Below are 72,089 nucleotides of genomic sequence, written 5' to 3'. Positions count from 1 at the left end.
TGAAATTTGACATTCTTCTAGATATAGATGATGTTGATATGGACTATGTTTTCACTTTTGAGAAATGTATAATAAATTTAAATGACGTGACTATAGTGATGTGTTCACAGTGGATCAGGTAAATATAACTATTGTATAATTATTTTCTTATAATAAACTTATAAGCATTTACTAATGTTGTACTATGTTCTTATATATACTTACTACCTATGATGACTCGTTGGAACGGATACAAAGAGTTCTTTTAATTTAGAATTTTCATTTTTCATATTATAGTTAAATACAATAAATGAATAATAAGTAAGAAAGACATATGTATTAAGTTCGAGATAGTAAATACAAATAATACAAGAAAGATGTCATTAGAAGTAGGAAATGTGAGTGTCTTTTTAGGCTATTAGAAAATCAATGAAAGATGGTGAATGATGGATTGTGAAAATAATTTGTCTTTCATAATCACAACTTGACATATACGTTGTTAGATTATCAACATGTTGATAGATTAACATGTAATAAGAAGTTTATGTTTGTTGATATTGAAAAAATTCAGTTAAACCTATAAATATTTTGTTAAAAGTCAATAAATATAATGAACAAACTGAGATAATCATAAGACAAGCGTATAATGCAAGGTAAACATGTTATAGATTAATTTGAGGTCATAAAACTGAAATGCAACAACTAATTATGTTACGTGAGTGAGATATGTATTTCATTGGTTTAGGTTAAATTAGAGTATAAATGTAGTAACAAATATATTTTGGACATAAAATTCATGATGGATAGTACATACAAAACTAATAGGTATATGATGTTCTTACTTAAGATTGTTGGTGTAACATCCACTAGGATAACCTTCTCTCTGCTATATTTGTTTTCTTAGCATGTAAACATCAAAAGATCTTTGTGTGGACTCATGAAAGACTTAAAGGTTTGTTTTATAGAGTTTATTTTCTTCCTAGGATTTTTAGTCAGTGACAGAAATATTGCTTTAATGATGCAATAAAGACCATATCCCTAAAAGTTTTGAATCTTCTAGCTTTCACATAAAAAAAATGTAAAAGCAAAGTGTAAAATATAATGCGTCCAAGAGAGGTGTCGGATTAAGTTGTGGATGATTGAGAAAGTTTTATGGATTGTGTTGTTGCATTTGAAGTTGTTTATTCATCATGGCCTATATTTGTTGAATATGTTAATGGTGTATGATTAACTCCACATAAAGAAAAGTTTGTTAGGGTGTGAATTAAGTTGTTTTTAACTATATAATTGGGTTATGTAGTGTAAAACTTTTAAGGTATTCATAATTGTTTTGATATGTATGGTTGGGGTTGCAATTTGAGCCTAAAAATTATGCTTCAAACCTTCACATGAAACTTATTTTTTTGTTGATTTTGATTAACATGGTAACTTTGCAACTTAGTGCAATTAAAGTTTTGTTTAAGAAGATTCTTTATGTGGTTAGACATGTGTTTAAAATCACAAAATACAAGAGAATATTATGTCAAAATATGCATTGTGACATATTGTGAAACACAATGATTGGGTGATGAAGTATGTTGTGGGTGTACACTAAGATCTACTCTTGATTTTTCTCATCTTTGTGAATTGGCTACATATTGAGTTGGTAGTACGTCATCCTTAAATGTGATATAGTGTGATTTTTAACTTAATTATTATTAAGAGATAATTAAATTATACTTAAATCATGACAAAAGAGGGATATAAACTTAAAGATGCATGTATATATTATAGAGTTTACATTTTATTTTACAATATGAATCTTCCTAATATTTAAAGATGGAGAAGGAATTTTGTTGTTTATTATTTTGTCTTTTACTCACACTATTACTAATCTTCAGATACCTGGCAGAAATAGGTTAATGAATGAGTTCACATGTATACTAGGATCATGATTGGTTCTTTTAAAATAATTTGGGCATTTGATAACTTAATTTCTACATTCTCATATGTAGACTCATTACACTCCTTTAAGATTCTCATTACTTTTATTTTACATTATTAGTGTAGTTTATGCACTTTTTAGGACTTTAAATCCAAAGTTGAAAATGGGGCAAAAGTTAAGTCTTAATGTTGAAAATTTTATCAGAAAACTCTGACCCTTGTTGATTATTTTGTGTATAAATTTCTCCACATGTGCTCAATTGAGTTGAAGTTTGTTGCATTGGATTATATACCCAAAAATCTTAAATTTAAGTACTAGAACATATTTTTTAAAGCTATAGACGAGATGTAGTTTAATTTGGAAGTCAGAGGCAGTTACTTGGGTAGAGATAGTTTCAACCCTTCTTGAAAAGTTGGTGCAATTAGCAAAGTTTGGAGCAAATCCCATTTTCATCTGATGTACTATTAGACTATACAAGGACTGACCCAAATGAAGTTGAGCTAAGGTTGTGCTCTAATGCCACATTACCATGCATAACAAAATCAAGACCTCACTTGGCAGCATCACCCATTCTCATATAAAAACTACTTTTTTGTCAAATATGGTGCAACTTTTTCAACACCTTTTTAGATTTTTGTTAGGAATATTTATTTTGTTTTGTTTGTTCCAAGATCGTCTAATACGTAGAGTCATCTGATACCCAAGGTCGTTTGATACTCAAAGTCTTAGTTAAGTCATCTAATGTATTCATTTTACAACTTTTCTTTCTTTCTTTTATACAACTCTTATTTACATGTTAATGCACTTATTGATTTCTAACTTTTAGCTTTAGTTGTTTCCTTTTGTTCATGCTCTAAAACCCCTCTAAAAGTATGTTCTTCTGCACTCAATCTACTCATTCCATTAGTCTTGTCCTTGGAGTGACCTATTTTAATCCTTATGCTACATTAGTAAAAGAGTTAGTTCTATTTTGTTTAAGATAGTTTAAGCAACAAAGTTGCACCATCTCAGAACTAATACAAAACTAGTGGTTAAGAAATTCACTCTTTGAAAGGTCACATAATTATTAACAATATTTATATTCCAATTCATGACTCAATAGATTGGTGTGATTATTGAAAAAAAAAATTAGGACATTAAACACCTCCACCTATTTAAAGTGAGATTTTTTTTAATTTTCTTTTTCATAAACAATCAATAAAATAAAGAAGGGAAACAAATATCATGTAAAATAATATCATAGCGCAAAACAAGATACAAGAACGGTTTTAAATCCACAAACTTCATTCATTATACTTTATAAAGATTTAAATTAATTTTGTAGATGTTAGTTGGGATAAATCATGACTAAGAAAATAACCAAAATTTATTTTATCTTGAGTAAAATGTAACTTTTTAATTCCTCAAAGTTACAATGATACTTTAAATTATTCTTATCATATTTATTTACCATAAACAAATATACTTATAGATATTAAAGCTAAACAATATAAATGAACAAGAGAATCACTAAAAATAAATATAAACAATTACGTAACCAAAGATAAATATAAAAAAAAATAAGACAAATACATAACAAATAAAAGAAGTTAAGTGTGTAATTAAAAATTAATATAAATAACTAAATAAAATTTATGCCTAACTAAAAATAAATATAAAAAATAAATAAGATAAAGTTAAGAATACTTTACAGAATATAAATATATATATATATATATATAATAAACAAGATTAAAAATGTATTTTTCCTTACATAATTATAGAGGATATTTACCACATTAAAAAACCCTTGGCAGTTTATTAAAAAAATAAAATAAATGAAATCTTAGCTGTAGTTTTGGTTATAAATTATCAGGAATTTTTTTAAATAAAATAAAATAAAACATAGTTGCAATTTTCATCTAAAACCCTCGAAAATTATTTAGGATTCTCCAAATTCGTGGAAAAAAACCTTCCTATAATATATTAATTTTGTAGTGATCTTTCTTTTTTCTCCTTTTCTTTTTCTTCCCTTCTCTCTCAACTTTTTCTTCTTCTTTATATAATATATTAAAAAAAATTGTTATTATCCATGTATAATATATATATATATATATATATATATATTATGAGACAATAAAAATATTTATAAAATTAGTAAAAAATATATCTTTTTTATATAAAAAGTATTGCATTGTGAATTTTTAGATGTTACAGATAGCATATCATTATATTCAATGCACATCATATGAATAAAATTATGCTTTTATGATATTTTATATGATCAATCATTTATAAATTCATCTATTCAGAAAGAATATGAGATGATATTTTTGAATTGATTTAAAGAGGTTTTTGCATTTATAATAAAGTTTATATGAGAAGAAATCATTTTAATACACCTCAATAGTCAATCATATGGGAAAGAAGAATCATACACAGAAATCATGATGAAGACTCTTAAAATATACTTGAGACAACGTCTTTCTCATCAAGAATCAATCGAGAAAAGGTCGATGACGTAGCCAATAACATCCATCTCATTCAAAGTTATCATAATGAAGGCATATGTGAGAAAACATTACCCTAATAGGTGTTTATTTATTAATATTGCCACATTTATAATTTTTTTTATTTTTTGTATTCTAACCTTATGGAGTTACCCATTGAAGCTCCAACAAGACATCCGTTACAAAAAAGAAGGGCATTACCGAAGGTTAGAAGCCCTCGGAAACAGCCCAAAACCATCGGTAAAAGGTAATTACCGAAGGCTTATCGACGGCCAAAGAGCCCTCGGTAAATCTCTTGTCGCTAAGATTTACCGAGGGCTTTCGCCCTTCGGTAATTACCGAGGGCCAAAAGCCTTCGGTAATTTTCGAAAGGCGAAAAAAAAAACAGGGCATTGGGCTGCTGCAGAATGTGAGACTCTCTGTAAAGTCGCGCCTGGCGCCCCCTTTGTCGCGCCTGGGCGTGAGACTCTCTGTAAAGTCACGCCCGACGCCCCCTTTGTCGCGCCTGGGCGTGAGACTCTCTGTAAAGTCGCGCCCAACACCCCCTTTGTCACGCCTGGGCGTGAGACTCTCTATATCACTTCTTCCTCACTTCTCATTACAACCATCTCCTAAATATAGCTAACTTATGATCATATTCTATGCTTCTATCACCCAAGTACAAAACGCAATGAGAAAATAAATGCTTCTCCATACACAGATGTCACAGACCTCTAGGCTTAATTTGGACAAGAAGTAACATGTGTAGTGTTTGGAGAATATAACGAACAAAAAATTTAAGGCAAAAGTGTATAGAGAAGCATGCAAGAGAGAGTGAAAGCAACCTCTAATGCCAGAGGTAGAAACAGATAAAATGCAACAATCACTCCAAAGTAAGATGTAGCCAATGTCCACTTCCTATATTGAAACAATGCTACGGCAGGAAGATGTAATTTGGTGAAATGGTGCAAAAGTAACCAAAGGAACAGTAAAGATGAACTTTGATGCACCAAATATATGTATAGAAACAACCAAACTGTGCCAAAATCTACTGAATCACACTATCACTTGTTGAGTTCCAAATTTCAAACAAAAATAGGAAGTCAAACTATGATTTTGCAGATTTAATGAAAATGGACCAAGGCAACAGTTGAAACAAGTTTCAAATGGTGAAATACACTTGCACAAATGTTTAAAATGCTCTGAAATAGGCAGAGTCACCAAAACAAGGTTGTAGTTGCTAAAAGTGCAGAAAAATGAACTAAAACTGTTGGAGAATTGAGAAAGTAGTGCATTCAAAGCTGGATAGCTCAATTAAAGACTCAAAGAATGCCTAAAAACACTACATCTAACTACAGATAAACAGCTAGCAGAATTGAAGCACCTAATACCAAACAAAGACTATAAGCACGGTGCAAAAAGATACTAGATAAGTTGTGACAACACTGGTTTACAGAATTTTGAATCAACTCAATTATGCTTTTGACAAATCAGTGGTTAACCAGAGTTTGTACAACTTGAAACATGTTTAGAAACTTCAAACAAACTTGCACCAAGATTTAGAGACACAAAATCTGGTCAGAAACAATTTGCACAATATGAACCGAGAATTATATTTGAATGCAAAATTTGAAACCAGATTGTGATGAACTCAACCACTAATTCTACTATTCTGTGATGAATATGAGTTGGAATTACTTTAAACATAGTTGAAATCACTAGGCAAACTTGGACAAAGCTTGAAAACCATCAAATCTGGATGAAAACCACATGATATCAAATTAATCCAGAAATGATGTTTTATGCAGATTTTGCTACTGGAATCAATATTTGCAATGCTACTGGACAACAATTTAATTGACTCAAGAATGTGTAAATAAGACATTTCTTGTAGTGTATATGGAAATAATCGTTCTAAATACAGTCCAATTTAGATTATAGAAATTGATGAAAGAGACCTCATATAAAAAATAATCCATTATTCTCTCTAATTCTTTTGAACAAAAGACAATGGAAAATGCTTATTATGGTATGAATCAGGTTCCAGACTAAGGTAAAGCAAGAAAGCTTCAATGATATTTAGAATAGGTCTATCTTGATTGAGAGAAGGATTGAACTTTAAGAAAAAGAGTTTGATGAATTCCAAAGAGCACTAGAGACCAAGCATTGAAGTATATTAGCCAAGCTTGATTTTAGATTATATCGAATCAAACCAAACGTAAAAATCAACAACTTCTACAGGCACATCATGCATATGATCAAGCACATTGAAATCAATTTCAAGCTCACACACATCAGCATCAAAATCCATTTCATAGTACTGAAGCACCAAAACATGGTCAACAGCTTCCCTAATTTTTTTCAAATACTCTTTGGACTTTCTGAAATCAGTTTGTACTTCCAGCACAGTAGGTTCAGCTTTAAAATCAGAATTTAAATCAATAGTACAACTAATTTCAGAATGAGGTTCAGTACTATCATCATCATAATACACATTTTCACTCAATTGAACATTAGCAGTGGTAAATTCAGATATAGGGACAACAACAAAGCTATTACAATCATGAATCACAGTCAACTCCCTAAAACCATCAACTAGCTTTTCAAAATGAGTATCAGTGTAATTATGGTCATAAGGTTCACATACACATTCAGAAATATCAACAGATGCACTCATATAATCATCACTCATCAGAGAATTGGAATTATCAGAATTTAAAGCATAATATGAATCAGTGAAAGAAGGATTAGAGTATACAGAGGTGGTAGGACACTCAATCTCTTGAAATTCTGGGGCAGCAGCTACCATCAGTGGTGCTTCATTGTTTGTTGCCCCTTTCTCCTCTTCATTTTTCCTTGTCAGTTGATTGATAATAGTCACGTGGTCATTTCTTGAACCCGTCGTTGATACTGTCACGCTTCAGACATTGCCGATGCATCTCGGATCACCATCGTGCTCCCCTCCACCCTGAATCTCCCTTGCTGTCGTCGCTCTAGAGATGTCATCTTCCCTGCGCCACCAATTTCGCAAGAGCAGAAACACGAAAACAGCCGTAGCGCGTCTCGCTACCTCCATCACCATCGCAATGCTATTCGCTCCAGATCTACCAGTCTTCACTAGACAGTGAGACTCTCGTTGCCGCCGCGTTCCGGACATCTCCCACGAACCCCAAAACCTGCGTCAACGAACCCAACCGCAAAACCCCCAAATCGGCGTCAACCAACCCAACCGTAGAACCACCAAACCGACCTCAGCAAACCTAGGCGTAGAACCCCCAAACTGCCATCTTCAATCCCAGCCAAAGAATCCCCAAACCAGTGTCAACCAACCAACCCTCACTTGTCCCAAAATCGCTCAATATTGGAGGGCACAATGGAGGGCACCAGCAGAATAGAGAAGGGAAGGGGGAAGCTTTCAGAGAAGAGAACAAAGGGGAGGGAAATTGGAAAATTTGGGGAAAGTGATGAAGCGTGAAGTTGGGGAAAGTGATGAAGCGTGAAGTTGGGGAAAGTGATGAAACTGGGAACAAAAACCCCAATTTGGAACTTAAATTAGCGAGAATGTTACCGACGGCTTAAAAGCCTTCGGTAATCATCTCAATACCGAGGGCTTCAAAGCCTTCGGTAATATGCCGTCTGTAAATCGCGCTTTTCCAGTAGTGATCATGTGAGCATAAAAGGCTTATGCTTTGCTGCAAATCATACTAACTAAATAAGTCAATATGATCTATTGGTTTATGGAGATCCTCTGCGTGTAGTGGCCAAAGCATGACAACTTGAAGGAGGACAAATTATCCATGGTGCTCCACTACTGTCCCAGAATGTGTGTCATGATAAATGAAGTTCGAGACTCCTATACTCGAGTGTTTATCTCAACTTCAAAAATCAAATTTGTAGAGGAGACCTTAGGCACATTTATAGTTTGACCTAATGCATTGATCATGTCATACTTTGGTCCACCATAGGTACTATAATATTATTCTTAGTATTCTTGTCCTGTAAAGAAAGTCAAGCGTCAGCCTGTTATCTATAAAGATTATGACATGCCAGAAGTAGAAGATGATCCTCTAAGAAAAATCTTGAAGAAATTGTTGAATAGAGGACTACCAGTGCTAGAGTGAGAGTTAAGAGTATTTAGTCTCTAGTGTCATGTCTCATTGTACATTAATCTAAATGATGCATTATAGATCATTTGGAGAGACAAGATGTTGAATATTTCAATTATACAACTATGATGCATGTAAGATTTTTCATTATATTCCATATTTAAATCTTGGAATTGCTACTTTTTAGTTTATACTTAATTATCTTATTATAGGTACATGGACACAATCATTATGGACCAAGATCGGATTTTCATGTATGAATTTATTGAACCTCACATCATTCAATCTTCTGGAAACACACTTCTCCACAAGCAAACTTATTTGCAAACATGGATGTCTGAGTATAAAAGAGACATGTACCTTGGCCATATATTGATGAGTAGGTATTACTGAATGTAGTATTTTATAAAGTATTGTTAATTATTCGGCTAACTATTTGTGATTCATGGTAAGGCCATTAACAAGTAATGGTCATCATTCCAAAGCAATACACAATTGTGTGGTCTTATTCCCTACACACAAAGATGAAACCTGATTTAAAATTCATGTTACAAATGTAAGTGTTACATTTTTTTCATATAATCTACTTAGATATATTAATACTAACCTATGTTTCTAATGTTTCCAATTTAATTAAAGTTGTGGGTAAGCCCAAAACACAACATATTCAAGTATTATATCCAAAGTTTTGAACACATTTATCTTAAAGTTATTAATTTTCGCATGTCAATTTATGATCTTGATATGTGATTATTTTCTATCATGTTTAGTGTAATAAGCAAAAACATTCATGAAAATGTGGCTATTACATCATGTCTTAGATAAAAACTATCATTTGAGCTTCAATTAGAGATGACTGGACAGAGGTAATAATATATATATATATATTTCACATATTAGAAATCACATCAAACTTTAAACATTAATATTCATATATAATGAAGTTGTGTTATTTTTCAGTAGTTCAAGAATTCATCACCTATGATAGATGACACTGTAGAAAATAAGATAGGAGTGAACAACATATCTACTCAAATAATAAAGTTAGAAACCACAATAGCATTAAGACTTTGCTTGAAAACTGTAAAGATTTTGATTGTGAAAGTTATAGCTTTGTCTTAATAGTTTTAGTTTTGAGAGTTTCATTGTTAATAGTTACATTTTATGTTAATAGCATTAATTTTGATATATAATTTGTGTTAATTATTTATGTCGCTTCTGTTATTGCTATTGGATTGGCCGCAAGGCTTGCTTCTATTGGACATGGAGTTGGTCAAGGCACTACTGCAGGGCAAGCTGTAGAGGGGATTTCACGACAACCAGAGGCAGAGGGAAAAATACGGGATATTTTATTACTTAGTCTGACTTTTATGGAAGCTTTAACAATTTACGGGTTGGTTGTAACATTAGAACTTTTATTTGCCAATCCTTTTATTTAATCCTAAAAAGATAGAAATACATATGTGGATTTTCTTTTTCGAATTATATTAATATTTCTTTATCTGTTCGGATAAGAACACAAGAGAATGACTAATTGAAAGGTGGTACATTTGTTGAATTATGCTAAAAGATTGTATGTTTTTCAAGTTTGGATAAATTGTAACTATAAACGAAAGTTGAAAAAATGAAAAGCATTTAACTCTCTTAACGCATTAACAGGCATCAAATATTGTCCAATTTTAATTTAAAATGACATAATTAGACGTTGGACTCTCACATAAATGACATTTTGAACGTTTATTTTCAAACCTCAACATTAATTTGATGTCTTTGACAAGACGTTGGAATTTCCTTTGTCAAAAGTAAAAAATAAAAAAAAAACATTATCAAAAATTAAAAAAAAAAACATAAAAAGAAGTCATTTTTATAATAATATTAGTAACAAATTTGAGGTAGATTGAAGAAGAAAAAAACTCATTTTAGTTTTTAAACCAACTCAAGTTGACGATGAATTTAATTGCTAACTAAATTTAAAAAAACAAATGTCAAACATATTATCTGATTCGGTTGTGAGGTCAAGTTCCAAACACCTTCACAATTTCTACTCTTCAGCCATCGAGTCTTTAACTCGAATCTCTCCCTTCGATCTATTGTCCGGAGGTGAACCTGCCAAAGGTTCTCCGATGCTAAAGTCAGTAAGTTGTTTGTTCGGTGGCTCAATGCAATAGTAATAAATGCACAGTAAATGTAATTCACCTACCTATTACCTTTGACCCGTATTTATAGTTTTTGTCATGGGTCTGGGAATAGGAAAACTTTAATCATAGCCCAATCCCAACCTAATGACTGTAATCCCTTCTTATCTTAAACCTTGCATAAGTACGATTATGGAATCTTGCCTATCGTCTCTTCTTTGACCGTCCGGCCGGATTAACCGCAAGATGGTTTTATGTCTGTCCAGCCAATACAATACATTATCTAATGTTAAGTGAAAACTAAAAGTTTATTTAGTAAAAATGAAAATTTATTTGAATGTTTCAACTTATATCCTGAAATCCAGATACATCCAGAAAAAGTTTAAATGAATAATATACTAAATAATTATTTACAATGAGAAGTTTAAATGGAAAATAAAAAAGAGAATTACCACTATCTTAAGTGGATTTTTACTTTTTAAGAAAAAAAAAATTGCAATTTAATATTCTTTTAACTATAGCTTTTACCCATTCAAAACCGATTCTAGTGATTTTATATACATCACTAATTTTCCACACACAACAATTAACTGAACAGAGGATCATTTCCTCGTGGTTTTGTATCATCTAGTTTTGATGAACGTGATTTGAAGAAAATAATGCAAAGTTAAGAATATTCCAAAGATGTGTCGCTTACGTAGATTTTATCAGACTTCTTGATCTAAAAATGTCATAACAAATTATCATATTTCATTACAAATTCCAAACGCAATTCCAGAATATATAAATGAATGAACATCAACTTGTACTCTTGTAAGGGTTTAATTTTACTCTACAATTTGTTTTGGATTGTATCACAACCCTTAAAAACCCTAAGTTAGTGGAAACCAGGTGTCAAATGAGTTCAGAATTTCAGAAAGGGGAAGATAGGTGGCTGCACGAGAGTAAACCGATCGGTTTATGCAAGAGGTATATAAGTGGAAATTTTGAAATTCGGTCTCACTTTCTACATGCACCCTTCTTCTCCAAACTGCTGAACTCCCTTTTCTCCTCCTTCTCTCTACAATCTTCATCTTCTCTCTACGATTTCTCATCCTTTTCTTCTTCTGGTCATCATTCAGGCAACGCCTGAGTATTTCTGGTGCCAAGAGCTACACTTTGCACCGATCAAGTTGTGGTTTAAGTTGGTGAGTACTTCTCTTCTTAGACCGTTCGTTTTTCTGTAACATGCAAACCCAAATTCTGGTTGCATGAGTGTATTATCTCATTTTGATAGCAATTATGGTCTTGTATTTGGTTTAGTTTTTAAATCGGTGAGCTCTAAGTGTATAAGACTGGTAGTGGTGAACCATATCCTACATCTGTGAGCGTTCGGCTACGTTTAGAGGTAAGGGAAGCTTATATAATTTGATTATTTTCTTTGTTCTGAATGGTTGTATGTTTGTTTGGTCATTTGATGATTATGAAGTATTGGTGTTACTGCATGTTTGTTTGGATGTATTGATGATTGAGGAAAAAGACATAAATTGGGTAGGAATATAGTTTGATCGTGATTTTGCAATAATCTGCAGAATTTTGTAAACTGTAATCGAGAGTCATTATTGACCATTCGATTTATCCTTGGGCATTCGGTATGAACTGGATTCTTCTTCTGTGGAGAATTTCAGTTAATGACCAATCGGTTTTCTCTTAGTATACTTGTAAGTAAGCATTCGGTCTAAGTATAGTTTCCTCTTTACATTTCCTAATCAGTTAAGTAATATATTTTATAATACTTAAAGTCTTAGATGTTATTTTATCCTTCATTGAAAATAAGTGTTGTGTAATTGTGTGTGTGTGTGTGTGTGTATATATATATATATATATAATATTCCTTCATTTTTATATAAGTTCAGTAGTGATCGGTCTTGAACAAAGCATTCGATCCCAATAGTGCTTGGTCTTAGAAGTGCTCGATCTTGAACCAAGCGTTCGGTCTCAACAGTGATTGGTCTTTAACCAAGCGCTCGGTATTTATATTATACTCCATTGTGTACTATATTTGAACTAAGAGTGTTCGGTCCAAGTTAATAGTATTCGGTTTAAGCTTGTAGGGTTCAGTTTAAGTTCTTAAGTTTCATTAATAGTTATCATGAATTTCAGTTCTTTAGAATTCGGTACATTCTTAGAAGTTTTGTCTAGTAAAATAACGTTCTATAGTAACTGTTGAGTAACCAGTAAACGTCCAAATATTACCACGAGTGTTCGGTTTATGATGAGAGTGTTCGGCTTATGATGAGTCTTATCTAGAATGGACCGTTCGGTCCTGTTCTGTGTATGAGTGGAAGACCACTCGGTCTTACACTAAGTGCCCAGCTGTGTTAGTCTAGAAAGTATTCAAAACGTTCGGTCTTGTCTCTGGAGAAATGTTATTGTTCAGTTTTGGTTTCAGATGGGATCTGTTTATATTGGTTCGGTTTCAGATGGGATCTGTTTATATTGGTTTGGTTTGATTGTATTATTGAATATGAATGGAATGGTTTGGAAATGAAAGAGTATTCCATGGAGGAATATCTCATGAGTGGTTATTGAATGGTAGAGTATGAATGTGGTTATGCTTAGCTGGCGGTTATCCTGATATTCTGTGATTACTCATTCTCAAGTAGAGAGGAGTAAGTCATGTGTGAGAATGGTAGGAGGTCTTAGTCCATAAGGTGAACTTGGACGGAACGAACTAACCTCGGGGTGACAACTATTGAGGGCATCCCAGCTATTATATCACCCGGGTGCAAAAACACCGTAGCTACACAGAATTCATACAGTCCGGACAGTCAAAGTAAAGTGGTCGGTCATTGCATGCTTTGACATGTAATTTTGATTGGAAATGCATGATTGGATGTTACATGATTGTATATTGAATTATGTTAGATTTATGTGAAGTATAGGTTTTACTGAATTAATTAAATTACATAAGTTTACCCTATTTTCCGTCTTGTCTGTTTTGTCTGTTCGGTCATTATTTCTGTTGCAATGATCATCCTATGGATGTGAGCAGAAGAAGAAGAGTTGCTGGAAGAGGCCCTGGAAGAAGTGAAAGTGAAAGTTGAACCATAAGACCGTTCGATTATTAGGATTGATCTTATTTTGTATAACCGATCGGTATTAGCGTAGTTTTTTATAATCGTTCGGTCTAGACTGTGTTTTTGTAAAATTTTAAATTTTGTAGTATTTTCGTAAGATTTTTCGGCCATAACTGTACTTTTTATTCTCTGGCTGAATTGTAATATTGTTATCTGTGAATATATGTTGTATTTTTTTGTATGTTACATATTGGAACGTGGAATTTTAGCATCGAAATTAGTTTTCAATCGGAGTATATATTTCAAACTTAAATGGGTCAGTGTTCAATGCTTTTCATTTTCAGGACGATAACTATTTGAGACAATTTAGTCAATTAGTAAAACAACGTGCTCCTTCTATCATGAGTCAATTCTGAGAAGAAGTCTTAGCTCCTTTTTATGGACATTTATTGAGCTGTAGAATTTCGTGTGTGAACAATCTATTTGTGATGTAAAACTTCTTTTTCATAAGATATATAAATTGGTCAGATACATTCAAAATTTATGTTATCTTTTTTAAAGATGACTCATTTTTACGTTAGCAGTTGTTTTTTCAATTTTTGTTGATCTCTTGAAATTTAAGATATTTAAACAGGTTTTATTGTTTTTTTTAAGAATGAAGTTTGAATTTATCTTTTTCATATATATTTTTAAGGTGTTACATTCACCAATTGTACTTTAATATAAATGTTCTTTAAGCAAAAGTTATAAGTTTACTTTTAATGATCTTATAAATTTAACCCTTTATATTAGTCCAACATATTTAATAATTAATAAATATGTTATTTTAACATATAATATATTAAATACAATAGTAATAAATGAAATTTGTTACTTATATTTACTTGAAAAGTAAGAATTACATACAATGTCACTTAATGTTTGAGATAAAACATACAAGTCTTTGGAGATAATCATATTAGATATCCAATTTCTTATAACCTTTGACAAACTCATATATGACTTTTCTTAAAGTTTCATCATTTAATAGTAAATAGTCTATATTTAATGAATAATAGTAAGAAGATGACATAGGAAAATAGTACTCGTTTTCCTTTTTCTTAAATTTTGAATTTAGATAAATGAAACTTAAGTTTATTTTTTAGCTCAACATTCATTTTACATATCTTTGTTGTTGTTTTTTTCTCAAAAAGATCATCTACACAAGAGCACTTTATTTTTAAAGTATCGATCTATTTTGACAAATGCTTTACTTCTCTTTCCAAGTTTTTGTAATCTTTGGAGAGAATAAATGAATTATAGTTAAAAATTCTAAAAATGAAAAAAAAAAGATATTTTATAATCATTTATATTATAATGTCAAATTAATATATAAGAAATAATTTATAGTTATTTTCAATAAAAATTATAATGTCAAATAGTAAGTTATCAAGTAAAAAAAACAAAATGAATTCTGTTTAGATTGAATAATAAGTATATTAGTTAATTAAATTTATCTACCTATAGAAATTAACTATTGTGCATTAAAATATTATCGCTTATTATCTTGAATACAATAATTAATGTTTTTCACTTATAACTAAAAATAATTAATGATATGATACAAAATGAACTATACGATGATGTAAGGAACTTATCTAATAAATATTTTTGAAGGGATTAAAAGAAGAAAATATATTTGTAGAACTAAAATTATATACACATTTCACTATAAAAATAATGAGTTTTAGAAGAGGTTATTTTTCGACGGTTTTGTAAATCTCAGAAAATTTTCGACGGTTCACAATAGAAATAGAAACTGCCCGTAATTTTTTTTTTCTTAGAATAATTTTTCAAAAATATTTATCCAACTCGTTCTTTTCCCCTAAAATACTTCACTGACACATTTCTTTCAAAAATATCTATCACGCCTTTATTTCTGCTCATAATTTTCCCCAAACCTTAATTCTCTCTCTCTAAATTCATTTCTGCCTTCATACATTTTCCTCCAAAAGTTCCCCATAATCATTCTCCTCCAAGCCCCACACCAACTTCTTGTTGGTTTTTTCCTGCGTTGTGTTCGTCGTCGAGGCGTTGTGGCTGCGTAGGTCGTGTTTGCTCTCGAAATTCCTCGCATCTGCGTAGGTCACGCCATTTTCATTTCGTTTATTCATTTGTTTTTCTTTCCTTTCATTTCCACTCTACGTGTTTGAACTTATGATTACTCTTGGAATTGAAACGGTAGAAAAACACGTTTTAGGTTTCTGATTAGTCTTGCGTTTTCTAAGGATATTAATGTATGAGAAGGGTGTGAAGTATGAGGAGGTGAGGCGAGGCAAGGCAAGGGGTGGGAATGATGAATCTCTTGAGCTCTATTCCAACACAGACAGCGAGAAAGCCTTTTGGAACCATGTATGTACTTGGAAGCAGAGGAAGATGTTCCTCACGGATCTTGTTACACTTCAGAAATTTTGTGTAAATTTAGTATTATATATCGCTATACTATCTATGTTATTCATATTCTTAATTAATTTCCATTATGCAGGCTGTGACATTGCATGAGCGATGCAAAGTTTTCAAGGGTAGAAGCATTGATTCATCTCAATTGCTATTTTCCTCGCAAACAACCAAGACAAAAAGAAAAGTGACTTTAGAGTGATCATTTGTGGTATTAAAAGCTCCATGAATTGCTTAGTGTTAGGTGCAATAATTAAATTCCAACAACTGTAAATATTAAGTCAAACAACCATGATTGAATGAAGTATGTGCACATAATATTTTCTTCAAAGGAACTTTCCCTTGCTTCTCGTTATTAACTTCGATGACTCATCATTTTCGACAATTTTGATAAAATCCCAGTTATTTCTGGCGGTTTTGGCAAAACCCTCGTTAATACTGGTGATTTTTGACAAAACCCCTGTTAATACTGACGGTTTTGGAAAAACTCCGTTAATACCGACGGTTTTGACAAAATCCCCACTAATAATGACACAGCTTTTTCCTGTGGTTTTCCACAGCTTTTTCAGGGGTTTTTCTAATCCCTGGTAACATACTTTCCGAGTATTAAAACCGCCAAAAACAAAAAAATTAATCTCCCGATAAAAATCTAAATTTTTGTAGTGTTTAAAAATGAGTTATTTCTATAATTAATTAGATTTTGACCTTTCGTATATTTTTCCAATATGTTTATTTTTAAAAAATAATTACCTGCGATTAAATAAGTAATGTTTTAAAATGTAATTATTTGAAAACACTCTTTTTTATATTTAAATAACCTACAGGTCGGAATTCAAAATAAGTTCAAATAATAATAATCTTATACTTTGAATTAGTTTAGTCAAAGATTTGGAAAGTTATACGTGGCTATTAGAACACCAAAAGCTGTGACTTAAAAAAATATCTTCATCCCCATCAAATCAAATTTAAACATTGTTGACAGTCAATATTTCATGAACTTAGTTATAAAGTTATTTTAATTAAATTTCTTTAATAATTTGACTAACAAAATATAATAGTTTTAATATATCTAATTATATATATATATATATATATATATATATATATATATATATATATATATATATATATATATATATACTTACGTGGATAGTCTCTAAGATCTTGTGTAACGATCAAACTTTATACTTGCTCAATTTTTTTATCTCATGCATTTTTCAATTATTAAACACTCAGTTAGTGAAATGTTTGATCGGTGACAAGTTCTTATAATTATATATATTGTTTTTATATGAAATCAAAAAGTATAACTTGTTTTCAAAAGGAAAAAAATTAGTATAACTTAAAAGTTAAACACATAAGTTTTTATAGCATCTAAAGTTTTTAAATTTGAATGTTACATAGATTTCACCTTATAATAAAATTTGTGTTGCGACATTTTTTATTAACAAAATCACGTATTCAGTCAAAATTTAATACAACTTAGCCAAAATTTGAAACAGTTAGTAGATAATAACCCTTTTAGTATGCAATCAGCTCAACAGCTCGTCAATAGGTCATTTTCATGTAAAAAAATAATAAATTTTAACTAGTTTATATTAGACTTTTAATCATAAAAGAACAAACAGCATATCAAACTGAATTTTAAAGTTGAATTCGTTTTCAATTAACCTGTTTTATCTTCTACATGTAAGAAGAAAAATCTCGTGAAGGGAATCTCTAGCAAAAGTAGAGATACTGTTATAAGTACATAATAATCTCATGTAAGTTGAGAGACGTGTTTGGCATATACTCTCCTACTTTTTACTAACTTCCAAAATGTATTGCTAGATTTCAAGTCTGTTGTTTCTGCAAACTCAAAATGCCCTTTAGCATCAATTGATGTTTTTTTCGAAATAGTGTTTGTGGTGAATGGAATTCATATTCATATTTGTGTTGAAAATTCAATTAAGAGGGTATTGAGTGGTTTATGCATATTGCCCATTCAAGCTTGATTTGAGAGAGAGTTTCCTTCCATATACAAACTATGATTTTACTTTATGTTTAGTTGGATATCTATACAGTTTTTTTAAGGATGTCTAGTGTGAAAATTAAGGAGGCTTAACAACATATGATTCGGTCAAAATCTCTACTGCAATAAACTGAGAGACATATCATATTATAAATTACTCTAATATGATATTAAAATAATAAATTTTAAATCTAATTTAATTTTATAAAATTATTCAGTAAACTAAAATTTTCTTCCTAATTATATACTATAATTTAATCTTGTATATAATTGAGATAGAATCTTAAAATGCAACTTTAGAAAGAAAAAGAAATACTAAAAGCTCATACGTAAAAAAACACTGAACTTACTTTTATATAAAACTAGTTATAAATAAGTCCGTGTAGTGTTTGTTTGTATATTTTTTTTATGTTAATAAGTATATATTATATTAAAAGAGATTTAAATATTGGAAAAAAAATTAATATTTTTAAATTTATAATTAAATTTTGAAAAATATAATTAAAAGGATAAATTAATAAACATGTCACACAAAAAAAATAGACAAAAGGTAAATTAACAATATCACATGAAAAAAATCAAAATTTCTTAATATATTCTTTTATAATTAAAATTCGATTAGTCAAACCAAACTTTAAAAACTTACATTTAATTTTTATCTTAAATTGAACAATCACGATATTTTTTTCAAATGGTCAGCTGTAATTATGGCTAAAACTGTCTAACATCGAAACTATCATTGCTACACTTGGTCCAATTATTATTCATAAAGTGTCAATTGTTATGTCAATTAAAGTTGATCCAAACAGTCACACCGACTCATCTCTTAGAAAAATAATAATCCAATTCATTAATCCTAATTCAACATTGTCAGATGTAATAATTAAATACAATTATCCATAAACTATATATTTACGAATACTTAAATAATTTTTTAACATCCCACAGATACAGTATAAAATCGAGAATAATTACATATTAATAATACTACATATCAGTTCTACCCATAACGATATACTATTATGGCTGAACGACCTTACATAATAGTAGGGAATTAAAACCGCACGCTAGCTACAACTAGACCGAACGGTCTTACAAAAGATGAATCCAACAATAGACCGAACGTTCCTAAGGTTCGACCTTCACTTCCGCCTCTTCCAATGCTTCTTCTAGCAACTCTTCTCCTTCTGCTTACATCCACACGGATGATCATTGCAACAGGAAAAACAACCGAACGCACAACACAGACAACAATGATAAATATGGTAAGCTTATGTAATTTAATTAATTTAATAACAACATACAACGTTCATGATTCAATCAACAACAACCAAATCATAATTCATACATCATAGCATGCAAAGACCGACCACTTGACTCTGACTGTCCGGACTGTATGAATCCTGTGTACCTACGACGTTTGTGCACCCGGGTGATGTAGTAACTGGATACCCTCGACAGCTGCCACCCGAGGTTAATCCGTTCCGTCCAAGTGCCATTCCCACACATGACTTACTCCTCTCTACGTGAGAATGAGTAATCATGGAATATCAGGATAAACGCCTGCTAAGCTTTGCCCACATTCATACTTTACAAATCGATAACCACTTTATGAGATATTCCTCCCTGGAATACTCGTTCATAATAAAATTATTTCATTCACATCACATTTCAAATTCTCTCATACTTTATCATCCATATATTAAACTGAAATAAGATCACACTTATTCATCATAGCACAAGTCATACTGGAATAACACTTCTTAGAAACTAACATGACCGAGCGCTATTTAGGAATCTATCCACTTCCATAAACAGACCCCTAAGAGCTCAAACCGGACACCACGAAGCCTAGGCCGAGTACTAAGACTCTAGGTCAAACACCTTTTAAAGACCCACAGTGTTTGACACCCAATACTAATACTGATAAGAAACTATGAAGTAACAAACGCTATTGAGTTTGGCTGAAGACTCTTATTCTAAAAATGGTAATCATAGATTACTGAAACAAGACCCAGCGCTTGGTTTAAGACCGAGCCTTGTAGAAACCGAACACTATTGAACGAGCGCTGGTCCAAGACCAAGTACTTATCAGGAACGAGCGCTACTGAGATCGAACGCTTGGTCCAAGATCGAGCACTAATAAACTTACGTAAAATGAATGAATATATATATATATATATATATATATATATATATATATATACACACACACACAATTGCGCCACCCTTATTTTCTTATGAAAAATAACGATATCATCTACGACTTTAAGTAGTATAGAATACATTAACTCAACTGTTTAGGAAACCTAAAGGAGAACTACACTTAAGCTGAACGCTCATTTATATATATCTAATATTATAAAACGATCTTATGAATGAAATTCTATTCAAAAGAAGAATTTAGTATAGACGGACTCTCAAAGGAAAACTGAATGGCTAATGCTGACTCTCGGTCACAGTTTACCTAATCCTACAGAGTATTACAGAATGACTCTTAGACAATATCCCTAAAGCATGAGAAATCAGTTAAGATCATGCACTTCCATGATGGATCGAACGATCACTAATGACGCTCGACCATACTACAACATTTACTCAGAATACTACAGTTTGAACATCAAAACCTATCTCAACTCAGTTCACACCATTTATCAGTCATCCATCCACACATCTAACAAGTCGTACATGCATATTTCATACTCATCAAATAGCCAAACAACGTATCATGCAAACATATCAACATTCAAAACAAGAATCTTAATCAAATTATATAAGCTTCCCTTACCTCTAAACGTAACCGAACGCTCAACGATGCAGAATAGAGCTCACCACTACCCAAGACTTTATGTTCGACAGTCACGTTTTAGGAATACTGAACCAAACAGAAAACCAGAAACACTCAGAATAATACTATTCACTCAGACGACCAAAAATAGAGGTTTGCATGTGAGAATAAACGAACGTGCTAAAGAGAACGAAACTCATCGGCTTAGAACCACAAACCGAGCGGTTTAAACAAAAGCTCTTGACATCGGTTCGAATGGTGCCTGAGAGGTGATCGGAAGAAGAAAAATGAGATTTTCTTAGAGAGAAGATAGAGATTTTAGAGAGAATGGGGAGAAAATGGTTTCAGCATGCAGAGAAGTGGCACGATATTTAAAATTTGGCATTAAATACTGCCGTCACCCAAAATCAAACAGCCACTCTCCTGCAACCACCTATTTTCCACTAACTGCTCACTTTCTCTTTGACACATGGCTCCCACTATTTGAGGTTTTTAAGTGGATTTTTTTAAGGGGTCTGACAATTTTAGCCATTATGAAAGGAATAGATTTTGATTTGATTTTTATATAAAAAGAAATTGGTCTGTTACCAATCTTGCTAAAATTGAAGATCGGTATCTTCAACTTTTAGTATTATTAGAAATTGGCTAACTGCTTATTTATTGAACAACAAGTTAATTAATTAATATTTTCAAGTAACACCTAATATTATTTATAATATAATATCAGTACTAAATATTGTAAAAGAATAAAATTAGTAAAAAGGTTGAAGTTAACTATTACATGTGCTTAACTTAATTTCTTAGCATGAGAATCATTGCAATAAAATAATAACATAAATCAGTGTAAATGCTCGAAATAAAAATTCAGATGACTACGAGTTATGATTAAATTAATTTATTGTAACTTTGATTGACAATAACAAAGACAAAAAAATTTATTGAAACATATAAATTCCATAAATGATAAACATGGATCAAGTTGAACAATTTTAGACGGTTAAGGCGCTGAAATTGCACAGGTAAAAAGCATGAAGTGTGCTTTTGTTTATTTATTTCTTTTTGTCTTTTGAGTGAAATTATAAAAATAATATTTTAACCCTCATAAATATTTTACATTCATTTAATATTATTTTTTAATTTTTTATTTTCTAAAAGTATAAAAAATTATTTTATAATTATTTTATGTTTTTAATATGTATAAAATGAATGTAAATGTTTATCATGATCGACAACATTGTAGCACCACAAAATTTTGAGCTTGACCCTACTATTTTTAGTGAGGAAGAATGGTTGATAGCACAGTTTTGGAGTAGGAATGTGAGCATTTTTCCGGTGATGGTAGACTTTTTTGCCTCAGAATATCTTGAACAAGCCATTTGGAAAATTACAACTTCAAACTCTGCATAAATTCACCACAATTTTCCAAAATCCAACCATCTCTTTCTTCTTTGCTTGATTCACCAGAGAAACACTCACTTTCAGTTTTCAGCTCATTCACAAAGTGGTGCTGAAAACTAAGAGTGAAGAAGAAGATGGAATCTTTCAAACAGAATGGTGGAAGTTCTGTGAACAATACCAAAGGCTTCACTCTGCAAGTCCTTACAGGGCGTTGGTTCATGGCTTTTTCCTCATTCATGATCATGTCTGTATCAGGAGCAAGCTACATGTTCAGTCTATATTCAAGGGAAATCAAATCAGTTTTAGGGTATGATCAATCCACCCTGAATCTGTTAAGCTTCTTCAAGGATTTGGGGTCCAACATAGGCATCATTTCAGGCCTAATCAATGAGGTCACACCCCCTTGGGTGGTGTTAACAATTGGTGGAGTTCTCAACTTTTTTGGCTATTTCATAATTTGGCTTGCAGTGACCAGAAAAATTGCCAGGCCCCAGGTGTGGAAAATGTGCTTATACATCTTCATTGGAGCAAATTCTCACTGTTCCACTAACACTGGAGTCATTGTGACCAGTGTGAAGAACTTCCCAGGCACAAGGGGCATTGTCATTGGCCTTCTTAGTGGCTACCTTGGTTTGAGTGCAGCAATCATCACTCAGATATACTATGCCTTCTATGGAAATGACTCGAAGTCTCTGATTTTGCTTATGGCATGGCTACCAACTGCTGTAACTTTTGTTTTCTTGCCAGTTATCAGACACCACAAGGGAGTCCAACAGCCAAATGATTCCAAGGCTTTCTACAATTTCCTCTACACCACTTTAGTTCTTGCAGGTTTCCTCATGGTAGTCATCATACTGCAAAAAAGTTTCAACTTTACTAAGAGTGAGTACTATGTCACTACTATACTGATGCTTCTGTTGCTCATCCTTCCACTTGTTGTTGTTATGTTTGAAGAACAAAAGATTTGTAAGAGGAAACAAGAGCACAGCAACAGTGAAAACCCTCCTAAGCCTTTGAATATACCAACAGAGATGCCAAATCCAGAGAGTTCTGCAGAGAAGCAAGTTTCCTGTTGGAAAAGCATGTTCAGCCCACCAAGTAGAGGTGAAGATTATACAATACTTCAAGCCATTTTTAGCCTTGACATGGTGATTCTTTTCTTAGCAACAATCTGTGGACTTGGTGGCACACTCACTGTGGTAAACAACTTGAGCCAAATTGGTGCATCCTTAGGATATTCATCACACAGTGTTACAACATTTGTGTCCCTTATGGCTATTTGGATCTATATGGGTAAAATAGTGCAGGGTGTGATATCAGAAATTATCATAGCCAAATTTAAAGTTCCTAGGCCTATTTTGTTCACTTCAATTCTTGTCATGCCTTGTATTGGTCACCTTCTGATTGCTTTCAATGTCCCTAATGGTCTGTATGCAGCCTCAATGATAATTGGATTCTGCTTTGGGGCAAATTGGCCACTACTATTTTCCATCATATCAGAACTTTTTGGTCTGAAATTTTACTCAACTCTGTATAATGTTGGGTCAGTGGCAAGTCCAATTGGATCATACTTGTTCAGTGTAAGGGTTGCAGGGTATTTGTATGACAAGGAAGCCAGAAGGCAAATGGCAGCATTAGGAATGAAGAGGAAACCTGGGGAGGAGTTGAATTGCTATGGAAGTGAGTGTTACAAAAAGGCTTTCATTATAATCACTGCAGTGAGCCTGTTTGGGGCACTTGTGTCTCTCATCTTGGTGTTAAGGACTAGAGAGTTTTATAAAGGTGACATATACAAGAAGTTCAAAGAAGAAGATGGAACTGCTGAAGCTGAAATTGGTCTGACTCAGAACAAGTTTGCACAACAACCTCCTGCAAATGAAGGCTAGATATCTTTGCCAAGGAATTCATAAATGCTTTATCATTAGCATAATCGATACCAAAAGGAAATTAGAACCATAAACCTTAAGAATATAGATCTTCTTGAGTTTTTATTTATACTTGTTCTTCTCTTATATCTTCAAAATACTTTTACTTTTAATATATTAAACAAATTTTAATATATTTTAGAATATCAAAATCAATGTATTTCAAAGATACAATAGAAAAACAACAACAAAAAATCTCAACTCTATAGCAGCTGAATAATTTCCATTTGTAGTTTGTAGTTTATACAGGAGGATCTTGTTGGGTAATGTATTGTATTCAATAAATCACTCAAATGTAGAATATGTATTACCCTTGTAACCATAATCAATGGTCAGTTAGTATATATATATATATATATATATATATATATATATATATATATATATATATATATATATATATATATATATATATTAGATCTTGATTTCAGTTTCAACTCTTCTTGTTTTTATTGGGTTTGTCCTTTTTTTTAATCAAGTTGCATTTTGTATTAAATGAATTCAAATTATTCATTTATGTTATACTCGTATAAATGATGTAAATATCGTTTTTGTAAATAAGTTAATGGTATTTTTGTTTTTATTTTTATTTTTAATTGTTTCTACTTGTTAGGGTTGTAATGTTAATGTCATATTACATATTTCACGTGTTAGTGTTACCATTACATATTTCACCTGTTAGTGTTAGTATTAGCATTAGATATATCACTACAAAAATAATATATTTTAGGAGGGGTTAGTTTCCAGAGGTTTTGAAAATTTCGAATAAGTTTTGACGGTTTTAAAAACCGCAGTTACCTCTTTTTTTTTTTATTTTCTTCAATTTTTTAGTTTCCTTCAATTTTAATGAAGGTGCCTTTCAGTTTTTCAATTTGGGGACTGATTATAATACTCTAAATAATACCCGCGCCATTCATTTCTTCTAGCTTTCCCTGATTCTCTAGTTTCTCCCGATCCCTAATTCTTCTACCTTCACTCATTTCTTCTACCTTCCCCGCGCCTTCTCTGCACCATCTTCGTGTTGGTCTCCCCTTGTTAGGACTGAGCAAAGTGTCGAGGCGTGGAGACATTTGTGGGTTGAGCGAGGCTTCGAGGCAGCGTGGAGGCGCCTTATTGTTCGTCGAGGTGCTCTCGGAACTGAACCGTAGATTTGCTCTCGGAATTTCTCGCATCTATGGTTCACGCGGCTTAGAAAGCGGCAAGGTCACTTCATTTTCTCTTCGTTCATTTTCACTCTACACGTTTGTCTTCTGTACCTTAGTCTATTGAACGCGTTCATTGATTCGACTGTGTCTAACTCTTGTATTTTGCTGCTGTGGTTAATTCTTGTATTTGATTATGCCAACTACTATTCCGACTGCCCCACATCCACCAGCAGTGTGACCTAGAGTTCGCGCTAGAAGAGGACAGGCCACTGATCCACACAGTATAGCTGAAAGAATCAGTGTGGAGCTAAAGTTGTAGTAGCCCTTGCCGAGAAAAGAAAAAATTGTGAAAGGTGAGCTTATACTTCCATGAGATTTGTTGGCCAATTCATGTATATATGCCTGGAACTGTTAATAATCTGTCAATGCAAATTTTACTCAATGTAATCGTCAAAAATTTCTTCCATGTCAAATGTTAGCTTCTCTGTCTTCTTCATGCTATTAGATTTTCTTTAAGTAGAAAATATTATATTGAAGAAATTTATTAAATTACATTCCACTTAAGATATGTAGTCCTGAGATATGAAGCGCACACACACTTTGCGGAACTGCCTTTACTGCTTGTTAGAAGCAGATCAGATGGGAGTGGAGTGGAGATGTTGATGATGCTGTGTCCAACAGGCCCAACAAGTTGAACACGACTCGCCATCTGAGAACAACTTAACATGCGTGGTCCAGACTCTTTTAGATAGCAATTTAGATATTAATCGTTGCATTTGATTGATTATTTTGAGTAAATAACTTCTTAGAAGCATGAAGATGCTTGCTAATATCCTTAGGAAATTCGTGAGTTTACACTTATTTTCAAGAATTATATTTTGATATATAATAATAATGCGATGCCATCAACATTGATCATGTTATAAACTTAAAGATGATATGCATTAATAAACATCTCTAGACACGCGGAAACACACAACCCATCTGTCTGCTCCTTCATGAGCTGGTGTTCTATTTTCCTTCTTTATGAGTGTTCGTCTATCAACACATTGGAAGTAGCCATTGTCAGCCTTTGAACCACCAGACCATCATAGTTGGTACACACTACATTCTAACTTAGAGCAAAGGTAGTTAGGATACTGAGTGGTTAGTTAGGTGGTTTTGGTATGAACAACCATTCAAGAGTTTATTACTATTTGGATTATAATTAAAGAGGCACTCAACCTTCTAACAGAATTAAAAAAGTCTAAGTGTGAGCAACAAAATAAAACTCTGGGAATTTATGAGAAAGCGGAGAGTAATATCTGAGAATATCTAATGAAGCCTTTCACTTTCTTATCTGGTGAAATAAGCGACGAGACATTACATCTAGTGTTTGTTGTACAGTAGGTGAAAACTGTTACCACAGCTAACTAACTCCAGAAAAGCTATTCCAACTAACAACCTTGAACAACAACTAAGGCTTTCAGAAATAACTCACTTCTGTAATAGAATGTTATGGCCCAAGCTACTGACCCTTTAAGCCCAATTGAGCTGACAGACCAACTGGAAGCAGCAGGGCCAACACGACAAACTGCATGCAAACGTAATAGTGTTAAGCCCAACTATTTCAAGGGCTATGAACAATTTTAGTTTTGCAGAGAGTAATAAGAACAAAACTACCTGCAAGCGTGAGAAGGATTTCATTGCAATTTTGTTTTGCTTAGTCGTGAAATTTGTCACACATGATTGTGCTATATGTAATAGTAGGATTAGGATAGAATAAAAAATGCAGAAATAGAATGTTCAGTTTGCTTCAATTTTGTTGCAAGGAGGCGGCTCCCCTCTAAAGAAGCAGTTTTTCTCTTCTGTTATTACTCTTTTGCTTGCAGTACCTTATACGTGTCTTAGTGTGAACATGGATGATTTTAGATTGAATTGACAAAATAAGACTCTAAAAAATTGATGCAGTTTTGTTTCTTTTGTGGAATCACATTTTTAGGTAGTAAGTTGCGACTATACATCTGCATGTGCTTTATAATATAATTTGAGAAAAGTGAGAAAAAAAATTAAACCAACTCTGGAACAAATGAATCGTCTATAAATGATATTATACCCCATTACCAATTTAGAAGTAAGAGAATGTACCCTGTAAGAGTAGTGATAGAATAAACCCAAAACTTTTTGTTTTCTTAGCACATCCAATTCACTGTAGAGATAGACTAGGATGCATAAGTAGGGGTTTCACAGCTTGGTTGATTATATATAATTCAATTTCACCAGAACTTTTAATACACACTGTAAGGACCTAGTATTTCATTTTTATTTTATTATTACTTTAGAAGGGGTGGGGGAAGCAATTAGAAGTCACGAGAGTTGTCTTTTTGGAAGTGGAGAGCAAGAAAACGTCCGTGTTTCTCTTGTGTTTGGCACCATGCAAGAGCATAGTGATATGCCACACCCGTGAACATTATTATAGTTCACATGCCATCCTTATTCTTCTTGGCTTTGTTACGTCCGTGAGAGCAGATTAACTGGGGAATATTGGAAGAAAGTAGATGCACTGTCTTGGCTGGAAATTGAAGAGCTCAGAGCCCTTAAAGAGCACGCGGTGCACACTTGGAGGAACTGTCCGGACGAAGAGCTCGTTCTTTCTTCAATGATGGATCCAGATGCACATGGATGGTTGCCCAGCTGATGAAGGAACACGAGAATGGGAGTTGCACCGTGAAGAAAAATAAGAGAAAATGTGATTCATTTCCTGCTGAAACCGCTGTCACGCCAGGATGGAATGCCGTTTCCAGTGAGCTGCACGGTGACCATGTTGAGTGAAGGAACAGCAGACCCATGAGAAAATATGATGCGAGAAACACACACGTGCATGGAGAAGATTGTTCACAGCCAAGAGAAGAGGTGCAGGAGCCACCTTTAGAGGAGAAAACGTTCCAGCAACAAGCTGGAAGTCTCACGGCCCTGGTCCAGCTGAGTTGGAAGAAGAAGCACACGGCCATGACAACAGCTTGGACCAGCACCAGCAGTAGAAGTTCTCGGTGCTGCAGTTACTGACTGGAAGGAAGAATACGCACGTTACCCTTGAGGAGAAGAAGCGCCCAGCAGCCACCATCTTCATCATCCAACAACCACTTTCACGCAACCAGCAGAGAAGCCTTGAGCCATCCAACACGGTGCACCAGCGGCAGGAGTTGCAGTCAGTCACGGCCTCTCGTCCATCAACACCAGCAATCCGGTATCACCCAGCATGCAGCCACCACATTCACGTTGATTCCAGAGAAGATAAGAGAAGGTGCACGGTGAAGAAATGAAGCTCACGTCTGGCTGGATGGATGAAGGAGGAACGAGAGTTTGCATGTGAGAAAGTGGTCCTGGAAATGAGAAAGTGCTTTGCCAATGAAGAAACCAAACACAAATGGATGGGTCTCTGCCTTTGTCACGTCGAGGAGCACAAAGATATGGAATAATGACTGAGAGTAGTGAAAAAGGAGGTACTGGTTTCTGAAATGGAGAAGAAGCCTTGCTACCTTGCTGCCATTTTTGTGAGAGAAGGAGAAGTTCAAAGCTTGGTGGAATTACTTGGAGCTGCCAGTTTTGGAAGAGTTAGACTCAAAGAATTCACAAAGGAAGTCTTCAAGAGGTAAGGAGTGCTAGATTTTTCGTTTTGATTAGTTAATCTTACTGTTTTTGTAGAAATCTAAAAGCTTTAGAGTTAAAAATGGAGGTTTTCTGGTTTTCTGGAAAACCTGCGATTCTGCAGATTCGTCCAATTTGGTTTCAAATTGGACGTTCGTCCAATTTGGTTTCAAATTGGACGTTCGTCCAAGACTTGACAAATTGAACGTTCGTCCACGTTGTTTTGAGCGCTCGTCTCTTTTTCTCTGTCGAGCGTTCGTTTCTGAACGTTCGTTCGTCTTATTAACGAGCGCTTGTCCAAACAGTGTTGTCGAGCGTTCGTCCTTAAGTTACATGTTGAGCGTTCGTTCTTAAATATTCTGAACGTTCGTCCTAACAGTATATGACCAAATATAGGTGGGTTTCTGAGCGTTCGTTCATATATAGTGGATTAACGAGCGTTGGTGATAAGGATTTGAGTAGAGAGCGTCTGTGTGCGCCTGTGAACGTTCGTTCATTCCAGGTAAGGGAAGCTTACTTAATTTAACTGTTTTTGATGTATGCCTGTGTGAACGTTCGTTATTTGATTGTATGAATATAATGCATGATATTGGATTCTGAGATGCATGAACGTTCGTTTGTAAGGAATGAAAATGATATATGACTATGTTACATGTGATTTTAATGAGATTTTGAACTGGAAAGTATATGGAATGAAATAAGAAAACAATCCCCTGTAATTACGTACGTTCATTGCTGAACGGTCTCTGACCGTTCGGTTTCTCTGATGAAAATAACAGAAGTGGGATTCGTTCATTTGGATCGATCCCTTGTTGAGGACGAGCGTCCTCGTGTCTAAAGTCTACCAGCGTTCGGTATCACACTGAGCGTTCGTCCAAATAGTGCTCAGTTTTGAAATAGCGTTCGTCCAAATAGTGCTCGGTTTTGAAAGAGCGTTCGTCCAAATAGTGCTCGGTTTTGAAAGAGCGTTCGTCCAAATAGTGCTCAGTTTTGAAATAGCGTTCGTCCAAATAGTGTTCAGTTTTGAAATAGCGTTCGTCTAAATAGTGCTCGGTTTTGAAAGAGCGTTCGTCCAAATAGTGCTCGGTTTTGAGCTGAACGTTCGTCCAAATAGTGCTCGGTATTGTTTTGAGCGCTCGTTCTCATTTTCCACAAAATAGCGTTCGTTATTTGATACGAACGAGCGTCTTTGGTCTCGCTCTTAGCGTTCGTTCTTTGATCCGAACGAGCGTCTTTTTGTCTCGCAAAACAGTGTTCGTTCTCGTTCCCCTTGTGATGAAACGTTCGGTATTTAAATGATGAATAGTTCATGATGAACAGTAAATGATGAATAGTAAAATGACAAAAATTATATGATGAAGATTGCAAGAGATGAATGGAAATATTGTGACTTTTGAAAGAACGTTCCCTTTTAATGGCTTCCTTATGAATGATGAAAATGATTATGGAATGATGACTAGTGAATTATGAATATATGATCAAAAGTGAATGATGAACAATATTTGCAATGATATGAAAGTTATGAATATTGAACGAGCGTTCCAGGCAGGAACGACTCATGGTTGAATGTGGAAAGTTGTAAAGTATGACTGTGGATAGTTAATGCTGGCTGTTCATCCTGATGTTCCGTGAGTGCTCATTCTCAAGTAGAGGACGCACGTCATGCGTGGGAACGGCAGGAGGTCCTTAGTCCATAAGTTAACGTGGGCGACGTAAGAACGGACTAACCTCGGGTGGCAGCTGATGAGGATGCCAGTTACCACACCACCCGGGTGCGTGAACGCCTGTAACTACGCAGATTTCATACAGTCCGGACAGTCAGTCGTGTTGAGTTTTATTTTGTACATGCGTTAAATTATGTGATGTATGATGAATGTGTACGTTGATATGTATGTGTGAAATGAACTGTTTGCTAGAAATTATATGTTGATGCACGAGTTAAATTACGTAAGCTTACCCTTTCGTTTTCCTTGTGTTGTCAATTGTCCTTGTACGTCCGTCTTGTCATTGCGATGATCATCCGTGTGGATGTGAGCAGAGGGAGACGAGCGTTTGGAAGAAATGCTGAATGAAGAGAACCTGATTAATGTTGAAGTGAAGACCGAACAGTGAGACCGCTCGGCCAGTAGTGTGATTGTTGGATTGAATGGTCGTTCGACCATCTCTCGTTTTCATTTAAGTTTATTTTGGACCGTTCGGTAAATGTTTTCTGTAAACCGTTCGGTCAGGTTTTTATTTTGTGCGTTCGACTTCGGATTGTGATTCGTGTTGTAAGGTGTACGGCTTGGCTTTTGTTTTTTTTTTAGCGAAAAACTGTACTGAATTATTATTAAATGTGACTTTCTGAATTTATAGTTATGACTGTATTTTTGGGATGTCACATTAGTGGTATCAGAGCAGTTTTGTTCTTTTAAGGACGTTGTAGGTTGTGAGTACACCATGCTTGTTTTGATGTGTGCTCAACGTTCGTTTATTAAGTAAATTTAACTCTTTGAACTTAACTAACGATCGTTTTCTCTGCCTGAGAGAACAAATGGTACCAAGATCATTTCCTCAACCTATCAATCTTGAGGCGCTTGAACAGCAGAACGCTGCTTTGGTACATCGGAACACGGTCACATTGCAAAGTTTGGAGGTCACATGGGCAAACTTTGAAGCTACCCAAAGACAGCTGATGGAGATCATAGGAATCACTAGGGACATTATCAGAACGCCCATTTCCTTTGGGGATCACTGGACCAAGTTGAGTTTGGAGTGTTTCCGCCAACATCATCCAGCTAAGTTCACTGAGAAGTGTCTCCCTGATGAGGTGGAAATGACTCAAGTATTAGACGAGTGTGTGGCGGAATTAGAACAGCACAAGGAAGTCTTGACGGATGTTAGTAATGGAGCTGTGTGTTTTGTAGTATTAATTCAACAGAAATTGTGATATACAAGTTCGGGTATCTCAAATTCAATTATGATGCTTTATTGGTTATATTCTCTGAAGCGGTTAGTGGTATAATGTGTGTAGATACTTGAAGGATATAGTTTTACGCACTCTTGTTTCATATTTGGAACATTATAAGAATGTGTTAGCTTAAGAGTATAAAGAGGAGAGTTATATTCACAGAAAGAAAATCTTATTTTCGGAAATAAGACAAATACCATATATTTCATTAATTTAGGCCTTTAAGGCCATGGAGACTACACATATTTTTCCAAACCTCATAAGTTATAATCAGATACCATAATATTCGTGTGCAAATGGTACCACACACGTTAAACGAACAAACATAAAAAGTAAAGCAGATAAATATTACAGTCCATAAAATACGCAAATAAAGTAAATAAACAAAAGCAAATAAAAGATGTTCGGGGTTCGATCAATGTTGATCGTTAATATTACAGACCATCAAAAATAAAATAAAATAAAATTTCAGTGAAAAAATTCTCGAGCCGGTTGTGGTGGTCTAAGGGAGAGCTCCGTCGAGGGAGCTCTGGTTCGGAATGCGAGAGGCATGGGTGGAGGAATCTGTCGTTCGTCTCTGTCGTCGTCAATGATGATCGGAACTGGGAACAAATTCAGCAACCTCGGCGTCCTCATGATTACCCAGTCAAATTCTTCCAACAAAGAAAATTGTTTCAAAAATGGAGAAGGAAGAGTAAAATTCAAACCAAAAATAGTGGTAATTAGGTTTCTTACCATACATGTACAGCGGCAGCTGAGAAAATAGGGTGCCAGTAGGGTCTAATTCTGCTTGCCAGCGCCTGACCCGGTTACCATGATTGTTGAACCAGCAGTGTACATTATATTCACTGACTTCTCCGAAGGCCCTGATTCGAGATGCAATCTCGACGACTTGGGCTCTGCTGGGATGTGTGACCCCGTGGTTGAAGATATTGGTCATCATTTTGACCTGATCATCAGTGGGTTTCCACCGCTGACTGGTGTACCTCTCCATCTCCATATCACTCATCTTCCTCTGAGAGTATTTCTAAAGCATAAAGAAATAATAAAATAAAATAAAAAGGGCAAAAACAGAACAAAAATATTCAGTGTTTTCTTTATTTGTTTTGTTCCCTTTTAGGTTCTTTTGTCCAGCCTATCATTGTTGTTTTAGTGTCCAGTATCAGATCTGTTTCACGGTCCTCGCAAAGGTTCCTAAACGGATCTATGTCAATTTGTCCATGTCCGGTGCATACAAATAAATTTCTCTTTTTAAGTTTTCTGTTTTTATGGGGTACGTGGCGTTGTTCTACCCGATTGTCTCTGCCATACCCTCAATCGAGGGGAGATTAACGTCTGGTTTCCAGCCGATATACCCCTTATCTTAGTTAATGCAGTGTGTTCTTAGTTTTAGTTAATAAAAGGAAAATAGAAGAAGAAGAAAGCAAATGCAGGAGCAGAAGTAAAATAACAAAACGGAAAATAAAGAAGAAAGCAGAATAAAATTGCGGGAAATAAAAGCTCAGAAAAGAAAAAGAAAAGTACATGAAAGGAAGCAGAAAGAAGAAAGGGAAGAAAAGAAACGAGAAGTAAAGAAAGAGGAGAAGCTGAGTAAAGGAAAGGAAGAGATAAGAGAAAAGAAATACTTACTCGAGGCGGAGCAAAGCCTTGGAACTTGCAGATTTGAAACTTGCCGGAAGACTCTCCGATCTACCACACTCAGTCGTTCTGATCTCGTGAAACCCCCACACTCAGAACCCTCGATGCTCAGATCTCACTCTCTCACTAGCTCAGATCTCACACACACACACTCTCTCTCTCTCTCTCTCTATCACGCGTTCTGTAATCTCAGCGTTTTGACGTGTCGCCCAACGCGGCTAACGCCTTACTTATAGCCAAAGAACTTCACTGTGCTCACAGTTCCGGTCATGCATAACCGGAACCTTCAATAGTATCGGTTAAAAAAAAATATATAATAAAAATAATAATAATTATTATAATATTGTATTATGCGATTTTTTTTTTTTTTTTGGTGTGAGATATGTAATATGTATGTTGACCCAGAACTCTCTCCTTGTACGAAGGGTGAGAGTTGTCCTCTTTGAGCGGTGGGAACTGCCTGGATAAGTTTAGTATACGAGTTGTAGGAAGCAACTCTACCTAAGAATTTGAGGACAAGATGAGAGAGATGTATCTCAACTTGTTTTGGTAAACTTAATTTTCGAGGACGAAAATTTTTGTTGTTGGGGAGAATGTAAGGACCTAGTATTTCATTTTTATTTTATTATTACTTTAGAAGGGGTGGGGGAAGCAATTAGAAGTCACGAGAGTTGTCTTTTTGGAAGTGGAGAGCAAGAAAACGTCCGTGTTTCTCTTGTGTTTGGCACCATGCAAGAGCATAGTGATATGCCACACCCGTGAATATTATTATAGTTCACATGCCATCCTTATTCTTCTTGGCTTTGTTACGTCCGTGAGAGCAGATTAACTGGGGAATATTGGAAGAAAGTAGATGCACTGTCTTGGCTGGAAATTGAAGAGCTCAGAGCCTTTAAAGAGCACGCGGTGCACACTTGGAGGAACTGTCCGGACGAAGAGCTCGTTCTTTCTTCAATGATGGATCCAGATGCACATGGATGGTTGCCCAGCTGATGAAGGAACACGAGAATGGGAGTTGCACCGTGAAGAAAAATAAGAGAAAATGTGATTCATTTCCTGCTGAAACCGCTGTCACGCCAGGCTGGAATGCCGTTTCCAGTGAGCTGCACGGTGACCATGTTGAGTGAAGGAACAACAGACCCATGAGAAAATATGATGCGAGAAACACACACGTGCATGGAGAAGATTGTTCACAGCCAAGAGAAGAGGTGCAGGAGCCACCTTTAGAGGAGAAAACGTTCCAGCAACAAGCTGGAAGTCTCACGGCCCTGGTCCAGCTGAGTTGGAAGAAGAAGCACACGGCCATGACAGCAGCTTGGACCAGCACCAGCAGTAGAAGTTCTCGGTGCTGCAGTTACTGACTGGAAGGAAGAATACGCACGTTACCCTTGAGGAGAAGAAGCGCCCAGCAGCCACCATCTTCATCATCCAACAACCACTTTCACGCAACCAGCAGAGAAGCCTTGAGCCATCCAACACGGTGCACCAGCGGCAGGAGTTGCAGTCAGTCACGGCCTCTCGTCCATCAACACCAGCAATCCGGTATCACCCAGCATGCAGCCACCACATTCACGTTGATTCCAGAGAAGATAAGAGAAGGTGCATGGGGAAGAAATGAAGCTCACGTCTGGCTGGATGGATGAAGGAGGAACGAGAGTTTGCATGTGAGAAAGTGGTCCTGGAAATGAGAAAGTGCTTTGCCAATGAAGAAACCAAACACAAATGGATGGGTCTCTGCCTTTGTCACGTCGAGGAGCACAAAGATATGGAATAATGACTGAGAGTAGTGAAAAAGGAGGTACTGGTTTCTGAAATGGAGAAGAAGCCTTGCTACCTTGCTGCCATTTTTGTGAGAGAAGGAGAAGTTCAAAGCTTGGTGGAATTACTTGGAGCTGCCAGTTTTGGAAGAGTTAGACTCAAAGAATTCACAAAGGAAGTCTTCAAGAGGTAAGGAGTGCTAGATTTTTCGTTTTGATTAGTTAATCTTACTGTTTTTGTAGAAATCTAAAAGCTTTAGAGTTAAAAATGGAGGTTTTCTGGTTTTCTGGAAAACCTGCGATTCTGCAGATTCGTCCAATTTGGTTTCAAATTGGACGTTCGTCCAATTTGGTTTCAAATTGGACGTTCGTCCAAGACTTGACAAATTGAACGTTCGTCCACGTTGTTTTGAGCGCTCGTCTCTTTTTCTCTGTCGAGCGTTCGTTTCTGAACGTTCGTTCGTCTTATTAACGAGCGCTCGTCCAAACAGTGTTGTCGAGCGTTCGTCCTTAAGTTACATGTTGAGCGTTCGTTCTTAAATATTCTGAACGTTCGTCCTAACAGTATATGACCAAATATAGGTGGGTTTCTGAGCGTTCGTTCATATATAGTGGATTAACGAGCGTTGGTGATAAGGATTTGAGTAGAGAGCGTCTGTGTGCGCCTGTGAACGTTCGTTCATTCCAGGTAAGGGAAGCTTACTTAATTTAACTGTTTTTGATGTATGCCTGTGTGAACGTTCGTTATTTGATTGTATGAATATAATGCATGATATTGGATTCTGAGATGCATGAACGTTCGTTTGTAAGGAATGAAAATGATATATGACTATGTTACATGTGATTTTAATGAGATTTTGAACTGGAAAGTATATGGAATGAAATAAGAAAACAATCCCCTGTAATTACGTACGTTCATTGCTGAACGGTCTCTGACCGTTCGGTTTCTCTGATGAAAATAACAGAAGTGGGATTTGTTCATTTGGATCGATCCCTTGTTGAGGACGAGCGTCCTCGTGTCTAAAGTCTACCAGCGTTCGGTATCACACTGAGCGTTCGTCCAAATAGTGCTCAGTTTTGAAATAGCGTTCGTCCAAATAGTGCTCAGTTTTGAAATAGCGTTCGTCCAAATAGTGCTCGGTTTTGAAAGAGCGTTCGTCCAAATAGTGCTCGGTTTTGAAAGAGCGTTCGTCCAAATAGTGCTCAGTTTTGAAATAGCGTTCGTCCAAATAGTGCTCAGTTTTGAAATAGCGTTCGTCTAAATAGTGCTCGGTTTTGAAAGAGCGTTCGTCCAAATAGTGCTCGGTTTTGAGCTGAACGTTCATCCAAATAGTGCTCGGTATTGTTTTGAGCGCTCGTTCTCATTTTCCACAAAATAGCGTTCGTTATTTGATACGAACGAGCGTCTTTGGTCTCGCTCTTAGCGTTCGTTCTTTGATCCGAACGAGCGTCTTTTTGTCTCGCAAAACAGTGTTCGTTCTCGTTCCCCTTGTGATGAAACGTTCGGTATTTAAATGATGAATAGTTCATGATGAACAGTAAATGATGAATAGTAAAATGACAAAAATTATATGATGAAGATTGCAAGAGATGAATGGAAATATTGTGACTTTTGAAAGAACGTTCCCTTTTAATGGCTTCCTTATGAATGATGAAAATGATTATGGAATGATGACTAGTGAATTATGAATATATGATCAAAAGTGAATGATGAACAATATTTGCAATGATATGAAAGTTATGAATATTGAACGAGCGTTCCAGGCAGGAACGACTCATGGTTGAATGTGGAAAGTTGTAAAGTATGACTGTGGATAGTTAATGCTGGCTGTTCATCCTGATGTTCCGTGAGTGCTCATTCTCAAGTAGAGGACGCACGTCATGCGTGGGAACGGCAGGAGGTCCTTAGTCCATAAGTTAACGTGGGCGACGTAAGAACGGACTAACCTCGGGTGGCAGCTGATGAGGATGCCAGTTACCACACCACCCGGGTGCGTGAACGCCTGTAACTACGCAGATTTCATACAGTCCGGACAGTCAGTCGTGTTGAGTTTTATTTTGTACATGCGTTAAATTATGTGATGTATGATGAATGTGTACGTTGATATGTATGTGTGAAATGAACTGTTTGCTAGAAATTATATGTTGATGCACGAGTTAAATTACGTAAGCTTACCCTTTCGTTTTCCTTGTGTTGTCAATTGTCCTTGTACGTCCGTCTTGTCATTGCGATGATCATCCGTGTGGATGTGAGCAGAGGGAGACGAGCGTTTGGAAGAAATGCTGAATGAAGAGAACCTGATTAATGTTGAAGTGAAGACCGAACAGTGAGACCGCTCGGCCAGTAGTGTGATTGTTGGATTGAATGGTCGTTCGACCATCTCTCGTTTTCATTTAAGTTTATTTTGGACCGTTCGGTAAATGTTTTCTGTAAACCGTTCGGTCAGGTTTTTATTTTGTGCGTTCGACTTCGGATTGTGATTCGTGTTGTAAGGTGTACGGCTTGGCTTTTGTTTTTTTTTTAGCGAAAAACTGTACTGAATTATTATTAAATGTGACTTTCTGAATTTATAGTTATGACTGTATTTTTGGGATGTCACACACACTTACATCATCATTAATCAATTATATTAACCTATTTTCTTTTTTCTATTTTTGAATTAATTTACTCTATGAATTATTGTTTTGAAATTTTTTTATTTTTTATCTTAAAAGTATATCATCTTCTTGTTGGTTGATGCAGAGGTTAATTTGCAAAACATTTAGATATGTTAGAACTTGGAAGGTAGAGATTCCTAGTTTCCGTACTTTTAAATTAAAAGATTGGTATATTAGGAAAATAGACATCTAAACGGCCTTTGTTCAAATGTTTAGATTTTTAAAACTAGAAAGGAGTTGAATTGCATTTAAAGTTGTATATATAGTAATGAAGTTAAATAATTGCATACTTTTTTATTTCTATTTTATTACATTCATCATTACAATATGTGCAGTTAAGCTACATAGAAGTGATTGACAAGTGTTTTTGGTTAGTTGAAAATTGTAATTGCAACATACTTTAATGCTTCATTTTTCACGTTATATTGTCTTTTTTTATTTAGTGTATAATCTTTTGGGTGGTTACTTTAGGTTAGATTGGATAATAATTTTTATACTTAAATATATTTTAAGTTTATGCATTTACTTGAATATTATATTTTAGTTCCTTGTAAAAAGTGTTTTTTTTATTAATAAAAATGTATGTTTTAGAATATGATCATACATCATGGCCAATTTTTAGGACCTGTGACTTGACTTGGGAGGACGATGGTTCCTACCAACACAGTCTGGTGAATTAATAATAAATCACTTTCTTTTTTTCTAAAATGAAAGTAATGATGAATATTAAATTGTAATAATTAATATTATAAAACAGTAAATAAGGAGAGAGGGTGGAAAAGAATTAAGAAAATGGACATTTAGAATTAGTCAATTTGCTTATGGATGCATATTTGATGTCACCCTCTTAGGTGTTCTTGATCTTAATCAAAGCTTCACTCATTTTTTTAATTCTCTTTGCTTTGTTCAATCAACATTAGAACTTTTCATATTTTGTGAATTTTTTTGTTGGCACAACTTATGTTGGAAGATCAATTTCATTCTTTTTAGTAAGTGTATTCTTGTATATATTCTAATTTATTTTGATGATCTAAAAATTTATAATCAATATTATAACAACATTTTTGTATTCACTTCTTGTGTATCAGGGAGTCCTATTAGCTGTGTTACAAGATTTGGAGACTATTCTGCTAAAAAATCTCAAGTGGTAATACAAAAAATTTTGACTTTGTCCTCATTTTTTAAAAATGTTCTTGTCAATTACTTGTATTTCTTTATGTTGTGTATTATTTTCTTAATATTACTCCTAAAATATTCTTTCCTTAAAATCTGAAGTTCCTTCTTCAAATGTTGTTAAGAAATTGGAATGATAAGCTGGTAGTTTGTCAAGAGTTTATAATATGATTTGTGTAGATAAAAAGTGAAACAAAATCAATCCTAGTAAAGTAGCTAATTGTGAAATTAGCTCCTGAAATAAATCCTTTTTCCCAAAACCGTCGGTACTTGCTTGGCGACGGACATTTTCCCACCGGTTTTTCCAACCGCAGGAAATATGATTTGCAGGGGTTAAAACCGCCGGTAATATTTAAAAAAAACTCCGGTAAAAATACAAATTTTTGTAGTGTAGCATGTAACACTATATTGTATTAAATTTAGTTTATATTTTTTTACTCAATTAAATTATTATTATTATTTTTTAAAATATTGGACAATATTGAATTTAATTTACTTGTAATATAAATAAATAAACTACAAAACTTATTCTATTTTATTAAAAATTGTTGCAAAATGTATTATTTATTTTATAAAACTGATTTCTTTCCTACCAGAAAATAATTCATCTTGTATTGTGTGGTTCCTGTGTTGTTTAAAATAAAAAATAAGTTTATTTTCTTTGTGTTGTTGTTTGGAAATGTATAAAGTTGTTTCTGTTGTTTATGTGAGTGGAAGTAATAAATGTATGGTGGAAGAGAATTTAGAAGGCGAAAAGGGTGCAAGAGGAAAATTTGCAAGTGTAATATATCTTGATTTTAAAGAAGAAGAACTTGGAGAAGAGATGTTGCAATTCAAATAAACATTTGGAGAAAGTCAAGAAATAAATATTTGGAAGAACAAATTTCTCTGAGCCTCTTGATAATATAAGAAGATTAAAATTCAAACAACATATAAAACATAATTATAAAATAGTTTAAATAATTAAAAATATTTGTAATTTTTTAAATTACAAACAATTTAGTTTTTTTAAAGGCTTAATACTATTATTGGTGGTCCCAATTTTAGTTGGTTATATTCAAAATGGTTCCCATTTTTTTATTTAATGTAGTCTTAAAGAGCGTAATTTGTGATCAATTTAATTTTTTTTTGAAACGTCGTTTAAATCGTTAACATTCATTGCTCCAACTGTGCAAACTCCAAATGAGATGTCATTTAACAACTACCACGTCACCAAAAGTAGAGTCTAATATTTGGGGTGGTAAAGGGGTTGCCACAAAGACTCTACTTTTGGTGACGTGATAGTAGTTAAATGTCATCTCATTTGGAGTTTGCACCTAGAACAACAATAGTTAATAATTTAAACAACATTTGCAAAAATGACTAAAACACAAATTACGATCTTTAAGATTATATTAAACAAAAAAAATTAGAACCAATAACTAGCCAAAATTGAAACCAATAATAATATTAAGCCTTTTTTTTAAATTTCAAATTAATTTTGGACTTAATGTCCTCTGTGTCTCCTTATTATAAAAAAGATGTATTTAAAAAAAATACAAAGACTTACTCAAGAAAACATGAGTACAGAAGAGTGTGTCCATTGAAAGTTCCTTAATGAAAATCAATGTAGAAGAAACACCTCTAGCTATTAAAATTAGATTTTGAATAAATTAAATAGGAAGATTTAAGACGCGGTGGAAATGCTCCATTTTTTATATTTATTTGATTATTTTTTATTTTTTTATTTTTTGAAAAATATAAGAAAATATTTTTTTATATATATGAAATGTAAATGTTTTCACCTTATTTTTATCCTTGTTTTTAAGATGTAAAATAGAAGAGTTGAGGAAGAAGTAGAAGAAGGAAGAATAATGGGAGATGAATACCAACTTCCACAAAGAACACTATGGAGCAACGCAGAGAGAAGATGCTTAAACCTTCTCCAATGCAAGACAAAGAGCGTTACCACCCTTCTTCAAATCCACGCCTTTATGCTCCGACATTCTTTCCACAACAACCTCAACCTCCTCACCGCTTTCATCACCACCTGCGCCTCCCTTGCCGTCGTCTCCCCTACGCGCCATCACGCGCTCGTACAACACGCGCGCTCCTTCTTCGACCTCGTCCGCATCCGCGACACCTTCCTCTGCAACTCCATGATCGCTACTCACTTCGCGGCTCGCCAGTTCTCCGAGCCTTTCACCCTCTTCCGAGACCTTCGCCGCAAAACGCCGCCTTTTACGCCTGATGGGTACACCTTCACCTCGCTCGTGAAGGGTTGCTCGGCTCGTGTGGCCAGGCGGGAGGGTTCGCAGCTTCACGGGGTGGTTTTAAGAAACGGGCTTTGCTTTGATTTGTACGTGTCAACTGCTTTGGTGGATATGTATGTGAAGTTTCGGATGTTGGATGATGCCAAGAAGGTGTTTAATGAAATGTCTGTGAAGAGCATGGTTTCGTGGACCGCGGTTATTGTGGGGTATGCGAGGTGTGGGAATATGGGTGATGCTAGGAGGCTTTTCGATGAGATGGAGGATCAGGACGTTGTTGCTTTCAACGCAATGATTGATGGGTATGTAAAGACGGGATGTGTGGATTTGGCGAGGGAGTTGTTTGATGAGATGGAGGAGAGGAACGTGGTTTCTTGGACTAGTATGATTTCTGGGTATTGTGGTAATGGTGATGTTGAAAATGCTAGGTTGATGTTTGACGTTATGCCGGATAAAAATTTGTTTACTTGGAATGCCATGATTGGAGGCTATTGCCAGAATAGAAGGTCTCATGAAGCGTTGGAGTTGTTTCGTGAAATGCAGACGGTGTTGGTGGAGCCAGATGAGGTAACTGTTTTGTGTGTTCTTCCCGCTGCGGCTGATTTGGGTGCGTTGGATTTGGGGGGCTGGATTCACAGGTTTGCCCAAAGGAAAAAGTTTGATAGGTCTGTTCGTGTTGGCACTGCTTTGATTGATATGTACGCAAAATGTGGTGAAATTATGAAAGCGAAATTGGTTTTTGAGGAGATGAATGAGAGGGAAACGGCTTCGTGGAATGCTTTGATAAATGGTTTTGCAGTCAATGGCTGTGCCAAGGAAGCATTGGAGGTGTTTGCAAGGATGATGGAAGAAGGGTTTGGACCAAATGAGGTAACTATGATTAGTGTACTATCTGCTTGCAACCATTGTGGTTTGGTGGAGGAAGGAAGAAGATGGTTCAACGAAATGGAGAGATTTGGAATTGTGCCTGAGATTGAGCATTATGGTTGTGTGGTTGACCTTCTAGGAAGAGCTGGATGCTTGGATGAGGCTGAAAAATTAATTCAAGCCATGCCTTATGATGCTAACGGGATAATACTGAGTTCTTTTCTCTTTGCTTGTGTTTACTTCAATGATGTATCGAGGGCAGAGAAAGTTCTTAAAGAGGTGGTGAAAATGGATAAGGATGTTGCGGGAAACTATGTGATGTTGAGAAACATGTATGCTACGGAGCAAAGGTGGAGAGATGTGGAGGGTGTTAAACAAATGATGAAGAAAAGAGGAACAAGTAAAGAGGTTGCTTGCAGTGTTATTGAGGTGGATGGAAGCTTTAGAGAATTTGTGGCTGGTGATTACTTGCATTCACATCTGGAGGCTATTCAGTTAACCTTGGGGCAGTTAAGCAAGCACATGAAAGTTGAATTAGTCTGTTGACAATGGAAACACAGAAAGCTGAAAAGAAAGGTCAAAAGGAAGTAAATGAAAATTGAAAGAGTCACAACATGTGTATTTCTGTATCCCTTTCATAATTTGTTGTCCATTTGATAATCAGGCTGCTGACTCAAGTAAATGGTGCGCAGGTTGGACACACACCCGAAATTTTATTATCAGGAAGCAACTCCAAAAGTAACAAACAATAGCATGTGTTAATTCCAGTCAACAGTTCAGATAGAATCCTGAGGTAAAACTACAAATTTATATTGAGAAGAATACAAACAGTACCTAGTACTTTCTCCATAAAATTGCAGTTACTATCAAGCACCAGATACATACATTACACTAGATGATTCCAGCATTACACTAGATGATTCCAGCTCAGATTCATGAAGAGTCTCCTTTGATTCATTAAGCTCAGGTGGTTGAATTTCCTGCAACGGTTGACAGTGATAAGTGCGGCCTGTTTTTCTCAAAATTTTGGGTTTCATTAAAATTGCAAGGATGATCATCGGCAGGCTTGCTTGAAGGATTGCAACTCTATTCCAGCAAATTGATCGGCCCAGTGTTAAAAAACTACTAATCTTAAATAGAAACATATAAAACAGTGGATGAATAAAACAAACTTGACACCTTCGTATATCATCAGAAGCTAATAGAGATTCAGATTTTATTGGTGAACCAATCAAAAAATCATCTTCATCCATCGGACACATGTCATCATCGTTGGCGTCTGCTCTCAGATAGGAATCTGCTTTATGATCACAGTTGAGAACTATATGCTATCTATCTGACAAACATCCTTCAAGCCAGTGCAAGTTGATCCCTGGACAGAATCCATGCTGCAGAACCAATATAGTCTTAGTTGATCCTCCATACCCATAAGAAGTTTCACCAACAACAGAAGATATACTTACAAGGTTATAGAATTCATTCCATATGTTGCCATCTTATTGGAAGAGTCCTGAGATAGGAAAAATAAATAGTTGATAAAAGGCAAGTTATGGTCTGCATCATATATACTCACAGATCGGACACTACCCCTGATTGAACTGCGTAAGATTGAATGAGAACCATGATATTCGGAGGTGATGAACGGATGCTGCAGATGATAAGTAACGCAGAGTCACTACATTAGCTTTAAAGGAAATGCTCAGTAAAACAAATTCAAAAGAATGTTCCACAGTTGGGCTAGTTGTTGGTCTAACTGTTTTTTTTTGTTATAGCTTTTAGTTAAATTAAGTTATTGGTGGATTAATGTATTTTATAACCAAATTCATGTGTAACAATTCATTCAGTTTAATTTTACTGAAATCAATTAACAATTCACTTTGAATTATATGTGTAACATTTTTCGTGTTCAAACATGTTTAAAGGAATTTGTGCTTATATCGTTAGTTATATTTATATATTTCCTTAAAATAATTATTCATAATGAATATTAAAATGATTTTAAAGGGGGAATTAACCGATAAGATTATATATATTTCTATAAATATAAATAACAAAAGCGAAAATATGGTTATTTTTATTTCATTACATATTTTTCTCCTGATGATGATACGGACAACAATAAAAATAAAGATAAAGAGTAAATGTTACAAATTGAAGAAGGAATTATGTTGTTGCAAATTTATTCCATAAAAGTATTATCCTAACTATTATAACATCTTAAAAATGGTTAAATTTAAAAATTTCAATATTAAAAAACAATCAAATCCAAAAATTTAAAAAAAATAAATTCAAAGATGATATTTGAGATATTTGCTCTTTTACATCATATATTTATATTATTAATAAATATAAAATATTTTAATTTTTTAACATGGTAATAAAGTAAGTTTTCTTATATATTTTTTTCTATATCATAACATATTCCTCAATCTATCTTTTCCCTCATCCAAAATCACCTAAAATCCGAGCAAGGAATGGTCACGTGGCTCACGTGTCAACGCATTCTCGCCTCCCATTTTGTGGCCACGCTATTCTCAATTGCTGCAGCGTCCCAGTGCTATCTCTATCCATCTCTACTCAACAGTTTGGTGGATGGCTTCTTCTTCTTCCTTGTTTCGTTCCATTCCGATTTCATTTCCATCCACCAAACAATGCGCTCGTAAATCCCTGCGCCCGTCGCTTCGTGCTTCCGCCACTCCAACACAAAAGGCTCGGTTCGTTGCTCGCCGTAAAGAGTCCGTTTCCGTTCGCCAACTGCAGCGTCCCCTAAGTAATGTTAGAGCAATATTAATTAATCAATACTTCTACTTAATCTATAAACCTGTTATAGTATCTGCAGTTTTCAACACCATAATCGAAAATAGATTAGGTACATAATTGATGGTGTTTTGTCTGGAAAATATCTTCTCGATAACTTAAAATTAGATTAAGCTAATTTGCAATTTTTTTATAAGTATTTTATTTAAATTATTGCTTTTATTTATAGATGTTACCATAATTTTAGCTTGTAAAGAAATCCATTCCACTTTTTCTTCATTTTGTTCTTCTCTGGAAGAGTTTAGGGACAAGCTCATCTGTATATATATACCATGGATTGTGTGAAACAAATACGGGTGTGTTCAGACAAGTTTTTAGTAAATACTTAACTGAAAGCAAAATTAAATGAGTTTCTCCATAGGTTAAGCTTATGAACGGATTAAATTAAAAAAAAAAGAATTTAGAAATTATGCACAAATTAAATTCAAAATAAGAATTTAGAAATTATTCGCAGATTAAATTAAAAATAAGAATTTAGAAATTATGCACAGATTAAATTAGAAATGTAAATTTAGAAAAGTTATATGACAATGCCTCTATAAATTAATTATGAAAAAAAATAATTATTAACTTATGGAAAAACTAATTTTAATTTTTCTTCTCCTATAGTTGTTTGCTCTTCTCCTACAAGTTGCTCCTAAAGTTGTTTTGGAAAAAGTTTGTCCAAATTGATCTTATATGTATGCATAAAGATTGAAAAGATTAGTTTTAAAGTGAAAGGACTTCAAAGATAAAGATTGTGAGTAGAAGAACTAGACTAGATGAGTTTTTCTATATTTTTGTTTGATTTTGAAAAAGCGGTAATTTTGTTTGAATTTTGTGATCTGTGCAGTTGAGTACATGCGGTTACCAGCGAGTCAGTACTCGGTGTTGGACGCGGAGAGGATTGAACGGGTAAATGACGACACGTTTCGGTGTTACGTTTATAGGTTCAGGTTCTTCAACTTTGAGATTTGTCCAGTGTTGTTGGTTAAGGTGGAAGAGCAGCCTGATGGATGCTGCATCAAGCTCTTGTCTTGCAAGGTGTCAAACTTATTTGAATGTGTTGCTGAATTTAGTTTTCTACTGTGTTGATTTGTTTCGTTATTTTGATTATTTGCTTTGACGATTGGTGACAGCTCGAGGGATCACCTATGATTGCTGCACAGAACGACAAGTTTGATGGTGAGTTTTGTTAAATGCATGTCAAATGTGTATAGTTTTAGGTTGTGGTGTGGTTGTTAAGATTGTGTTTTGATTAAAAAAATTTTGGGAAAACACAGCACAGACTGCAGCTGCAAAGGGTTGTGTAGACCTTACAAATTGCAATGTTGCAGCCTCCCTTGTGATCATGGAGCCCAATTTAAATCGATATGATAAAGGATGTCTGTTAGAATTTATTTATTTTTATTTCCGTTTGTGAGTGCATTAAGAATAAATGATTATGAATTCATACTCTCATAAGGTTCTGAAAAGTTACGATCCTAGCTTGAGAAAATGATTTAACACGCAATCAAACTATTTTCTGAATGAACATGGATGAACTTTTAAACTCGTGTAAACTTGCATAAATTCTCGAGTCAAGAAGTTTGAAATTATTAGTAATTTTTGCCCTTTATTAACCCTACAATGACTATATTTTATTAGGGTTCAAACTAGTTGAAGAAATTAGCTACTTTGTGAAATGTTTTTACTTTAAGAAGATACTTTTTGAATATATATATATATATATATATATATATATATATATATATATATATATATATATATATATATGTATGTATGTATGTATGTATGTATCATTTAATTTTATCTTATTTAGACTAGTACACTATTATCAAAGTTTATGAATCAAATATGCGAGTCAAGTCTACTTCGAGTTCAAAAACCTTGCATATACAACATCTTCATACTTACTAAATGAAGAAAGTGTTGAATGGATGATATGAATTTGTTTTTCTACTTAATGCCTTTTTATAAAGTATTCAGAGGGCATGATATGAAGATGAAGCATAATTGTTAAAGCTGTTTAGATGAAGTTCTCTTTAAACACCTACAAGATGAAAAAATAAGAAGGAAAATGATATAAGTTTTTTTACAAGTTAATATTAGTTTACGCATAAGTTAATTTATGAAAGTTTTTTCTTGTTTACTTCTCCATTAGCCGATTTTATTTCTACAAACTAACTTTAGCTTATTAAGCAATTATTTTATTTTTCTTTCTTATCATTTACTCCTGTGCGTGTTTATGGGGAAGTTTATTCAAACATAGCCTAAGAAATGTCAGATTTAACTTGTTTATATGAGCTGAGAGGTATGTGAATTCTTGGAAAGTGTTGGTCTTGTCAAATTGTTTGAAAAAACAACTACGATGTGAGTGGCTAAATTGGTATGAAAGTGGATCAATGCTTATTCTGCTCAGTACTGCTTTTGATTGTAGCTTACTGGCTATTCATTGGAAGCAGTACCTGTGATAATTACAAAACTATATGTTACTTCCTTATTTATAGCAGCAGCTGAGGCAATTTTTTTGTACTCGAGGAAAGCAATATAGGGTGTCATGCTGTTTGGTTTATGCTACTTTCAGGAATACCTTTTCAATACTTTAATATGGTAATGCAGCTCTAATGGTTAACCGGATATCGTGTGATACTAACGCTGATAATGATAAGTCTTTGATGCAGCAACTCACATCAGACACTATAATTGAGGTAGTACTCTATGTTTATTTCATTTCTTGCGATTTTATATTTGTTGGATTCCAGTTAAAGTGTTCTTTTGGGTTGCTATGTGGAATGCAGGTAAGCATTGAAATTCCTTTTCCTTTCCTAGCAATACCAAAGCAAGCAATTGAATCAGCTGGGACTCAAGTCCTTGAACAAATACTCAGGCTTATGCTTCCCCGATTTATGTCACAGGTTTGTTAAAGCTTAGTATTATCTGCAAATTTTATTAAGCTATGTTTTTCCTTTATGGATAAAAGAAGAAATTCATTTGAAGAAAAATAACACAATAGATCCCAATTGAACAGAGCTTCCCAATCCTTGACAAATAGACCCCTAACTTGAAATGCCTAATCTTTGTTCCAAATCAAATTGTGTAGTAGATGTATACACCTGGGTAAAAAAGTCTTGTGCAGGCTTGACAAATCTAGTGGTGATTTTTCTAGACGACAAATCTAGTGGTGATTTTTCTAGACTCCACTTTTTCTCTTATGAAATGATAATTCACCTCAATATGTTTGGTCCTCATGAAAGGTAGGATTGGAGGCAATGTGTAATGCTGCCTAATTGTCACATATATGGTGCAATTGAAAACTTTCTTCAAATTTAAGCTCTTTGAGGAGTTGTTTTAGCCATATGAGCTCACAATTGACTGTCATTGCCCTGTATTATGATTTTTCACTTCATCTTGTCATAATATTTTCTTTTTACTTTTCCATGATATTAAATTACCTCCAAGAAGAACATAACTCCCTGAAGTGAAGCATCTATCACTCGGTGACCCTGCCCAATCAGTGTTAGAATGCCTTAGAATATTTGATTATTTCCCTTATTTTCACAAAATGAGGCCTTTTCCTGGAGTTTTCTTAATATACTTTAAGGTCCATAGGATTGCATCTCAATGGTTTTGACAATGAGAGTTTAAACATTGACTTATTATCACAACAAAGGTGATGTATGATGAGTCATAGTGAGATAATTAAGCTTACCAACTAACCTTGTGCATCTCACACGATTAGACGTTGGTTTTCTTTGCTCGGGTACAAGTTTCACGCTTGGATCTATTAATGTGACTACAAGCTTAGCATTTAACATCTTTGTTTCTACTAAAATTTCAAGGGCATATTTTCTCTTAGATATGACTAAACCATCCTTCGATTGTGCAACTTATGTACCAAGGAAGTATCTCAAGTGTCCAAGATATTTTGTTTGGAACTTTTGAGCAAGATTGTTTTAGTTTGTATTCTCCTTGTCACTACCTGTGATAGTAACGTTTTCCACATATACAATATACATCCTTGGGAAGAATGACGATAAAATAGAGAATGATCAACCTATCATTCCAAACTTTGGGATGATAGTTTGAAAGATATTGCGGTTCTCGAGTTCCTTCTTCACAATTGCAATGGTGGAAGGAGTTCCCTAAATCATATATAAGGCAACATGAAGCTGCCCAACATAAATTATCATGGAGCAAGAAGGGTTAAGAGATCTTGGAAAAATGTACAAATGTTGTGTGCAGTTGGTATAAAGGCCACAGCTCTCGGTCCAAACTAATGCACATGTTTCATGGGGACGAAAAATAGGTGAGTGATGTATGAATAGTAGATATAATAGCACTGCATAGTTAAGCATCAATCTTATCCATTGGTCACATTGTTTTATAGGAACAAATTCAACTTTTGTAATGAGATGGGATTCGTAGCCCAACCCACTTAAGCGTAACTTGATTTTAGAAGCCAAGTGGAATCGTTATACCCATTCCATCTTCTAGATACGAACAATGTGATTTGAAAAGATATGAGAATCTATTCTAGGAAAGACGTTTTTTCCTTGCAAAAGAAAATAAGATGGTTTAATACACTATTTGGTCCCTACTTTTAGGGGTTTGGTTCAAAGTGATTCTACCTTTTAAAAAAGTTCAGTAAGACCCCATATTTTGTTAAAAAATGTTCAATCCGGTTCTTTTCGCTCACGCCGTTAAAAACATAATAGTGCAAATGCCACCGTGGCCAAACCTAAATGAGTTGTGCAGTTTGATGAATACGTGGCACGTTTGAAGAGGTTGCACTATGTAAATATTTTAAAAAAATTAAAATGATGTAAGTTAGGTGCAAATCCCAACAGCCACACCATCTGCAAATCCTCCAACCTGGTCCAAAATCACTCTCTGATGATGATGAAATGACAACGCCATTGCATTTGCATCAGAGGGATCCACCCCAATTATCCTCACCTTTGGATTAACCCTCTTCACATAACAATCACCGCAGAGCAGATAACTCCCTTTTTCCAACAACTCCCTGGGAAGCTTTGCCATCATATTATAAGGTCCACGAATCTTAAATGAGAAAACGGGTTGCATATCCTCTCTCAAGCCAAACCATAACCCCGAGTTTCCCAAAAAGCTTTGGCGCCAATTGTAGAGAGGACTCAATTGCTACGTCGTAGACCTTCGAAGTGAGAATATTCGTCAAATAACTCAACGCATTCATCACGTCGTCGCCACCACTGTCGGACCAAGATCGGTGGGGAACCGCACCGATGTATCCCGGTGGGTACTGGAGGAAATCTGGTGCGACCCGGGGGCGTAGGGGAGGAAGAACGTGCGGCCTCCAGCGGCTTGTGTGCAAAATAAGAAGCAACCCTAAGCTACATTCCAGAACAACTCGAGAGGGTGCACAAGAGAGAAACCACCATTTTTTGTCCTCCACCATGAGCGTAGTGAGTAATAGAGAGAAGACTGTGAGTACCAAGGAGTTGTGTAGAGACCCTTGTTGCAGTCACGAGATTTTCTAGGAACCAAGGAGCCTTTAAGGAATTCACTGGAAAACCTAGGTAAGGAAAGTTAACTTTTTGATGTATTGATTGAGCATGATGCATTTCCTTTGAAACTTGTTAATCTTGAGAAGCGGTGTGGATAGATAGTATACCCAATTGGAAGGTTGTGGGTTGCTAAGGAAAAAAGTGGTTTGGGATGTTATTCCCAGAATATGAATGCACGGGTTGAAGGATTACAGTGCATGTGGTTTTGTAGTAAGGGATAAGTGCATATTGTGAATATTTGGAGGGTAGCCGTGAGTTGGCTAGGTTAAGAATGTAAATAAGAGTAGGAAGTGTTAACGTGTTGTATGAGTGAAATATGATAATAGAGTGCATTGGTGATGGGTTGTGTTCTCAATAGAGATACCAACATGGGTTTATGGGTATAAATTATTATTTTGTAATTGCATGAAATGTTTGATGGGTATTAAATGTATGGAAGTGGTATAAATGTTGAGTAATGTATTGTCATCATCACATAATAGTATGAGTGCATGTTTTCTTTTTGCAAGTGAAGAGTTTCAATGCATGTGGGGGCCACGGTAAGATGAAGAGAAATATTATATTTTCTTCCTGTATAGGGTAGACGTTGGAATTCGGAGAGTTAGAAGGGGTTCTTGATATTGATATTTAATGGTTTTCGTGGTACCTACCTTGGGAGGGAAATCATAATATGGTTAATACCAAGTGCATGAAATTGTTGTTGTGCATGTGCTGCTATGTCCCTTGTTGATAGGTAAAGTACGCAAACAATATTCTGGGGTTGCACGGGTGGATTATAAGAATGGTGAAGGGTTATAGGCTAAGGTTTTCGTTGTGCAGATTTTAAATTTTGGGTCTATAAAATAGGTCTAGGCAAGCTAAAGGAGTTTTCTTTGAAGATATAAAGATTGATGAGAGAGGTGGAGAGGTTATCTAATGGTCATGGTTTTGTTGTTAATAAGGAAGGATTCTTTGGTTTAGTTATATTGATGTCGTCCTAACAGTGAAATATTTAGTTTTATGGGTTTTGAAAATTATATCATTTTTAAGTTATTATTGAGTGGAATAATATATAGGGTGATATAGGGTGGAATCTGGAGGTGGGTATATAAAACTGGTACATTGTTGGGTAGTGTCTAGAGAAATATTCTCTCTCTAATCAATACATCAATATCTCTCTCTTCAACCATTAAAAGCCATTTACGTTTTTCTCTCTCTGCATTTAATTCTTCAAACAGCCATTTACGTTTCTCTCTCTGCATTTAATTCTTTCAGCCGCATATTCATCAAACTGCACAACTCACTTAGATTTGGCCATGGTGGCATTTGCATCGTTATGTTTTTAACAGCGTGAGCAAAAAGGACCAGATTGAACATTTTTTAACAAAATATGGGGCCTTACTGAACTTTTTTAAAAGGTAGAATCATCACTTTGAACCAAACCCCTAAAAGTAGGAACCAAATGATGTATTAAACCAAATAAGATAACCTAAAGAGAGTGAGTGTTACAAAAAAGGTTAACCCGTCCATACTAGGTCTAGAATTTCCTATAACAAACGCCCCTCCTTAAGAAGCCGGCACCTGGCGGCTTGGAAAATTCGGGACTCCCCCAATGGTTTGAGTAGGTTCCCCCAAGATTCGAACTCGAAACATCGGGTTCGTTGCAAGGCTCTAATACCATTGTTACAAAAAGGTTAACCCGTCCATACAAGGTCTAGAATTTCCTATAACAGTGAGTCACAAGTCAGGCTTAAAGGTGTGCACAAAAGGGTGATTTTCATTGATGTTTAGACAGTTGGATAGATTGGCGCGATGCAATCCCAACCCAATGTGCATGGAGAAAAGGTCCTTTTGCTCACTCTTGATTGTTTCATTGTTTTTCATGGTTTCTAATGTTTCATAAAACATAGATTGCTTTGTCTTTCTTGTATGTGCTTTTCATGGATGAGACTATCAGTTTGCACTTGGCAGAATTTTGTAGGAAATTGCAATGTACTTCCGGATTTATAACAAGCATTGATATAACTTATAAGGCATTGAATTATTAGTATGAAGCACATTTAAAAGTGACTTCATTGTAAATAGAAAATTATTAGGATAAAATAATCTCAATATTTCCATAGTATATAAGAAAAAATATGTTCTAAAATCCTAGTTAGGTTTATCAGGTGATATGGTCAAGTTATAACATATAATTAAGTGCAAACCTCACTTTATAAACCAATTTTATGAGATTGAGTTAGGATTAAATACTTTTTAAGACTTCTATTGTAAGTTTGGGATGACCCAACATGTGACCAACCCAAAATGTTTGTGATGTGACCAAACTAGAATCTTAGGAGATTGTTTTAGGCCATATAAAGATTTGTGAAGATGACATGCTAATTTGGAAGACTCATCCTGAGCAACAAAACCTAGAGGTTGTTCTATATAAATTTCTTTTTGCAAATCACTATTAAAAAAAACATTTTTGACATTCAGTTGGTGTTGAAGAGTAGTCATAACATAAATAAGTGAACAAGCAAATAGAAACCATCTTTGTCACTAGAGAAAAAGTACCATCATAATCCAAATCAATAAAAAAATTGTGTGAAATCTTTGGCCATAAGGCTAGCTTTGAGACGATCAATAATACTACCACGAACAATTTTGATAGCAAAGACCCACTACAACAACCAGTGGATTCCTAGACGGTCCCAAGTTCCACGGTTTTGAAGAGCATAACCCACAAGTCTTTGCATTGGAATCAGGTTCTGATACCAATTTAAGAAGTGAATTTTATGTCTAACTCAACCCTACAAAATTGACAGGTGAGGTTTGATCTATTTATGTAATGTAAATTGGTCTTATTTCTAGTCTATGTGAGACTTCCAACACTCTTCTTATGTTGAGACATGTACATCTCAAACGTGAAACTAGATATTAATAGGTAGTCTGATAGCGGTTGGAACAATAGACTCAATAAACAATCATCTTCACTAAAATAGGCTCTAATATATGACTCTAATATCATGTGAAAATAGTGAAAAATTAGATATAAAATTAATTTCCTTTGTGTAAAAAATATACATAGGATAATACATTTATAATGAAAAATAATACAGAAAATTGGGCTTAGCCCAATATATAATATTATAACTATCATAAGATATTCGAACTAACAAAATCTAACTATATTCAACACTAATAATCGATATAACCAACTGAGAGCTCATCCTACACGTCTAACAGACTCTTCGTTTGCCTTACTCTCCTTTCTCCTAGTGTAAACCTTCCACACCTTGGGCCTATCTGTGTCCTGCCAAATAGTCTGCACATCACCTAAGTCACGGATTGATGGTGGAACCGTGCTTAACTCTGTCCATTTATTTCTCTGTTCTCTGTTGTGCACCTAGTTATAACAACATAAAAAATCTGGTTGTTTATTTTAAAAATGCAGAAGAAATATATTGTCTATCATCGATATTACTCTCACAAAACTAAATTAATATTTTACAAATTGTCTTCTAAGTGGTACTATTAGCAAACTATCATATCGTACATTCTTATTTTTCTTTCCCAAGTGCACTCCTGCTGTACTGAAACAAGACCTAATGTTGATGACAAAAAGCATGGAATTTCATACCTCTTTTTCAAACTTTTTTCTATCTTTCTTCTTGCTATTTGTTTCTACATGCATTTGAAGTTGAAAGATTTTGACCAGATTTTCAGATTTTTCAGATTTTACTTTGCTATTACTGCAATTTTTAGTTTCCCTGTGTTATTTGATACATCTTTCTTTTGTTCTTGATTGTATTTGACTTTCCCTTCTAATTACTGACTTATTGTTTTCAATATCAAAGGAATTATATAAAATCAAGGCAAGTAATTAAGGATTACTATCATACACCTATTTGATTTTTAGAAAGAACATTTTAACAATATATCTTAAATGTATTTTAAAAATAACAGTCTTAGAATTTGAGGTTGGAACTTTCTCAATCTTACATAATTAACTTGTTTAGCAAGATCTACAACTTATTAAGTATTCTATTTAGACATGTCATAATTCAACTGGTGGATAAACTACCATTTTTGAGGCTACAATTAAGACAACTTTCAAAGAGGCCACAACTAAGATGAGCTAGGAGTGACTGAAATTAAGGCGGCTCCAACATATAGTTTTATAACTTGATAAATTTTCCTAAAGACTGGGTGTATGTTTGTAAATCCTATATGGATTTGTGAATATACAGCGTCTTTATTTTTTAAAAAGAATATTTTAGCTTGTTACGTCTCGGGTATATTTCAAGAAAATTGAAGTTATAAATTATAAAATAGTTCTAAAAAGCAAGCTAGTATACATTAGCATATCCTAATTATATACGGTGTTAGTGTTATGTAATCAAATTGTGTTTTTAACATTTAAAGAAACCTAGTTTGTTGGTTCTTTATAAATATAGGTTCAAATAAAATGAGATTGGTTTGTTGACTGAAGTAGTAGTAGTAGCTATAGTTTATGGTTCAATAATGAACTGCATGGTACATATAATCTTGTTCATATTTTATATACTGAACAATTTATGAATTTGATTAGTTTGTTATATATTTTTCTTAAGCAGCTTGTGAAAGATTATCAAGCTTGGGCCACTGGTGATACCTCAAGGCAACCTCTGGGAACAGGTGAAATCTGAATAATGCGTTGCCATTGGCGCCCTTAAATTGCTGTATAGTCAATAGGTTCTAGAAATATCGCTTGTAGCATGTGCATTATTGCATTCTTGGTTAGTAGCTGGGTGAACATTTTTTTGTTTGTTTGGAGATGGTATTGGTTGTAACGTAATCTATGATTAAATGGAATTTGAAAGATTCGTGAATTTTAGATGTGGGTACTTCAATTGTGTGTGTGATTAAAATAGATTTAAGATGACTGTAATATTATATTAAAAAATAAATTTTAAATATTATTCAATTTTATAATATAAACTTGAAAGATGAAATTTGTACTTTTTTTTTATATATTTCAAAATTATTTTATATTTAATCAAGGTGATTTCTAATAAATATCACAAGTTTTACATAAATTAATATCATTTTACTCACTTCAATGTGCTTTTAACTAATAAATATTTTGTTTTCTCAAATCTCATAATATAAAACATTCCATCGTGTAAAACATTATATCAACTTCATTTAATATTTTATTCTAAATTTTAAAACTCATTTATGTAAAAATCAGTCAACATTGAATCATGTATAAAACAATAATTTAAACTTTCAAATTACATAATACACAATATAATTTTAAAATTTTTGGGCATCATCTAATATGTATCATTGGAAATTAATTTTAACAATTTTATATTGTTGATTCTGAATATCATTATATTTTTTTACACAAAAATTAAAACCATCCTAAATGTCCTCAATAGCAACCTTTTAAAAGGCTTCTAAAAGCTTGTTCCGAGTGGCATACACTGAAAAGCTACCAGCTTGTGTATTTGTTTCCGATTGCCCTTTTGATTTGACACTGCTTGGCCAATGAATTTTAAACAACTATGTCTTATCGTTCCCCGTTCTTTTTCTTTGTTAGGAAATTGCGTTTTGCACAAAAGTTTAAAATGTTGTTCTTTCAGATTTCTATATTACAAAATTTTAAAATACATTTTTAATTATATAATCTAAGATATATTATTTAATTTAAAAAAAAATTGAAAGTAAATATATATTTTAAAGTATCCTTGTAAACATAGATTCAATATTTTAAAAATAAAATCAAACATACTCTTCTATTTATAATCAAACACAATAATATATATATATATATATATATATATATATATATATATATTAATTTATACTTATTTATGTATTAAACTATTACACATACAATTTAAATTTAATGATATGACTAAAATTTTAAAAGTTATATATTTAGTATTTTGAAATGTGTTCATTATTTAGAAAAGGAATCAAATGGAGCCTAGCAATCTCTTACAAAATTTTTAAGTGATCTTTGAAATCAGATTAAATGAATCATAAAAAAAATAAACTATTTGAGAAATTGTCTTACATGCATATTGGTATGAGAAAAGTCATAATAGCTACAAGACATAACCTGCGACCATAATAATGTTCTTGGAATTGAAACATTGGACTCACATGGGGTTACCCTTTCTGTCATCTTTCAGTAACCTCTTTTCACTGTCACAATAATTCTTCACTCTCTTTCACCTAATAATAGCCACACATTTTTCTCTTCCAAACAAAATCTTACTGTTTGGTTTGGATGATAGATTTAAAAAACGAAAAATGAATGAATTTAAGAAGAAAAAGATGTATTAATGAATTGTTTGAATTAAGAAATTTATGATGAGTGTTGATAAAAACTTAATAAATAATGTGATAAATTTAATAATTAAGAAAAGTTATAATTCATAAAAATAAAAGATTATTATTATATTATCTATTATTATTATTTATAATTATAAATAATATCAATTTTATGATGTGTTTATTTGGTTTAGCAACTCTATAAATATTGACAAAGATGAATTTAAGAGTAAAATTTTGTTCGTATTTTGAAATGAGGGATGACAAAGATGAATTTGAGAGTAAAATTTTGTTCGTATTTTAAAACGAGAGAAGACGAACATTTGTGGGATAGAGTGATGGTAGAATCTCTTCTGACCACGTTGATTTAAGAATATTATGTATGAAATTATATTTTTATCTTTAACTTTGTTTGTTCACACGTGCATGAAAATATAGTTTTTAATCTTTTGTCATGAAGTTATGATTTTCAATTCTGGTTGAAGATCAAAGTTGGAAGAACATTCTAGAAAAGGAAATCGATTTCGTACAAGCTAGAACTGATTCCACACTGAATGTAAAGGAGTTGGAATCAATTTTATTGAGACATAGATACGTAGAAAGAGTTTGAATTGATTCCAACATGCTTGGAATTGGATGAACTACATGTATAACCGATTACGATAGTGTGTTTGTGTGTTGCAGATTGTAACAATACTATATTAAAGTTCAAGTGTCAATTTTAGGGAAAGGAAGAAAAAGAAAACAACGAGAAGTCAACCACTATGTTTTCGAACTATTTTGTTGAGTTTGGTCAGCATTTATTGAGCTCAACAAAGATGTTGATAGGCTAGGTCAGACGTCATTGATGGTTATGACGACTTGGTATGGTGGTGTCAATGGTTGCGGAAACTCCTTATAGACACGTTATGACAAAATGCAATTGTACGAACTCAATCAACATTTATTGAGTTCGACAAAAACGTCGATAAACTCAGACGTAGTTGAGCTCGATAAAGACATTATGGTTGTATAAACTTATCTTATAAACATTATTAAAACATACAATTTCCTTAGTTGTTCGACTATTAGAATTTTAGTATTCATGATTTGATTTTAATCCATCTAATAAGATTGAATCAAATATATTGCAAACAACTAGTCATAAACAAAAAAATAACTTTTAAATAAATGTATAAGTTAAATAAAGATAATTAATTTAGTTTTTCAATTTACAATTTATGAGTTTAGGTCTGTGTCAAGCTTATGTAAAAATTTATAGTATTTTTTTTTTTAATTTCAGTATTTTAAATAATTTTTTCAAAACATATATAATTCAAAAATACCATTTTATATTACTTATAATGACAACTTAATATTTTTATTTTATTTTTTATCTATTAAAACATGTTTTCTAATCTGTCAAGCCAAATTTTTCACAAACTTTACATTTATTTTCTATCACCTCTAAATTCTTAAAAAAAAAAAAAAAGATATATTTATTGTCAAATATATTCAAATTTATTTATTTAGTCTCCCTCAAATTACACATACCCTTAAATCTATCTTAAAAATAAACACATTATGGATTTGTGATTATCCTGTAACGTGATTTTGGAGCCAACATGTACTCCCACGGCTTCTCTTCTTCCACTCCAAACAAAATATACTGTTTCACTTCGCTTCACTCATTTATAAACCTTTAAATTATTTATTTTTTTATAATTTTAAACATTAAATATGTTTTCTTGTTCTAAATTATTATAAAAATTTATGTTGTCTTTAAATTATACAGTATTCTATTTTTGTGTTTTATAAAAGTCAAGTAAATTATTATTTTTTAATAAACAACATGTAGAAGTTATATTATTATCTACTAAAAAAATTTGTTTATTCATGTACATGCTGTTTAGTGAAAATAATGAATTAAATATTTTATAATTTAGTAGAGACAAAGTATAATTTTTTATAATAAATTAAAAAAGAATATTTAATCCTTATATAATTTTTTTCCAAAATACTCTATGTATATTAACAGTATTATATATATATATATATAAAATATGCAATTCTCAAATTCTAATTTGATTTCGACAGGTTAAGTTAAATATTAATTAATTCGCTTAGATATGATTAAAGTTTATTTTAATTAAATTTGTTAAGATTATTATGTTATTGATAATATTGTAAGATTAAATTAAACATATTTTTTTTATAATTATTCTTAATGTTGAGATTAGATTAGAGTGTTTTTCTTGATTTTACTAAATGTATTTTTCTTTATTTTCATTTTAATATCTTTATTTTATGATGAATCATGTTGGTTGAAGTTTTTTGAATAATAATAAATATTTATTGGGTGAATAATGTTTATATTGAATTTAATGTACTTATAATCTTTTGATATGATCTTTTAATATCTTCATTTGATGATGTGTTTCAAGTATTTTGTCACATTATTGGTATTACAAGATATCAGTAAGTAAATTAGTATTATATTAGTACTGTGATGATAAGTTTTTAGTTGAAGATATATGCATTTAATAGTTATTTAAATAACTAAGTAAAAAATCTTCTTAATACATTGTCGGCAGTAGAAAGAAGTTGATTAAAATATATTTTATTAAATCTGTTTATTTCGTTTTTATTGTGTCTTTTTATCTTTAATTAGTACCCCACTAATGATTAGTTATTCTTAAAATAATTGAGCTTTGCTCATGTAGTGCTTAATAATAATGCGAATCTAAACTAAACTCAACACTTATGATTATAATAGATTCCTAATCACATCATTAACAATAACAAATCACAACACCACTAACTTAACAACATCTATAGTTTACTGTGAATTGGTCAAGAGCAATCTCAACCATACAACACTCCCAAATTAAATCTGTCTGAAAATTAATTACAAGAACAATCTTTTTTTTTTCAAAAATATTAAAATATAGTTTTAGCTGTAATTTTAACCTATATTTATATGATTAACATTTTTTTATTTTTTTTATGTAACATCCCAAAAATACAGCAATAAACTATATAATAGAATAATTACATTAAATAAAATATCAGTTCAGTCTTACACTAAGGAAAGCGTGCGGTTCTGGCCGAACGGCATATACAGAAAGAGTTTCAAATTTAACTATACAGCGATACAAACTTGACAGAACAGTTTACAAAAGAAATTACCGAACGGTCATTTCTAACAAAAAGGAAGGTGATCGAACAACCACCTTACACTAACTAAACTATACTACTAACCGAACGTTCTACAGTTCGGCCTTAACTTCAACATCGACGAGGTTCTCTTCCTCCAAAATTTCTTCTTCCAGCGCATCTATCAACAACGCGTCCGCTTCTGCTCACATCCACACGGATGATCATTGCAACGACAAGACGGACGTACAAAACAAGACACGACAGAAATACATGGTAAACTTATGTAATTTAATTTCATGAAAAAACATATATTTCAAACAATCCAATCACACAAGAGAATTTCAACATACGAATCATACAAAGCCTATTACTAGACTGACTGTCCGGACTGTATGAAATCTGTGTAGCTACAAGCGTTCGTGCAACCGGGTGATGTAGTAACTGGAATACTCTCATCAGCTACCACCCGAGGTTAGTCCTATTCATCCAAAGTACCCCTAAGGACAGGACCTCCTGCCGTTCTCACATATGACCTACCCTCCTCTACGTGAAGACGAGTACTCACGGAACATCAGGATGAACAGCCAGCTTAACATGCCCACAGTCATACTTTACTAATTCAGTATTCATCCAAGAGTCGTTCCTCCCTGGAACGCTCGTTCAAAATCCACAACCTTGCTTTCATCTCATATACTATTCATCTTTTATAATTCTTCCCTTTAATGTCATCTTTATCACAATTTCAAAGATCATCAAATACTGAACGTTCAGCCCTCTTCAGAACGAGGAAGGACGAAAGGAACGAGACAGAGAATTCTCCCGTTCCCGAATAGAATAAGACCGAAAAAGTTACTATTAGATTTAGTGAATGAACCGGGTACAATTATATATAATATATGACGAACGTTATTTACATCGTGAATCAGTTAAATGAACTGACTCTCGGGAGTTCAAACCAACACTCAAATTATAAATCAAGTATGGAGGCTCTAGGTTGGATCCAATGAATGCAGACACATCACAACGTTAAAGAACCATATTTGGAATAATTCAAATACAGAAACCTAATGCTAGTCAATGACCGAACACGATAAAAGAGATTCTACTGAAATTGGACGAACGTTGTTTCATCAAGATTGATAATTTAAAAACGAGTACGAGCGTTCGGTATAAGACCGAGCGCCACTCATTACGAGAGCTTGGGTTGAGACCTATCACTAATTTAAACTTATAATAGAAACATTAATAATAATAATTATGATAAGACACGTTGGAGATAGTGTTGAAGAATAACTAAATATACAAATACATGTTCACAAGATTTTCAGTTCCTCACGTAACACTCAGGTACATCTACGTTTGGCCGAACGCTCAAACATAGCATTATTACAAGAAGGCGCTTGTCCTCAACTAGAATTCTTCCCAAATGAAAGAATTCAATTTCAAAGGAGTTTACTAGAAACACCGAACGGTCAAAGACCGTTCAATGACGAACGCACATTATCATAGTAAGAAATTCATATTCAGATTTTCATTTATCTTCAACTCATTTTTCAATACATCATTTCATAACCTTATAACTTCCCATAAAACGTCAATTTACGTACTTCATAATTCTACATCATGTTAATAAATCATACTCCAAACAAATACTCATATTCGCATTCATACACTCCAAACATATCAACCATCATGCATTGTATTTATTTCAGTCAATAAGCGATCATTCATACAACCAAATAAACAGGTAAATTAAATTAAATAAGCTTCCCTTACCTCTACTGTGAACGAACGTCCTAGAGGTAGAAATACAGTTCACCTCCACCAATTCTTCTACCCTCAATGTTTGACAGCTTATCAACTAAACCAAGAAAATCAAACACTCTCAGAATCACTCATTTTAACAATGACGATCAACATAGGAAACTAAAACTGGATTTGCATGCCTAGGAGATAGAACGATTGGGTGCAGAGAAGGACTCACCAACTTAGCTTCACAAACCGAACGGTTTATCTGAAAGCTCTGGGCGTCGAAAGCACTTCTACGGTGTCTGAAAGATGATCGGAGGAGTAAAAAGGTAAGTTTTCTTAGAGAGAAGATGAAGGAGATGTTAGTGAGAAGAAGGAGAAAATGAAAAGTTCAGAGTTTGGGAAGGAGGGTGCATGCAGAGGAGAGTAGGACGGAAGTTTCAGAAACAATCATTTTCTTCCCACGTCCAAGCGAGCGTCTGCTCTACTGCCGACACCTGTTTTCCACTATCTGATTTAAGAATCCTAGTTGCTTGACACCTGGCGTCCGCGCAGAGGGTTTTGGGTGCGTTTTAAATGATTCTGACAGGAGGAGTTTTGGGTGCGTTTTAATGAGGCCTGACATTTTACAACCTTAATCTTTTAATTTTAATTATTTACAATATTGTTTTTTATAATATTATATTTATTTGAAATATAAACTAAAATTCTTATTTAATCATAATATTAGTTTTAATTATTTATTTTGTTCTTTTTTGTATTTTTATTCAATTAAATCTTAATATTTATTAAAATAATTCATTTAGGTTATTTTTATTAGATTGAAGTATTTTTAATTAATTTATTTATTTTTATTTTTTTGTTTCTTTTAAGTTTTTTTGTTACGTGTTAGGTCAACGTCACGTTACGTGATAATATTATTCTCACTTTCATATATAAGTATCATTTTATTTTATATACAATTTAGTCTTTATATTTAAATTTTTAACTTAATTAAATATTTTTTTTAATGAATTATGTTGTCTTGATCTAAAATGAAATTACATTCGTAAGAAAGTTTAGTTATAACTTATAAATACATATTATAATAATTATTTATAATTTATATATCAAATCACTCTATCTAAATATTTAAATAATTTATTTTTAATTTAATTTTTTTAAAAATCTTTATTTTAATCTTATATTATTTTTAAAATATTAAAAATGTAAATATAAAGCCACACTAGTAATTTTAAAATTTTAATATATTCCTCACTAAACTGAAACAATGATCTAAAACCTTTCTTTATTTCGGCATTATTTACTCAAACAATAGTTTTAATACGAAAAATGAAAAAGAAATTAGAACCAGAACCATAAAAACTGCTTTCTCCACTGGAAAAGTTAAACTTCACAGAGGGATAACAAACATATTTGTAGAGTAAATACCATACGAAATGAATAAAATAAATATTCTCTTATTTGATTATATTTCAATTTATGAATATAACTTACACCAAAGTCATAAGAAGTAAAATCTATAAAATAAGAGATAACACACTTCTATAGATTTTACCAAGGCCTTTTCACCAACTTTTATTTGTGTTTTGTGCTTAATTATACTTGTTTAAATGATTCTAAACATTCATACTACAATTCTAAAGTGTTTAAGACTCAAATTTTACTTCAAAACCCAAAATTCAACAACTTAAGGATCTCAAACTCAATTCTACCACTTTACACCTATTTGACCAAATTTGATGACTCCAACAAGTCACAATACACTTGCTGAAACTGCCCCAATAGCCCAAATGCACTCTGGACATCCAAATCTCAAAACCACTATCTCACTTCCTCTCAACAGTTGCAAAACACTAGTATTTCACTATGCTTCTGCCAAAACTAGGTTAAAACAACCTTCTACTCAAAATACTTCTAACATGAACTATTTCAGCAATCAAACGCATCCAATACAGTTTATTAACATCACCTCACAGATTCACATATTCAACACCTCAGCACATGCAAATTAAGCTACCAAAAACTAAATTATGTCTCAAACAACATATCAGTTCAGATTTCAACACACATACACATCATACACTAAATTCAAAAGAATATCTAGCTCCCCTTACCTCAAAGTTGAACTGCCCAGCCACAAAGACTCCTCAACAGTACCTTGAGTGCTGAGAAACCTAAACAACACCCTACAAACCACCATTGGGTGATCAAGAACAACTCTTAGAGCTAGAGTTTGACAGCAAAGTAGAGAAAACGTTTCTAGTTACATGCAACTAGCAGAACCGCATGTTCTAGGTTCCAAAAACAGCGAAGGAAACAGGAAGAACTACTTACCGGTCAGAATGAAGAAATTGATCGGTCAAATACGGAGCCCTCTACGTTGCGGATACTTGGGCACCACCTGATCGGAAATCAAATGGCTCAGAGAGGAGGAATGGTAGAGAAAAGGCAGAGAACTTGAAGAATTGAGTTTTAGAGAGAGATAGTAAGAGTAGGCTAATGAACCATATTGTTAAAAATCTATTTATACCATGAAAAATTTGGTTCTATTAGTCTAATACACTAACCCACTCTTTTAATCCCCAGTTTTTAGGTTCTCACATTCTCCCACACATAAAAAATTTTCGACCTCGAAAATTAGACTTACCAGAGAACAGGTGAGGATAGGACTCCTTCATGACTCCCTTTAACTCCTAAGTAGAGTCACCTGTCTACTATCCCAGACAACTTTGACTAGACTGATGGTTTTGCCTCTAAGTTGCTTGTTCTAGCTCTCCACAATTCTGACAGGCTGCACCTCCACAGACAGATCTTCTCTAACTTGAACGTCTTCAGCTTCTAGCACGTGAGACGGATCAGGCACATACTTCCTAAGTTGTGAGAGATGGAACATTGGATGAAGATTTGCTAGTTGGGGTGGCATGGTTATCTCATAGGCAACTGATCCTATACGTCTTAGGATCTGATAAGGACCAATATACCTAGGTGACAACTTCCTAGCACGAATGACTCTTCCCACACCAGTAGTAGGAGTCACTCGGAGGAATCATGATCCCCAACTACAAACTCTAAGGGTCTACATCTCTGATCAGCATAAGACTTCTGTCTACTCTAAGAAGCCCGCATCCGCTCTTGAATGAGCTTCACCTTTTCTGTAGTTTGTTGTATCAACTCTGGCCCTGTTAACACTGCTTCTCCCTCTTGATACCAACACAAAGGCGTCCTACAACGTCTTCCATACAGTGCCTCAAACGGTGTCATACCAATGTTGTCCTGGTAACTGTTGTTGTAGCTGAACTCCACCAACGACAACACCTCATCCCAGACTCCCAAGTAATCCAAGACACACGTCCTCAACAAATCCTCTAGTGACTGGATCGTTCTCTTTGACTGACTATCACTCTGGGGATGATACGCCAAACTCCTCTGTAGTCTACTACCCATTTCACTCTGAAGAGTCTACCAAAACCAAGATGTGAACCGCGGATCTCTATCTGATACAATGCTAGAAGGCACCCCATGCAGTCTCACAATCTCCTTGATATACAGTTGTGCCAGCTTGGCCATCAACATCCTCAAACTAATCGCCAAGAAGTGAGCACTATTGGTCAACCTGTCTACAATCATCCAGATCGCATCATGACCTCTGATCGTGCGTGGTAAATGGGTAACAAAGTCCATGGCTATGCTATCCTATTTTCACTCAGGGATCTCAAGCTGCTGCAACAAACCTCTAGGTCTCTGATGCTTTACCTTAGCCTTCTGACAGGTCAAACAAGAAGCAACAAACTGTACTACATCTCTCTTCATACCGGACCACCAAAAAGACTCCTTGAGGTCTTGATACATTTTAGTCATGCTAGGATGCATGCTAAAACGACTCTGATGACCCTCCTCAAGGATCAATCTCTTCAACTTTGAATTGCTAGGAACACAAACCCTGCCTCTAAATCGTAGAATGCCATCAGTCCCCAATGTAAAATCCTTGCCCTGCTCAGTACCAATAATACTCACTGACTTTTGAAGCTCAGCATCTACCGACTGCCCCCCTCTTATACGAGTTCACAGACCACTAGGCACCACCAAATTACTGCATATGATATTGTCAGCCTCAAACTCCACTTGCAATTTCAAATCTCTAAAGCTCTCCACCAGTTCTAACTCTTTGACCATTAGTGCTGAAACATGCACTGACTTCCTGCTCAATGCATCTGCTACCACATTTGCCTTCCTAGGGTGGTAAAGGAGATTGAAATCATAATATTTAAGAAACTCCATCCATCTCTTTTGCCTCATATTCAGTTCTTTCTGATCAAAGATGTACTTCAAGCTCTTATGATCACTGAATACTTGGAACTGTGCTAATGCCTCCAAATCTTCAAAGCAAAGACAACAGATGCCAACTCCAAATCATGAGTGGGGTAATTCTTCTCATGAACTTTGAGTTGCCTTGATGCATAGGCCACTACCTTCTTTTCCTACATCAGCACACATCTCAATCCCTAATGAGAGGCATCACAGAAAACCTCAAAAGGTTTACTTGTGTCAGGGATAACCAACACTGGTGCACTAGTCAACCTTTGCTTTACCTCTTGAAAGCTAGATTTACATCGTATCGTCCAAACAAAAGGTTGATCCTTCCTAGTCAGTTGCGTCAACGGCGCAACAATTCACGCAAAACTCTCAATAAAACGACGATAGTAGCCCGCCAAACCCGCAAAACTTCTGATTTCAGTAGCGGTCTTAGGTCTCTCCCACTGAAGAGCTGCCTACACCTTAGCGGGATCAACAGAAATTCCCCCAGCTGAAATAACGTGCCCTAGAAACTGAACCTCTTCCATCCAAAACTCATACTTAGACAACTTGGCATACAACTTTCTCTCTCTCAGTACTCCAAGCACTGTCCTAAGGTGATATTCATGTTCCTCCCGAGTCTTAGAATAAATAAGTATGTCATCTATAAAGACAACTACAAATTTATCTAAGAACGGTCTGAAAATCCTGTTCATATAGTCCATGAAAATGGCTGGAGCATTAGTCACACCAAAAGGCATAACTACATACTCATAGTGGCCATATCTAGACTTGAACGTCGTCTTCTGCACATCATCTGCTTTTACCAAGATCTGATGATAGCCCGACCTTAGATCAATCTTGGAAAACATTGTAGCTTTGTACAACTGATCCATTAAATCATCTATTCTCGGCAACGGATACTTATTCTTAATAGTCAATTTATTCAACTGTCGATAATCAACGTACAACCTGAAGCTACCATCCTTCTTCTTTACTAGCCATACTGGCGCACCCCACGGCGAAGCACTGGGCCTAATAAACTGTTTCTCTAGCAGCTCTTCAATCTGCTTCTTTAACTCAGCCAACTCTGTTGGAGCCATCTGATGAGGAGCTATTGATACTGGCCCTGCTCCTGAAACCAGATCAATGGAGAACTCCACTTCCCACGAAGGAGGTAAACCAAGAACTTCTTCAGGAAAAACATCCAAGAAGTCGTTCACAACCAAAAGATCTACACTCTGATTCTCGTGAAACGAATGTTCTGAATCCTGAGTCACTTCCATATGGGACAGCACTAAGAAACAACTAGTGTCTTCCATTATGTCTTGCCTCAACACACCAATCAACAAGGACATGTCTTCATCCTCACGGGGAAATACTAGCTTCTTTTCACCGCAATCCAAAAGAATGCGATTGGCAGCTAACCAATCCATTCCCAAGATTACCTCTAGCCCTTGTAGAGGTAAGCAAATAAGGTTCACTCTGAACCTACGCCCTTCAACCTCAATAGGACATCTAGAACACACAGTAGATGTCCTGACCAACCCAAATGTTGGTGTAGACACCACCAGATCACACTGAAGCTCCCCGACTACCAAACCCAACATCTCCACACAACACCACACAAGGCATACCAAACAGCAAACAACAGCTAATGATGAGGTTACCTGAGCTAACTGCCTCTGCTTCAGTCAAGGCATAAACTCTTCCAGTCGCCTACGGTCTGGCACCACCCCTCTGAACGAATCTCTCCGCCTGATGTGTCTATGGTCCAGTCCTCTGGACTGTAGGACAATCTCTAGCATAGTGGCCGTCACCTCTACAGACGTTACATCTCCGATAACCCACCATCTGAGGACACACAGACTGCAGATGTGGCCCTCCACAAGAATAACACCTCAACCCTCCTGAGTGGCTAGATTGTCCTGACTATACGGACGGTTGAGAGGATGAACCCCTAGACCCAGAAGAGGATGGTCTAGTGTAAGGGGTTCTTCTAGAACTGAACCCACCTCGAGACCCAGATGGTCCCCCACTCCTAACAAGATAACTCTGATGTCCTTCAGCTTCTTTCTTAGTCTTTTCCATCACTCGGGCCATCTCCACCAAGGTAGGAAATTCTTTAATACGCAATCCTTTCACTAGTAGCTTGATGTCTCCTCTTAAACCATTTTCAAATTTTTTGCACTGTCATTCCTCATCTATAGCCAAGATGTAAAATCGAATTAAGTGCTTAAAACGGTCTGCATACTCTGTAACTAACATACTTCCCTGAACCAATTGGATAAATTCACTCTCCTTGTCAAACCTCACGCTATCAGGAAAGTATTCAGTGTAAAATTTCTTCTTGAACAACTCCCAAGTAATAGGAGCTCCACTCTCTTCCATGATTATTCTCATGCTGCTCCACCAGTGGCTTACTTCTACGGTCAATAAATACTCAGTATAGGCCAGTCTATTCTCTTCTGGACATCTCTTGACATTATAGATTCTCTCCATATCTCTGAACCAGTGATCAGCTTCATCTGGACTGCACTTTCCATTGAATTTGAGGAGATGATGTTGAAGGAAACTTTCCAAGCTCCACTTTGGAACCGGAACAGCAGAAGAAGATGATGAAGGAACTGTAGTAGCCCTTCCACTAGTAATTACATCCATCAACTGCCTCTGAGTGTTCTCAGCCGACACTCTTGTAGCTTCTAAATTCTGTAACGCTACCGTGTTTTGCTGCACCAATGTAGCATTTTGCTGTTGCATCGCCTAAAGCACAGCCTCTAACATTCTGATTGATTCAGACGGCTCAGGCTGAGGAGGAGGAGGAGGCCTAGGTGCCATCTTTTGTTCACACAGAGAGGAAAAACCATCAGTCCAACTCAAAGAAACAAGTACAACCAAGTTAGACATGTCTAAGAGTACACAAGCATAAGCGAGGCACACACATACCCTACAGGATTTCCTAAAGAAAGAAATTGCTTTGATACCATAAATGTAACATCCTAGATTATATAAAATTATATAATATAGTAGTCCACATTTTTAATATAATAGAACAGTTAGAAAAAGACTTGCAGATAAAGTCTTAAGGTTACAGTCATCCCAAAATGGCTATAATTTAAAATTTCAAACACAAAATAGTATTTAAAAAAAAATATACAAAACGCCTATGAATCATAACTAGGCTAAGCAGCGGCGTCATTTTCTTCCAAGGCTTGCTCCAGAGGCACTTCACCTACCTCTGCTTTGCAAAAAGGACACACCACACACAAGCAGACACAAATAAGTAGAAGGGTGAGCTAGATATACAAAAATCATGTTATATAAATCACACATAACATACAGGTTTAATTCAAAGTTACAGGATCACATAACATAACTTGTTACACTTTTTAACTTGACTCGTCCGGACTTAGAATGATTGTCGAGCTATGGCGGGTTGTGCACTCATGGTGGCTTCTACTGCTTTGCAAAGTCATTTTCAATGGGTTTCACCCTACCACACTCACGAGGTTAGTCTGTTCTGCGTCTTGGAGCATACTGGAAGCCTCCAAGACTAAGACCTCATGATACTCCTCACGACATAGATCGATCCTCTCTGAGTGAGAAGAAAGACTATTGGAGCTTTAGGATAACTCTCAAGACTGAGCTTCCATGCACATCATTCTAAACATACAAAGGGCACCACCATGGATCCTCTCCTTGAGAATCATGGAATTACGTCCATTAACCACACTTTCACTTTAAACCATATACATCACTCTTATATTCATACACTTTCACTTTAACCATATACATCAATCACACTTTACATCTCAAAAAACATTGTATTAAAACCAAACCAAGATAAGGAACTAAAAAGCACATGCCACTCAGATGATTCGCTCAACGCACCTGATTCGCAAGGCGAGACAGGAGTTGCTCGCACAGCGACACCTCTCGCTATGCGAATTAACTCGCAAAATGCACCAGACTTCAAACCTCTCGCATAGCGCACTTAGGTCGTTGTGCGAGATCCTAGACAAAGACCAACCCCCTAAAACCTCTCGCTATGCGCCTAATTCGCTATTCGAATTCAACTAGTAGTGGCTCCAGACCACCACCAGTCGCATAGCGACCAGATTCGCTATGCGAATCACCAGACAAAGAGCAGCACCCTCCAGTCATTCGCACAACGCACTAGCTCGCACAACGAATGACTCAAACAGAGAGCACCCTCTGCAAGGACTCGCTATGCGAGACCATTAGCATAGCGAGTCTGCATAACGCAAATTTTGCAGAGTCATGCACTCACACACCCCTTTACAATATCTAGGCCTTTTCACCAACTTCTATCGTCGCTAATTTTTGTTTTGTGCTTAATTATACTTGTTTAAATTATTCTAAACATTCCTACTGCAATTCTAAAGTGATTAAGACTCAAATTTTACTCCAAAACCCCAAATTCAACAACTTAAGGACCTCAAACTCAATTCTACCACTTTACACCTATTTGACCAAATTTGATGACTCCAACAAGTCACAATACACTTGCTGAAACTGTCCCAATAGCCCAAATGCACTCTGGACATCCAAAGCTCAAAACCACTATCTCACTTCCTCTCAACAGTTGCAAAACACTAGTATTTCACTATGCTTCTGCCAAAACCAGGTTAAAACAACAGCACCCTACAAACCACCACTAGGTGATCAAGAACAGCTCTTAGAGCTAGAGTTTGATAGCAAAGTAGAGAAAACGTTTCTAGTTACATGCAACTAGCAGAACCGCATGTTCTAGGTTCCAAAAACAGCGGAGGAAACAGGAAGAACTACTTACCGTCAGAATGAAGAAATTGATCGGTCAAATACGGAGCCCTCTACGCTGTAGATACTTGGGCACCACCTGATCGAAAATCAAATGGCTCATAGAGGAGGAATGGTAGAGAGAAGGCAGAGAACTTGAAAAACTGAGTTTTAGAGAGATATAGTAAGAGTAGGCTAATGAATCAGATTGTTAAAAATCTATTTATACCATGAAAAATTTGGTTCTATTAGTCTAATACACTAACCCACTATTTTAATCCGCAGTTTTTAGGTTCTCACAAAATTACTTTTATAATAGATAAAATTACCATTTAATTTAGAAATTGTGACTTAAATTAATTATTAAAAATATTATTTTATAAATAATTTAATTTAATTTTGTATATACATTTACAATATAATGCACACTTATAATTATTTCTCTCATTTTATACATTTTGAAAAATACATATAATTAAATCTATAAATATGATGTTTTTTTATTACAACTTATTATGTAAAAAGAAATTTCTTAATACATATATTGTTATAATTTTAGTTTAACCAACTTGCCGTATACGTGGATAATTTCATTTAAACAATCATAATACTAAATTTACCATCAAATATTCTGTCTATGGATGTTATACTGGGACCATACATTTTATTTTCTTTAAAGTTGTAGAAATACAACTTTACAAGTTAATAATTTAGGTAAAATGATATTTTTGTGACTGTCATTACAGGAAAAAACAATTATTTATAAGATATTTATTTCAGTAATCGATTTGATTCTTTCTAACTCTTAAATGTTTTTAAATTTCAAAGAATGCAATTTTCAATATCTGTATGTTGTTTCTATGGTTATGTCACTTTCATGTGTCAATTATGTCTTATTTTTAGAATAAAACACGAAAATGATTGAAAAATACTCATCTTCTATGTTAAGAATAACTTAAATATGAGTTTAAGTATTATTAGATAAAAATTATAAAATTAAATCCATAGAATTTTTCAATTAATGTGGTGTGCATATAATCTTTTCCTAGAATGATTTCCAAATATAATCTATTAGCCTTTATGCGCTAGAGAGGTTATTGATGAAAGTCCTGCATCGACTAAAGATAAAGTCAGTTTATAATATATAAGTAGGTGTAAATCTCACCTCACATGCTAGTTTTGTGAGGTTGAGTTAGGT

The 72,089-nt window shown here is 34.3% G+C and overlaps 3 protein-coding genes across 18 annotated transcripts; all 3 read left to right on the top strand.

The window, feature by feature from the left end:
- Window positions 1-22,150: 22,150 nt before the first annotated feature.
- Window positions 22,151-24,299, top strand: LOC108325098 (protein NUCLEAR FUSION DEFECTIVE 4). The gene has a single exon (XM_017558103.2). The coding sequence runs from the start codon at window positions 22,439-22,441 to the stop codon at window positions 24,188-24,190; it is 1,752 nt and encodes a 583-aa protein (XP_017413592.1). The 5' UTR covers window positions 22,151-22,438; the 3' UTR covers window positions 24,191-24,299.
- Window positions 24,300-24,721: 422 nt separating this feature from the next.
- On the top strand, window positions 24,722-43,781 carry LOC108324154 (pentatricopeptide repeat-containing protein At2g44880-like). 15 transcript variants are annotated; one of them, XR_008248108.1, is made up of 5 exons: window positions 24,723-25,432; window positions 25,608-25,727; window positions 31,040-35,536; window positions 35,929-36,034; window positions 37,604-37,937. XR_008248108.1 is itself a non-coding variant. In XM_052875541.1 (5 exons), exon 4 carries the CDS (start codon window positions 41,031-41,033, stop codon window positions 42,837-42,839), a length of 1,809 nt encoding a protein of 602 aa, XP_052731501.1. In that variant the 5' UTR covers window positions 24,801-25,432; window positions 25,608-25,727; window positions 39,093-39,151; window positions 40,986-41,030; the 3' UTR covers window positions 42,840-42,869; window positions 42,986-43,781. The 15 variants fall into 15 exon arrangements, 4 of the variants coding, with proteins under 4 accessions (XP_052731499.1, XP_052731501.1, XP_052731500.1 ...); XR_008248100.1 differs by lacking the exons at window positions 31,040-35,536; window positions 35,929-36,034; window positions 37,604-37,937 and adding exons at window positions 39,093-39,151; window positions 40,986-42,909; window positions 42,986-43,781 and having other exon boundaries at window positions 24,801-25,432; XM_052875541.1 differs by lacking the exons at window positions 31,040-35,536; window positions 35,929-36,034; window positions 37,604-37,937 and adding exons at window positions 39,093-39,151; window positions 40,986-42,869; window positions 42,986-43,781 and having other exon boundaries at window positions 24,801-25,432.
- Window positions 43,782-44,753: 972 nt separating this feature from the next.
- Window positions 44,754-55,478, top strand: LOC108326519 (uncharacterized). 2 transcript variants are annotated; one of them, XM_017560070.2, is made up of 6 exons: window positions 44,754-45,063; window positions 45,943-46,133; window positions 46,229-46,274; window positions 47,712-47,800; window positions 47,891-48,007; window positions 55,219-55,478. In XM_017560070.2, exons 1-6 carry the CDS (start codon window positions 44,886-44,888, stop codon window positions 55,288-55,290), a joined length of 693 nt encoding a protein of 230 aa, XP_017415559.1. In that variant the 5' UTR covers window positions 44,754-44,885; the 3' UTR covers window positions 55,291-55,478. The 2 variants fall into 2 exon arrangements, with proteins under 2 accessions (XP_017415559.1, XP_017415560.1); XM_017560071.2 differs by having other exon boundaries at window positions 44,928-45,068.
- Window positions 55,479-72,089: the final 16,611 nt, after the last annotated feature.

Source organism: Vigna angularis, chromosome 3 (assembly GCF_016808095.1).
Source record: "Vigna angularis cultivar LongXiaoDou No.4 chromosome 3, ASM1680809v1, whole genome shotgun sequence".
In the NCBI taxonomy this organism is placed as follows: domain Eukaryota; kingdom Viridiplantae; phylum Streptophyta; class Magnoliopsida; order Fabales; family Fabaceae; genus Vigna; species Vigna angularis.
The sequence above is the reverse complement of the archived record's forward strand: the minus strand, read 5'-3'. Positions and strand labels throughout refer to the sequence as shown.

Coding starts and splice junctions, on each gene's coding strand:
- LOC108325098 (XM_017558103.2), top strand. CDS start 22,439: ATGGAATCTTTCAAACAGAATGGTGGAAGTTCTGTGAACAATACCAAA.
- LOC108324154 (XM_052875539.1), top strand. CDS start 41,031: ATGGGAGATGAATACCAACTTCCACAAAGAACACTATGGAGCAACGCA.
- LOC108326519 (XM_017560070.2), top strand. CDS start 44,886: ATGGCTTCTTCTTCTTCCTTGTTTCGTTCCATTCCGATTTCATTTCCA. Junction 45,064..45,942: donor CCAACTGCAGCGTCCCCTAA/GTAATGTTAGAG, acceptor TGATCTGTGCAG/TTGAGTACATGCGGTTACCA. Junction 48,008..55,218: donor TTCCCCGATTTATGTCACAG/GTTTGTTAAAGC, acceptor TTTCTTAAGCAG/CTTGTGAAAGATTATCAAGC.